The sequence below is a fragment of the Juglans regia genome, chromosome 6, assembly GCF_001411555.2.
Source record: "Juglans regia cultivar Chandler chromosome 6, Walnut 2.0, whole genome shotgun sequence".
In the NCBI taxonomy this organism is placed as follows: domain Eukaryota; kingdom Viridiplantae; phylum Streptophyta; class Magnoliopsida; order Fagales; family Juglandaceae; genus Juglans; species Juglans regia.
In genome coordinates, this window is record NC_049906.1 from 2,222,118 (window position 1) to 2,292,162 (window position 70,045).

At 34.7% G+C, this 70,045-nt stretch overlaps 4 protein-coding genes and 1 pseudogene across 4 annotated transcripts; 2 read left to right on the forward strand and 3 right to left on the reverse strand.

Annotated features, from left to right (window-relative positions):
* Positions 1 to 11,745: 11,745 nt before the first annotated feature.
* On the reverse strand, positions 11,746 to 14,253 carry LOC118348743 (annotated as a pseudogene).
* A 3,942-nt stretch (positions 14,254 to 18,195) lies between these two features.
* Positions 18,196 to 19,650, reverse strand: LOC108980673 (U-box domain-containing protein 28-like). The gene has a single exon (XM_018951673.2). It carries the CDS (start codon positions 19,568 to 19,570, stop codon positions 18,296 to 18,298), a length of 1,275 nt encoding a protein of 424 aa, XP_018807218.1. The 5' UTR covers positions 19,571 to 19,650; the 3' UTR covers positions 18,196 to 18,295.
* A 9,972-nt stretch (positions 19,651 to 29,622) lies between these two features.
* LOC108980672 (PH, RCC1 and FYVE domains-containing protein 1-like) lies at positions 29,623 to 37,390 on the reverse strand. The gene is made up of 9 exons (XM_018951672.2): positions 36,924 to 37,390; positions 35,823 to 35,909; positions 34,471 to 34,560; positions 34,211 to 34,297; positions 33,987 to 34,106; positions 31,293 to 33,389; positions 31,027 to 31,173; positions 30,329 to 30,879; positions 29,623 to 30,008 (listed from the first exon to the last, which is right to left on the reverse strand). Exons 1-9 carry the CDS (start codon positions 36,969 to 36,971, stop codon positions 29,849 to 29,851), a joined length of 3,387 nt encoding a protein of 1,128 aa, XP_018807217.2. The 5' UTR covers positions 36,972 to 37,390; the 3' UTR covers positions 29,623 to 29,848.
* A 15,088-nt stretch (positions 37,391 to 52,478) lies between these two features.
* LOC109005387 (protein MITOFERRINLIKE 1, chloroplastic) lies at positions 52,479 to 53,985 on the forward strand. Its single transcript, XM_018984311.2, has one exon. The coding sequence runs from the start codon at positions 52,650 to 52,652 to the stop codon at positions 53,826 to 53,828; it is 1,179 nt and encodes a 392-aa protein (XP_018839856.2). The 5' UTR covers positions 52,479 to 52,649; the 3' UTR covers positions 53,829 to 53,985.
* A 2,763-nt stretch (positions 53,986 to 56,748) lies between these two features.
* LOC109005378 (L-type lectin-domain containing receptor kinase S.6) lies at positions 56,749 to 58,794 on the forward strand. Its single transcript, XM_018984301.2, has one exon. It carries the CDS (start codon positions 56,749 to 56,751, stop codon positions 58,792 to 58,794), a length of 2,046 nt encoding a protein of 681 aa, XP_018839846.1.
* The last annotated feature ends 11,251 nt before the right edge of the window (positions 58,795 to 70,045 follow it).

Here is a 70,045-nt window from a genome sequence, read left to right on the forward strand (position 1 = left end):
CATCAGCCAGCTATTACTTGCTCAGAGAGTGGCAACCCAGCGACGTAGCATTGAACAGGCGAGGGGATATCCTCAACATCAGCCACCCCTGTAGAGGATCTAGCTCCTCTAATGCAACCCAAGCCGTGTGTGGGAATTGCAGTCAGAAGCCGATGAGTACATCTGCAGAAGATGCGCGGCCTGCTTGGGTTGATGCGATGATCTCACAATTGATTGTGCATATCGATCAACAGATCGTGGTTGTAGAAGAGTCTGTCGCCGAGATAGCCCATCATGTAGGTATCCTCAACGAGAAGGTTGATAGCTTGACTGAAGAGATACGGAGTGCGAATTTCGTGAACAATCCGTTCGTGTGAGTGTTGTTTACGAAATTCTATCATATGTATATATAAATATATAATTATACTTTATAAATTGTGTATATATAAATATATGCAAGTCAATTCTTTAGCCTTGTTCACAAATTATATACTATAAAAATCACATAATTTTTAAATTAGAGTCATATTTGATTTAAATTTACAATTAATGTTCAAACGTTGGCACCAAAATATTTCACGTTCGCATGTTAGTAGTCACAATGTTTGAACGTATATGTGACATTCAAACGTAAATTTTTTATACGTTTGAACGTATAAAAAAAAAAAAACATTTGTCTTTAATGATGGTTTCTAGAAAATGTCATAGAAAATATTTTTTAATGACGATTTGATAACTGTTACAATTTTTAATCGTTACTAAAAAGACAATTGTATTGTAGTGAATGGAGCTCTAAATTAGTAAGAAGCTAGTCACAGTTTTAAGATCAGTGTTTATAAGAGAAGAAGAAAAGAATAGTCAAACAAATGAAATCTCATCTGTCTTATGTGCTAGTAGTACTTACCCGCCGGGCTTACGTACGTATAGTACTATGCCTTAATCAATAATCGTGTATAATAAAAACGTACGTTTCATGATAAGATCACTAGTACTATATATAAATATATATATATATATATATATATATATATTATTAACAGTTGGGGATCATGCGGCAATAGCAAAAGATGATGATCAAGTTAAGAATCTATCCGTTGAGAATCATAACAAAATAAATTAAGAACGAGGAGACATCATGTTTGTCATGACAAGCAATAATTTATATATATACATCTTTTATTTGATCATGTTTGCATGTAAAGTATTTTGGTTTCTTAGTATGTGTAATCTCAAATATGTATAGTACTGATGTTTTTTGTTTCTTACTACACATTTTAAAAATAGCACCCAGCTCCAAGCTCCAAGGCTCAAGACCAATATGCAAGACCTAGATATTGGAACAGCTAGCTGGAAGAATCAATATTATTTTCCTGCAATGAAGAACGGGCGCATGGAGGAATCGGTACATCTACATTGCCTTCCAACATAATTTGAAACTCCTTCTTCATTGAACGACGGACAGCAGGCTCCTCTTCAATGCACCAAAGCCCAATCTTCACCATTCTCTCCAAACTAATTTGTTCGTCCACTTTATAACTAGAAGATGACTCAGCTGCCACGGATAAGAAGCAAAACAGATCAGCTACCACGTAAAAGGAACAAAACAAAGCTCTCACTGTAGGGCTGAGCAAAAATCAGACAATCCAACTCCGACTCCGCTCCGATTTGCCTCTAACACTCTGCCTCCGACTCCGCCTCCGCCTCCGACTTGGTCCTCCGACTCCGTCTCCGATTTTATACATATTTTATAAAAATATATGTATTTTCTATATATTAATCATTTAAATTTTATACAACTATATCTTATATAGTTAGTTAAACTCAATAATATACTAGTTAAATAATATATTTATACTATAATATATAGACTAAATTGACTAATAAATAATAATAGTTTAGTATATAACTATATGTAAATATCATACTATTACAAATTTACAATATTACTACCATGTTACATGTAAGTTGTAACACTAAATTACTAATGTATAAATATAATAACATGTAATACTAATGTATATATAATATACTATAAACACTAAGATGCATAATAACATCAACATGTAATACTAATGGATAAACACTAATCTATAAATTTAGAATAACATATAATACTAATGTATAATAACTAAAGTATTATTCATATAAATTTTATATAACAATATCTTGTATTAATTATATTTTCTGACTTAATAAATTCTCAGCATATTCCTTTTAATAAATATATTAGTAATACTAATATACATTAGTATATTAATTAGATTTATGGTCTAATACTAATACTATTAGTAATCCACTTTAAGTCTATATATAAATTACTATATAAATCACTATAGTATTAATTACTAATGCTATATTACTATATGATACTATTAACTATAATGATATACTAGTATTAGTATACTAATACTATCAGTGATATAGTTAGTATAGTGATTTATACTAATAGTATTATATAGTTATACTAAATTAAAATCACTATAGCAAATACTAATATATAGTTATACTAATCACTATAACTAATACTAATACTAATATAGAATTATAGTATTATACCTATAACTTATAGTATTATACCTATACTAAATACTATAACTTATACTAATATAGTTATACTAAATCACTATAACTAATACTAATATTTATACTAATACTATTATAGACTATAGTTATAACTTATAGTATTATACCTATACTAAATCACTATAACTTATACTAATATATTATATAGTTATACTAAATCACTATAACTTATACTAATATAGTTATGCTAAATCACTACAACTAATACTAATGTAGTTATACTAATCACTATAACTATATATAGTATTAATATCACTATTAGTATAATATATAGTATTAATAATAACTAATACTAATATCACTACTAGTATAACTAATACTAATACTAATATACTAATACTATTAGTGTATTACTAATATATATATATATATATATATATATTAATATATATATCAAGTATAAGAGATTAGAGATTTAATATATATATATAATATTAAATCACTAACATACTAATAGTATGATACTATAGTATTAGTAATTATACTATAAGATATAGTAATAGACTAATAGTATATTATAGTAATACTATATTATATATAAAATAGTAATACTATTTTTTGAATCTTTATTTCGTATACGGTGCCTTTTTTTTAATATTCATATATAATAATATATACATATCATATATTTTTTATGAATCTTCATATATATATATATATATAATATAGTTAAAAATAGATTCATAGTAATTATAATAGTATACTATAGTAACTAGACGGTGCCTTTTTTTTTAATCTTCATTTCGTATACAGTGCCTTTGTTTATTGTAGTGATTAGTTGGATGTGGATATGGAATCATGGATGATGGAAGTACATGTAAAAATAGGACTTTCTTTTTATTTTTAATTTTTGAATGTATGTTAGTATGTTACATGTTTTATTTAGTTGTATTTCTTATTATAATCAAAAGTTTAATAAGTTTGAATTGTAATTTTGAGAAAATTGAAATTTGAAAGCCCACAAATTTTTTTTTAAAAAAAAATGGTTCAAATATGAAGTTAAAAAAAATTAAAAAAAAAGTCCAAAAATCCGACTCCACTCCGACAAGTCAGAGTCGAAGTCGGAGGTCGGATTCAACCTCCGACAAATTCGGAGTCGGAGTCGGAGGTTGGGCCCTCCGACTCCGAAACAGTTGATGCTCAGCCCTAGCCCTCAGCAATACTGCATGTTTAACAAATTCACAACAGACTTCCTCATTACAGTCTGTGATGTATAGAGGCTTAGGGGCACTATAGTATATTCATCTGTGTATAGAATATTTTTATTCTTCATGTATAAATAGACTATTGTACAACATATGGCTTTTATGAATGAGAGAAGGGAATATTTCATCATCTTCTTCATTGCTCTGCTTCTTCAAACCAGACCATTTTTTCCAACTCTTACATGGCATCAGAGCGGTAAACATGGCTACCGTCGATCCTCCCACCTTCAACTTTACTAATCTCAGTAACCCAACAAATCCATTTCGACTAGAAACTTCCGATAATCCTGGCACTCTGCTCATCACCACCACCGAAAATTACTCTCTTGGTCTCGATCGATTCAACGTGCCCTTCATGCCAAAAATAAACTTGGCTTTCTCAATGGAACCCACTCCATACCTTCCTCTACCACTAACCCACTTTTTCCCCTTTGGGAACGTTGCAATGATATGCTCGTATCATGGCTTCAAAACTCCATCAGTTTTCCTTTACGTCCCTCGGTTGGTTTTGTTAATGATGCTCATGAGCTATGGGCTAAATTGCAGGACCGTTTCTCCCCTCAAAATGGACCTAAAATCTACGAGCTGAAGAAAACTCTTGCCAACTTGTCCCAAGAAAATGCTTCGGTTAGTATCTATTATGGCAAACTCAAATCCCTTTGGGATGAACTCTCCATTTATGACTCACTACCTGTTTGCTCTTGTGCCTCAACGAAAATCATCTCAGACCACTGCCAACATGACTGTGTGATTCAATTTCTTATGGGTCTTCATGACTCCTTCACCAACGTGCGTGACCTGATTATGCTCATTGACCCTCCCCCACCAGTGAACAAAGTTTTTTCTTACATTCAACAACAAGAGTGTCATCGGCTCATCACCTCAGCTGCACATCCAGTTGACACCATTGCACAAGCTTCTCGAAAATTATCACACCCACCCTCCCATTTTCCTGCCAAGCGTGACAAGCCATACTATTCTCATTGCAAAATAATTGGTCATACTTTGGCTCAGTGCTTCAAATCTAGAAATGCCACAGCCCCTGTTTGCACTCACTATGAAATGACTGGCCACACTATCGAGCGTTGTTACAAGCTCCATGGTTATCCTCCTGGTCACAAGTTTCACAAATAACCTCAATGTTGTCACTCTCGAGGCTTCTAATTCCGCAAGTGACAAGGAGCAAAACATGGGGTTGACTAAAGAGCAATAACAAGAACTCATAGCCTTGTTGCATAGTTGGAATTCTACTGCTTCTCCATCAGCAAATCAGCTTCAAACAGTTTCTCCTTCTCACCCTCATACAACTTCTGCTGCTGGTACCTCATTTTGTTTGTCATCTATTTCCACTACTTCAACACCATGGATCATAGACACGGGCGCTACTGATCAGTCTGATCATATGATCTGTAGCCCCTTTTTCTTCACTCGCATCACTTCCATAGCTTCATATTTTGTCAAACTTCCTAATGGAGAATTAGCTCCTATCACTCACATTGGTACGATGCAAGTGACAACAACTATTCTCCTCCATAATGTTTTATGTGTTCCCAATTTCACCTTTAATTTGTTGTCTGCTGGAAAACTTGGCAAACAATTGAACTGTTGTCTTATATTTCTCTCTGACTTGTGCTTTATACAAGGCCTTTTTCCTTGGACAATGATTGGGAAGGGTAGCTTGATACACGGCCTCTATCATTTACTTACAGAAAATGTCTCCCCTCAAGCTTTAGCTCATACCTTATCTCAGAATTTTAATCTTCAAAATTTTATTTCAGCATCCATACAACGTCTCGACAGCAACCATAATTTATGGCACTGTCGATTAAGTCATCCTTCTCATTCTCGCATTTTGTTTATACAAGATCCTCATGTAACTACTCATATGAATACAAAAGAAAAGTTACCTTGTCTAATCTGTCCTCTTGCAAAACAGACACTCCTTCCTTTTTTTTTTCTAGCACTCACACCACTACTAGTTGCTTCGACTTAGTGCATTGTAATTTATGGGAGCCTCACTCTGTTACAGCCCACGATGGTTCACATTTTTGTCTTACCATTATTGACGACTTTTCTTGTAGCACTTGGGTTTATATTCTAAAAAGTAAATCCAATGCACGTTCTTGTCTTCAATCATTTTGCCATATAGTTGTCACTCAATTTAACACTCGAGTTAAAATTTTGCATAGTGACAATGGACTTGAATTTTCCATGAATGATTTCTACTCTAAACATGGCATAATTCATCAAAAATCTTGTGTCGAGACTCCCCAACAAAATGGTTTGGTAGAACGAAAACTTCGACACCTTCTTCAAGTGGCTAGAGCTTTTTGTTTTCAATTGGGCATACCTTTACAATTCTGGTCAACCTGTATACTCACTGCCACGTACTTAATAAATCACATACCTACCCCACTTCTTCACAACAAAACTCCGTATGAAGTTCTCTTTCTCAAACCCCCCCTCTTATTCACATCTTCGGGTCTTTGGATGTCTTACTTTTGCTTCCACCACTTCCCAACATCGCCACAAGTTTGACCCACATAGTAAACGATGTGCCATCCTTGGCTATCCTTTTGGTATCAAAGGTTATCGTTTACTTGATCTCAACACTCACAAAATTTTTATTTCAAGGGATTTTATCTTCCATGAGCACCTTTTTCCTTTTCACACACCATCTATACTTCTCATCTCCCCTCTTCTTTCTCCTTCTTATACTTTTCTTGATCTTCATCTACCCGACCCTGACTCTATCCCAGCCACCTCATGCCCATTTCCAACTTCTTCAACTGAACCTTCACTTAACTCACCTACCATCGACAACTCCTCAATTCCCTCTCCTCCTTTAGTTCAAAGGTCCACACGTTCTTGTCGCCCCCTCCTACTTGTTCCTCCACCTCCCCAAACCATGCATTCTTCCCCCCTGCCGGAGACTCGTACCAATGCTGCTCCTCCTTCATTATTGTCCACGGTTCGGCCCTGCACTTCAGGTATATCATCTTCACATTCTTCTTCTCTTTCATTTCTTAAACTTTCTCCTTCTTATCATGCTTTTGTTTCTATTATTTATGCTACCTCTGAACCCACCTCTTATGGTGAAGCACTTAAGTATCCACATTGGTACAAGACTATGAATTCTGAAATATCTGCTCTTGAACTCAACAACACTTGGACTCTAGTTGACTTGCCCCCTGGAAAGCATACCATCAGTTCCAAATGGGTCTTCAAAGTTAAACATCACTCAGATGGTAGTATAGAACACTATAAGGCGCGCCTAGTCGCCAAAAGTTTTACACAATAAGAAGGCCTCTACTACAATGAAACTTTTGCCCCCGTGGCAAAACTTGTTATTGTTCGGACTCTTTTGGCAGTTGCCTCCATTAAAGGTTGGGTTCTAAGGCAATTTGATGTTCAAAATGCATTCCTCCATGGCGACTTAGAAGGGAAAGTTTTCATGCACAAACCTCCTGGCAATTTAAAAGGGTCTCCAACTAAAGTTTGCCGACTACATAAGAGTCTTTATGGCTTGAAACAAGCTCCGCGACAATGGTATTCCAAGTTCTCCACTACCTTACTCACTTTCGATTTTCAGCAATCTAAGGCTGACCACAGCCTCTTCACTCAACTGCACAATGGCTCCTTCATGGCTCTCCTCGTCTATGTTGACGACATTATCTTGGCCAGCTCCAACTTGGACTCCATTGTTGCTCTTCAATCATTTCTCACGGATCATTTTCGAAAAAAATGTCTTGGAGAACTCCGCTATTTTCTTGGCATCGAAGTAGCTCATTCTTCCAAGGGTATTTCCATATGTCAAAGGAAATACGTCTTAGATATTTTATCTGATGATGGTTTTCTTGGCACCCATCCACTTAAATTGCCGATGGAGCAAAATCTGAAACTTCAAAAGGATGATGGACAGCTTCTCTCGGATCCTCTTCCTTATCGTCGTTTGGTTGGTCGATTAATTTATCTCACGATTACTCAACCTGATATAAGCTATGTTGTCCATGTTTTAAGTCAATTTATGACCACGCCTACTTCCTCTTATCTACACGCAGCACAGCAGCTGCTCCGATACATCAAGAATGCACCTGGCTAGGGTCTTCTTTTATCTTCCAGCTCTTCATTTCATCTCCGAGGTTATACTGACTCGGACTGGGCATCTTGTACTGATTCTCGATGCTCTATCACCGACTTTTGCATCTTTCTTGGCTCTTCACTCATATCATGGCGCTCGAAGAAGAAAACTGTGGTATCTCACTCATCTGCCAAAGCTGAGTATCGAGTCATGGCAACCACTTCTTGTGAGATGCAATGGTTGTCTTACATTTTACATGATTTGCACATTTCACTCTCACTTCCAGTTGACTTATATTGCGACAATCAAGTTGCCATTCACATTGCTGCAAATTCAGTATTTCACAAGCGTACAAAACATATTTAGATTGATTGTCATCTCGTCCGAGATAAACTTCAATCTGGATTTTTACGCACTTGTCACATTCGTTCATCAACACAGCTTGCGGATATCTTCACAAAGTCACTTTCTTCAACCCAGTTTGTCTTTCTTCTTTCCAAGATGGGAATAGAAAATATCTATTCTCCATCTTGCGGGGGGATATTACCAGAAGATGACTCAGCTGCCACAGATAAGGAGCAAAACAGATCAGCTACCATGGAAAAGGAACAAAACAGAGCCCTCAGAAATACTGCATGTTTAACAAATTCACAACAGACTTCCTCATTACAATCTGTGATGTATAAAGGCTTAGGGGCACTATGGTATATTCATATGTGTATAGAATATTTTTATTCTTCATGTATAAATAGACTACTATACAGCATATGGCTTTTATGAATGAGATAAGGGAATATTTCATCATCTTCTTCGTTGCTTTGCTTCTTCAAACCAAACCATTTTTTCCAACTCTTACACACTTCTTCTTCAGGCACCAACTTGCATACATCATTAGCCGTGAAATAGTCGTTGACCCAATTTATAAGAACAACTTCATTTTGTGAAATATATTTTCTGGCGATTAAAATTCGCCGCAAATAATTTTTTGTACACTAAAATTTATTTCTGGTGATCATATATCGCCAGAAATACTTTTAGCGGCATTTTAGGACATTTGCGACGAATACTAGTCGCCACAAAAAGTTTTCTCATTGATTTAAATAAGCCGTTGGAATAGATCACCAGATTAGCAGTGATTTATTTTATTTTTCGCGACGACTATAATTCTCCGTAATTGATGAATTACCAGCGATGTTATGATCGCTGCAATTGAGTTCACAAAATCATTAACTCAATTGCGGCGATTTTTAAATCGCTGGTATTGATCTATACCGGCGCATTTTTATCGCTGCAATTGTTATTTCAAAACCGTTTAGCCAATTGCGGCGATTTTAAACAATCTTTGGGAAAATATATTTCCGACGATTTTCCCTCTTTTAGAGACAACATTAAATTGTTGGAATTAGTATTTTCCAACGATTAACAACTTGATCGTATTTTGCATTTGCGGCGAGAAAATGTACTATTTACGGCAAATAAAAATCGCTGGGAAATAAAATCTTTCCCGGTGATTTTTGGCTTCCGTTGGAGTAGATCAAAAGTGGGGCTTTAATACCGGCGAACGTCCAGCGATTTATGTATCGTTGGGAAAGGTTATAGGCGGCGATTTTATTGGTTTTCCAAGCGAAAATGAATCGCCGAGAAAGGTGATTCCCCTTGTAGTGACGGCAACATATGATAACTAAGAAGATAATACCAAAGCTATACACATCCACTTTTGCTGTGATGAGCAAGTTCTTATGCCATTCTAGGGCAACATTACCTCTTGTCCCACTAATCCCAGTGAGAATCCTAGAATGGTCTGGGATCAATAGCTTCGCCAATCCAAAGTCTGCAGTTTTGGCATGCTTGTACTCATCCATTAGTATGTTGTTGGGATTTAGGTCACAACGGATGATTTGGGTCTCACATTCCTTGTGTAAGTACATGATCCCTCTTGCTATATGCAAAACGATGTTGATTCTTTCTTCCCAATTTGGATTTAACTAGGATTTGAAAAGGTAGTCAGAGAGTGTTCCATTACTCATATACTCGTACACCAAAAGCCTATTGGGACATCATGGCAGTAACCTAGCAGGCGAACAAGGTTTCTATAGTGGGTTCTTCCAATGGACCTCATCTCTTTTCGAAATTCCACTTCTCCTTCAGCCACCATTTCTTGATGAAGCCGCTTGATGGCAATTGTTCTCTACCCTAACAAGGTGCCCTTGAATACTGTCCCAATAGCGCCCTTACACAGTTGTTCGCTAAAGCCACTCGTCGCAACTTCGAGTTCATTGTAAGTAAATGCTTGAAGAGAGACATCCTCAATCAATTCTTAATCATTAGTTTTATAAGGAATCTTTTTGTATGCCCAAAGACGATATCTAAACATAAAAAAAGCAGAAAAGGCTAGCACAATTAAAGCATAACTTTTCGAAATTCTTTGGGAGTTGTTGTCCCATTCTTACTTGGATCGAAATTGGTATAGATTGTGTGGCTCTTGATATCATGTGAAATCACTGCTTGTTCCAAAAACTTAAGCTGAAAGAAAGAAGTAGATTTTATTATTTATTTTATATCTTAACGTACATCCAGGTTGATATCTTGTCAGCTTAATGTCTCTTTTACCTTTACCTTTACGTGTCTGACGTAACATGCTTTCACCTTCTTTAACTTCTATCTTTTCCTTCTCTTCCTCTTTTTCCTGGTGGCTTCGGCCTAGTTCATTTTATCCTCAACACTTCCAATTACCTTTAATTCTTTTAATGTTTTATCACTTCCCTTAATAATTTTGTTATCCCTTCAACTACAAAGACCAACATTTTTACTCAAAGGATGCATGCTATCATTTACTTACCAATCTCTTGCACTATTCTTTTACCAATTTTTCTTCATATAACTGTTTTTTTTATTTCACGTTTAGTAATCCAACAACACATTCAGTATCTATTTGATGAAAAATGTGTTTGTTGAATCACATCCAGTAGATCCAAGCTCCAACGTCGGAGGTTAGATTCATGGAGCAGATCAAGGGGCCAAATATTCATTGTTTATATGCATTTAGATGCATATAAATTCATATTCATCGTGTATACAATACATTCCAACCACGTGAGCAAAATTTTTGTAAATTAGTCAAAATTATAATCATAATGGGCCAAATATCATTGTTTATATGCATTTAGTTGCATATCACAACCAGGTACATCGGGATAATATTATAGCATTTTTACAATATCGGCAATCGAAGAAATTAAGAAAATAAATTTTCGCTACTCATATTAAGTCAAATATTCAATCATTCTACCAATTAATTCCTTTTGATTTTGATTTTTTACTAGTGTTTATAATTATTCATTTAATGTTGCAAAAAGACCTTTCAATTTCCAATTGCCAATAAATTCTCCAATTTTCCATTTCTAAAAGAAATTCACAATCGAACAAAATATAGGATTCTTTTTTTCTATTTTAGGGTAATTGTGATTTTTTAATAGTTTGGGGATAATTTTCAAAGTTGATTTTTTGAGGGGGTGATAGAAAATTGAGTAATTCTACGTACAACTGTGAAGTGTGCAACCGTCGCGTAATCGCTTTGAAAAGTGTGGAGTCCACTATTAAAAAATTAATTTTTTTCCTGTGGGTCCTACATTTTATTCACTTTTTCAAAACGATTGCGCGGCGGTTGCACAATTCACAGTTGCAAATATCTTTTCTCTAAAAAATTAGGCGGTAGTTTGAGGGGATTATCATTATTTTTTTCATTTTTTTCTTATATGACTTATATATGTACGTATATAGTACTAACTTCCGCAACACTATACGCTCGAAATAGGGCTTAACTTTTCTAAAAGCACATAAAAGGAGGGCATGCATAATGGAAGTTCAACTATAATCAATATGGAAGGCCACACTAGCTTGATAGCAACAACTTTGAACTTCTTTAAATCCAATTACAAATCGAGTTTTATGAGAACAAAAGAAATACTTCACTCTTTTAAATAATGAAGAACTAATGCTGAAATGAAGATTGCGTCGATGGAGGTTCAGCTATCTCTATAGTACCTTCCAACATCTGAATCACCTTCTTAATTGAAGGGCGGACTTCTGGGTCTTCTTCTATGCACCATAACCCAATTTTGATCATCCTTTTTAAGCTTTGCTGATCAACTTCTTCAAGCACCAGCTTACTAAGTTCATTGGCCTCGAAACAGTCATTGACCCATTTGACAAGAATTGCCTCTCCTTCAGGAGCATCGTTGTCAACGCTCTTGCGACAACATATTATGACAAAAAACATAACCCCAAAACTAAAAATATCGGCTTTCACGGTGATGGGCATGCCCTTGTGCCATTCAGGGGAAACATAACCTCTTGTCCCTCTCACCCCAGTGAGAGTCCTAGAATGATCTGGGATTAATAGTTTCGCTAGTCCAAAATCTGCAATTTTTGCACACCCATGCTCATCCATTAATATGTTGTTGGGATTGAGGTCGCAGTGGATGATGCGGGTCTCACATTCCTCGTGTAAGTACAGGATCCCTCTTGCTATATCCAAAGCGATGTTAATTCTTTCTTCCCAATTTGGCTTTAACTACGATTTCAAAAGGTAGCCAGAGAGTGTTCCATTGCTCATGTACTCGTATACCAAAAGCCTATTGGAACCATCATGGCAGTAACCTAGCAGGCAGACAAGGTTTCTATGGTGGGTTCTTCCAATGGACCTCATCTCGTTTCGAAATTCCACTTCTCCATCTGCCACCATTTCTTGATGAAGCCGCTTGACGGCAATTGTTCTCTGCCCTGACAAGGTACCCTTGAAAACTGTCCCAAAAGCGCCCTTACCCAGTTGTTCGCTAAAGCCACTTGTCGCAACCTCGATTTCATTGTAAGTAAATGCTCGAAGAGAAACATCTTCAATCAATCCTTGATCATTAGTTTTATAAGGAATCTTTTTGTATGCCCAAAGACGATATCTAAAGAATAGAAAAGCGGAAAAGGCTAGCACAATCAACGCGAAAGAAAGACATGCAACACCAATGACTAAGATATCCTTTCGCAAAACTTTCCGGGCTTCTTTGGGATCCATTGTCCCATTCCTACCTGAGTCCATGCCTACTTTAACAAGCGTTGTTGGGCTTGGGTTGCCAGCTTGATCCTGTTGTGTTCTTCTCCCAAATGTCAATGGAAGTTTTTGTTTCTTGCATTCTTGGCCTTGGAACTGAACAGCTTCACAATTGCAGTCCTCTAAACATGCCAGGTTGCATTCTTCTCTCGTAACAGAGGACAAAATGGCATATGTGCTTTCTATCCATACAATGTTTTGCAATTCCTGAATAGTGTACTCTATATGGTCATTTTTAAAGGCACAACTTTCTGCAATAAAGTTTCTATTGCAACCCAAATTTCTTTGCTCCGGATTGATGAAAACAAAACCAGGAGGACAAGCACAAACAGGTTGTAGACTTACGAGATCACAATACCCGTTGATGCCACATATGCCTTTAGGAGTGCATCTATCATCTGGCACAGACCACTCGATTGATTGACTACCATTCTCAATCAAGTTATGAGAATACACCCTGAATATCCCGTCTGCATCAATTGTTGCTCGATACATCTTCCCATCAGAGGGAACAGCTCCATTGTTGATGGTGATGTTCCACGCCTCGGCACCATTACTATTGAGCATGTACAGGCGGCCGTTTCCATCTAGCGTCAGAGTTGCATTCTTTCCTACAGAATTTGTTTTTGCTCCCCAATAAGCGTAGTCTGGAGCATCAAGAGAACCTACTGGATACATCACAATATTCCCATCAGTCTGCATCTTGATCCGAAAGCTTCCCATCGAGTGATTGGTTTCAGAGACACTAGAAACAAGTTGATTCCCAGCTCGTAGGAGTAAACCGGGCAAAAGGGTGTCTGTTGGGTAATCAAAACTTTGCCCTATAATTGTTGAATTCGAATTGTAGAGAACAAGGTTGCCAGTATCGAGCATGGAAACAAATAAAGCAGGTTTTGTAGTATTGGCAATGGTTTTTTCTTGGCCTCCCACCTCTTGCAAGATGAGCCTACCATCGTTTGTCAATCCAATGGTGGCATTGCGAGATACCGGAGGATCATTCCGGTTGGCTGTCCAGACAACAGTTTTTTGTGGAGTTCCTTCGTACCATATGCCTACTGCAAAGCCACCACCAAAAGGAAAGAACCCAAAGGCAAAAGTGCCGGATTGTGAGAACAAAGATGAGTTTCCCGTGGGAGAGAGAGAAGAGCCTCGGCTCAAGTTGAAGTTTCTCTGTTGAGCATTTGCCATTGAAAGGGCCAAAAGAAGAAGAAACGAAAGTACCATAGAAGCCTGCATGATAGACTCAGTTTAATGTTCTAACAGACTACGGTGTAAGCTGTACAAACCTTAAGTATTAATTTATAGAATTTGATTTCTCTTTTGAATTCAAATTCCATCAAGCTAGTGGATGCATCTGCTTTTGACGAGGTAAAATCATTTGACATTTCTTTTCATTGCCTTCTTCATTTTTTTTCCACAAGACAAACAAATAATGGTAGAGGTGGGGCTCCCACACCGATCGAACGAAAACCTTGAAATTTGGACAAAAATGCAAATACGAGACCAACAACCATTCATGTCAGCTTTAATTGATAGAGAACTAGTTGTCCTGTTTCTTTGTCTGTATTATTCTTTCTTTTTGAAGACCCTCCTACTTCATTCTTCTCTATCTAATTAATTATTCATGTTAACTTATTAGTATTAATTTATGTAAGAATTAATTGATAAGAGATTACCAATTGCTAACTCTAATCGATTGATGATTAATCATTCATTAAAGTCCTATTTCAACACCTTGATCACTGCAGCTTGATCAAGATTAATTAAGTTGGTCCTCAAAGTAATAATATTATCTTCTCATGAGACTACTCATGCTTGTGATCATCATCGATACAAAATTTTTAGATTTATTAAATAATTTGTTTTGTGTGGCAGGAAATTAGAAAGGACATCATATCATGACTGCTAAAGCCAACCAATTCGGAAATCATGACAATTTCATGCATGTGATCATTGACTACTTTATTCAAACTGGATTGTATATCACTGCATGCTAGCTGTCAGAGCTGAGATATGGAAAGCCCTGGCTCCCACAAATAATTTCAAATTAGTCGGTCAACATTTGTCGTCTTCAAAAACAACAATTTTTTTTTTCTTTTTATCTTTGCCATAACTTTCACGGCAATGTTTTGAATACCATACTCCGTATCGATCAAGTTATTAAAATCAAATATTTTGATATAGATATCGTTTTGTGTATTGTTTTAAATTAGTTTATATATAAATAAATTATCTATATAAATTATATTTTAAAAATAATAATTATGAATAAATTATATATTTATATAAATTATAAATTAGTCTATTAGGAGTCAAAAAATAAATTTATAATTTAAAAAAATAAAAAAATTAAAGGTCGAAATATCGACCGATACAAGTTGGTTCAGGCTGAAATATAGGCTAGTATTGGCCGGTACAAAATATATATGATAATTGTACCGACCAGTACGATACGAGATTAAAAACAGTACTCCCGTGCATCACGGTGCATATACATTATAAGAAAATACTTATTTATTGTCAAATTAATATTTCTTGTTAAAATAATTATTTTTTATTAAAATAAATCTATTTTCACTACAAATAGTCATTTTCGACGTCACAAATAACTTGTCTTAAATACTTATTTTTATTATAGTAATATATGTAGCTAGCACATCATTTATAGATGATCGATCCTTTTATTGGTGAGAGGCTAGAGTGGTAGTTCTTCTAGAAGTCAAGAAAGCTTGAGCTCGATCTAGTTAGCTAGGCACTATATGACACCAATCATCTTGTGAAGTAGACTCCCAAGATGTCATGCATTACTGTCACACAACAGAGTTACATTACAACAGGCCGCTAAAGAATTGCTCCAATCATTAATTATGACATCATCAAACTCCTCAAAGCTAGGGTTGTTCTCCTGCATGGTTCACCCACAAATCCATATATATATATATATATATATATATATATATATATATATATAAAAGAAGTGTTAACTTATGTCAGGATGGATGCATTATTCACTTAAAAATCCAGTACTCACGTTCATCTATCTTCTAATCATTTCTGAACCCCATGAAACCGTACTACTGGATTTGTTTTCCTTTTAATTCATGAATATATAAGGAAGAAAAATAATGGTGAAAGTTGCCGGTTTTATCGACCAAAACTCTCGTTTGACTTCTCCAACTTTGTTTAATTTTGCCATGAAAAAACACCACACTATCGTCTCATTTTCCTTTAATAATACAAGATGTGGTATATTTATCACTATTAAATAATCTCTTGTTGGATAATTCTTTATCATCCAATGATGATAAATATGCGGCCACATCTTATATAGTAGTCGGATAAAAATGAGATGGTGATGTAATGTATAGCATTCCTCTCGATTTTTTGTTATATATGTTTTTTTTAAGTTTAAACTACGTACAGATTTTCTTTTTTTCTTGACAATGGTCCGGTACATGAGATTAATTGTGTTGATTAATCATTTGTACATGAGATACACTTCCCATTTTGGTCGTGCTAGATAATTATCGGGTCACGTCAAATTTTAGAGACAGCCCCAAAGAGATATTAGCTAGGAAACAGAGCATTTTACTTTTTAGTACTACAACATGGGTTGGGAAAGACTGCCAGGAGGCCTGCTTTTTAGGGCCTTATCAAGCCTTTCATGCATATCCACAGTTGCAACATCAATCATTGGGCTTGCTCCAATGTCATTCGTTAATTTTTATATATTGGGCCACTCCTAGACTTGTTATTACCAATATTTTGAATACCGTACCGGACGTCGTACCGGTCAAGGCACTGGAACGAAATATTTCGATACCGGTACCGTTTCGGGATAGCGTTTCGGGATAACGTTTCGGAATAGTCGATATATAAATAAATTATATATATAAATATATATATAAATTATATTCCAAAATAATAGTCTATATATAAATAAATTATATATAAATAAATTATATATAAATACATATATATAAAAATTATAAATAGTCTAGTCTGAATTAGGAGTTAAAAAATAAATTTGTAGTTTGAAAAATCGAAAAAAAAAAAAAAAAACACAGGCCGAAATATCGGCCGGTACCGGCTGAAATTTAGTCCGGTATGGCCGGTACCGGCCGGTAGGGCCGGTATTTTAGCCGGTACGGAACAGATATAGTACCTGTACCGGCCGGACGGCCGAAATGAAAAATTTCAACCTACTGGCCAGTACGGTACGAAATTTAAAACACTGGTTATTACTACATCCTTTTATTTGTTTATTAACGTGCATCAAGAATTCTGTCCATCTAGATGGAATCTTAAACTGTATATCCAGAAAAACTTAAGCATTAATAACATCGTATTTGGATAGAGTAATGATATACATCATACCACCATCTTACTTTCATATCTACCAACAATCTCAATCGAGAGTTTTTATCGAAAGTGCAATTTTTTATTTTTTTCAATAATTTTTAAACCCCTTAAATATTTTTTAAAAAAATAATAAACTCATTAAAAAAATAATTTTTTAATCATTAAGTAAAAGAAAATCCGTACAGATCATTTTCCTTTTAGGTAATACTTTAAAGTTCCATATCAATTTATCCCTTCATCAAAAATATCCTTCTTATTACAAATTTACCTTTTACAAGTGTGTAATAAAGGTACTTAAGTTTGTGTTTTATACGCATTTTCATTACTCTTGGTTTCTTGGAATTGGCTAATTGACATTATTACCTTCAAGTTTTTCTCCATTAAAAGTGAGGAATAATTTTTAAAAAATGGATAGACATGATCCTCTTCGTTGGGGCGTATCCCATATAATCATCGTACGGGCAGGATTATTAGGGTATCTTCGAAAAGCAAGTACATGGGAAAGCCATTGTGAGGAAGAGATTTCTTTTTTAAGTGTGTTCGAAAAATAAGCTTGTAGGGTTGGACATGGAATACCATAAAAGAATTAGAGCCTTGTTTGGGTATACAACTGTTCTCATATATTCTAATACAATTTTACTATTATTTACAAATTATTATTTACAGATCATTTGCGATACTCTTGATATCGAAATGGAACCTTAAGGTGTCTTATCAATTTGTTTTGGCTGACTTGACTGTATTTAGCTGGATTGACAGATCATGAATGCATGGTCTAATACTCTTCATCATAAAATTCGAATAATTTGCAAGAACAGTTCAAAATTAAACTTTTTTATACAAATCAAGATTTAACATATTAATATAAGAAAGGTGTAGCATTTGCACCACTTGAAACTACAACTTTTCTTATTATTTTCCCAATTAGCAAACAAACATAACCCATGCACAGATACATACGTATATATCGAGCAAATCCAATTAGCAGGGCATGATGTGAGTAGTCTTCGTCTCATACCTCCCCAACCCCAAACCGCCGCTTGCGGCGGACTTGAACCCATCCCTCAAGACCTTAAGCAGCTCCGCGCACATCCTCCTCACATGGCCCTCGCAGTACTCGCTCTGCATCACCAACAGCAGCTTCGTCACCCCATTGCTCTTCACCACAACGTCCTTCACCTTCCTGTCTCCATGCAAGCAGCACATCCCCCACAGCACTGCCACCGCGTCCTCCGTCCCTGCCTTCATCAGCCTCTCCACTACAGCCGCCACGCACTGCTTTGAGTCCTCGCTTATGGTCGACCGACCCTCCCCGCATGAGGCAGCCACTGATAATAGGTTTAAAGACTTCTCGGCGGTGGAAGTCTTGGTGTTGGGGTTTGAGAGCCTTTCGGAGAGGACTCGAACGAGTCCCAACCGGATGAGTTTGGATTTTCCAAAACGACTACCTGAGACGGCGATTAAACACGACAAAATGGCGTCGTGTAGGTCGGCTGTATTGGCATTGTCAGAGTTCAAGAGATGAAACAGCACCGAGACAAGGTCTTCCTTTTCTGCGATTCCGCGTTTGGATTCGGAGTCGGAAGCAAGCGACTCCAAAATCCTCACCGACTCGATCTTCGAGCTTAAACTTCCGTCTCGCAAAAGCAAACAAATCGAAGAGAAGTATTTTTGGTTATTGCTTCCGAAAATCAACCCGCGCACTCGTTCTTCAACTCCCTTTTGTGACATAATCAAATATAAAACCCTAACAACCAACTCCAAAACCTCTATCTCCCTACTTTTGCAAAGAAAACTGACGATGACCTCCACGAAGCTTTTGGAATGAGCCAGAAACCTCCGGTTCTCGTCGCGAACTTTCGCGAAGTCAACAATCTTTGCCAGGTAATCATGGCAATCGAGCTGGCCGCCGTTATCGCCCTCAATCATGTCGACGAAAATCCGAACTTGCTCAGACGAGATCAACGCGGCAGTACTAGACGAGGAGGAAGACGGAGAATTGAGAGAGGAGTGGTGGTGATGGAGGAGCCAGAGGTGGATGAGGCGATGGAGGGTGAGGTTGGGGACAAGGTGCTTGGAGGGGAGGACCTGCATGGTGGCTGGACAAGTGTCATGGCCGGACTCGAGCCAGTGCTGGATGCTGGAGCGGTCGTAGGTGACCCCCGTGCACAAGCTCACAGGGGATTTCATCACCTCCATGGAGATGGGGCACCTGAAGGGACTGGGTACGGATATGGACAGTTCCTCCCTACCCATTGTCGGTACAATTAAGCTGCAGTTGCAGAGCAGAGTGGAGAGTTGTTGTGGGAGGTGGGCTGTTTTTCAAGACACGGAATTTAAGCTTTTAAAGTGCCAGGAGCGACGTCGTGTTGAAGTGAGGTGAGCCACAGGTTGGTTGGTCAAATACGTGTTGTATTAATTTGTAAATCCTGAAGTCAAAACTTGTGCTTTACTTTATGGGTGTATAGAGCGTGGAATAGGGGACACTTGAATGGGTCAAGGAGACCTGATCTCACTCTAGGTTGATCAAGTCAAGTTTCTCTCAAGACCCATACTACTATCAAATTGAATGAACCAATTGCTGTGAGACAACACCTTTGCTCCTAGCATTAGAATCTTATTTGATTTCTCAAGTTCACATAGTATTTCAACATTTACTAGAATATTTTTCTTTCTTTCGTCCTAAATTTTGAATCCCTTTTCACACGTAATGTTATAGATTACATTTTAAATGTTTAGGTTACGTTTGGATGTTAAGATGAGTTGAATTGAATTGTAAAAAGTAGCATTTTATAGACCTTATTGATATGGGTTTAACTTTTTTCAAGTTGAGATGTATGAAGTAAGTTGATATAAGTTTAATTTCTTTTTATAGAAAGTTGAAAAAGTAGTAAATCTCATCAATGATTGATTTGAGATGAGTTGAATTGAGTTTAACAACTAAACACAACCTAAGTGGTTATTGTTTAACTAATCGATATAATTTAAGATGAACAGCAATATCACTCCATTTATTATTATTATACGATGATAATCAGTACAAATCTATCTTTGAGCACCGGTTTGAATTGTGAAAAAACTTTATAATTGTGTGAAACATATGACGAATCTTGTTGTAATAAAAAAAAATACATGGAGGTTTATTGATGTTTTCAAAGAGAAATGCAACGACGATTAGCACTTGGTCCTCAACGTGGGTGCAAACATATAATTATAGGACCAGCTTATAGTTTAGTACTCTAAAATAGAAGAAAAAGGGAAGCAACATTAAGCAGGATGTGGCATTACAACTAGGGGTGGGCAGCGGGGCCCTGCCCCCGCTAGCCCGCCATGCTTCCGCCCCGCCTCCGTATGGGCGGGCGGGCTACCCCGCCTCTGCTCCCGCTCCACTTCCGCCCCCTGCCCCCGCTTAAGGATGACTATTATATTATCTTTGTCTCTTATATAAAAGTTGGTCTAGGATGTCAAATCAATCCAAAATCTAACTCTAATGAATTTAAGTTTATTTTTTATTAATAAATTTAAATTATATTATAATTTTGGTCTAAAAATATTAATATTTTTAAATCAAAAAAAAAAATTTTAAACACAATGTGGTGCCTAGACGAGAGGCGGAGCGAATTGAATTTTTTTCTCCGCCTCCGGCCCCGCCCCCAACCCCCGCATGGTGCGGGGCGGGATGCGGGGGATCAAGGCACCCCTCCTCCCGTACCATGTGGGTATCATCCTTAATTACAGCTCATTCAAGAAATTAATAAATGTACGTAGAAAAGGGACAATGAGTACTATATATGAGTCGATAAGTGGTGAGGCTGATTTAATAAAATCGAAAGCATGTTATATAATATATATATATATATATATTTATAGATTGGTATAATTAATAGGCCGGGAAGTTGCACGTAGGAACGTACGTACGTACACATTAATGTATTGTCAAATGTTTTATCCTTTGGAAAAGTCGACCAATATTTAAAGACCTAGACATCTTATTAATGTCGGCCTTTAATTTGCAGTTTGATTATGGCAAAAAACGAACAAGTTATTAATCTCAACAGAGATTTTTCCAGAAATTATCAAGAAGAAACATATATATATATTTCATAAATATATATATATATACAACAAATTATATTTACAGTTTTAAAATTTATAAGTTCGTGTTCTCCCTTAAAAAAAGTGAATGAATCCAAGATTTATATAAAAAAATTATTTTTTTAATAGTAATTTTTACTTTTTAAAAAAAAAATATATATATATATATATATAAGACTTACTTTAGAATTGTATGTAACATTATTATAATATATATATATATGCTTGTGATATATATAAATATATATCTTTTGCATGATCAAGTATTTTTAACTAATTTAATCTTTTCTATATAGTAATTTAATTAATGTTTTTAATTTTTTCGGGAATTTTAACTGAAGTTTTATTTTTGATGTTATAATTGTTAATTTCTTGGTCTTGATCATATTATTAAATATTCTAAGAAATGAAATTAAGGAGAAAGGAGGCGATGATATTCAATGATGCAATTGGGCGGCAGGGCTATCTAGCTAGCTCTCGAATGTGAAGACAACGTCTCACTGTATAGTAATTAATGAGAAGTACGTACTTGGATGGATATATATATATATATTTGAGGACAATTTGTTGGTAAAACTTCAATATTTGTAATTGGAGTGCTGCTACGCATCAGCCGCATTCTTTATACACCGTAATTTTATTTTTTATTTTTTTTAAACTCAACAATACTTAATGTGTTGAGATTTTTACATTAACAATAAGCTGATATAAGTAATTTTTTTTGTAATTGAGCCGTGCTACAGCATGAGACGGCTCCCCGACAAGAACAAAAAAAAAAAAATTTATTTTTGTTTAGCCATTTTTTTTATAATTTTAAATATTTTAAAAAAAAATAAAAAATTTACTGTATCACTAAAAAAAACTTCTTTAATCATTAAATAAAAAATAATAATTTATCGACACCCATTTCTCGATAACAACAGAATTTTTGTTTGTAATTTACCCAGCAGCTGCTAAGTTGCATCAAAATCTATGATTTTATGAGAAATATTCTTCTTATTAATTATTATTTATTATTTTATATTATATATTTTATAAAAAAGATATTCTCATATTTTATAAAAAATATTCTTATATTTTAAAAATAAAATTATAAATTTAAGATATGAAAGTGAATAGTTGTTAATGTTGAAAGAGTAATACTATATAACTTCTCATCTTCTACACATTATATTTTTTAAAAATTTTTAATTTTTTTTTATTTTTTTAGTTTATTTTTTTAAAACTAATTTAATTTTTTTATTTATTATTTATATATTAAATATTTGATAAAAGAAAAAAATAATAAAAATTAAAAAAATGTAATGTATAAAAATTATGTAAATAGTAAAGAGTTCTATTGATTTTTTGACGGTAAAAATTCCTTTTCTCTGAATCAAAAAGAAGAAGATGAAGATGGAAGAAGAAAGTCCCGTGTTTGTGTTACCAAGTTAGAGAGCATATGGGGCCCAATTGATCTACCTTTCTTTTCGAAAACTGAGCACATGACCACATGAGTCGCCACTTGCATCTGTCAATCTCCAAGTAGATGTAGTACTTTGACTTCCATGCTTGTCGAATTGGTTTGTTCCAACATTTATGAATCCGTAACTACCAACATTTATGTGTCACGAGAATCTACCCAGCCATCAATATTTATCTAAACAGTATCCTAGTTATATAGTTCACTTTTGCTCTATTGATCATTTGGTGCCTTGCATGTAATTTATTTATATATATATATATATATATATATATTGGATTCCTTAATCTCTTTTATGTTTTTATTTTAATTTTTTAGTACGCCACTTGTTACTATACGGTGGTGTCATTGTCACGTCAATAAGACAAAGTAAGTGGTATAATTAAGATAATATAGTAATATTTTTCTTTATTAAAAAGATGTTGCTACTCCGCCGCCCAACTTTTATACATTCTTAATACAATTGTACTTTTCTTTTTAAAATATTTTTTAAACATATTTAAATATTTTTTTAAAAAAAATACATAAATATACTAATAGTCACTTTCTTAACTATTAAAACAAAAAAAAAAAACTAAAATGTATGAACGGTCAAATCCAAGAGACAAAATGTGGGAGAAACTAACATTTTCCTTATCAAAATAACTCAGCCCCCCACCTTCCCCAATCTTTGCGCATTTAAACAAAAGAGGAGAAAAAGATATATATTGAGGGTAAAAAATGCCACAACTTGCATTTGCTCAATGTTTGTGTGGGATCCTCCTAATCTACCTTGTCTCACAAAAAGCCCATGAATCTTCCTAAAGAATAATGTTCTAGCGAGAATTGGCATATCATGAGTTCATGAGACGTGTTTGAGACGTTTCGGTCTAGGAAATTTGTAAGAAGAGTTGTCTCATTTCCTAAACATATATGCTTACATATTAGTTGTACACAAAGATCTTACAAAAACAAACTAATAACACTATAACCACAATAAAAATTTTATGTGCAGTCACTTTTACGTACTCTTTACGCACTCTACTAATATGATTGGTTGCATTACTTTTTTTTAATATAAAATAATTATTAAATTTGATGTAAGATGTTAAATTTACTTTACAATATAAAGTGGCGTACAACATAAATACATATCAGTTCATAAGTTTGTTTTTGTAAGATTCTTGTATAGATCAAATATTTTTCTTTTTGAAATACTTAATGATTTTTTAAGATAGAAGACTATGAGTAATTAAATACTTTCAATTATTTTTCCAAAAGAAAAATTAAGTACTTCCAAATCAAAAGTTTCTTAATTTGTTGATCATGAAGTTGATCAATTTGTTGATCGAGTTCATTCCTCAGTACTTATGCTAAGAAGGTGAGCTGCATGCATGCAAGCCATATTTAGGTTTTTGAAAAATCTTGGGAGTCTTTGGATTGGTTGTAGTCAATTCTCTAATGAGTTTAAAGTGGTGACCATTTTTCTTTTTAAGAGCTCTTATTCAAGATCTTTCCACCTATCATTAATTAATATATCTTCACCCGATTCAATTAATTATTGTGATTGCTTGTTTAAATTTGCCTCTACATATATATTTGTAAATTGGCCATAAATACAATAAAATATTTAGAAATTCCGATCCTATAAACTTTAGGCTATTGGGTATGTAGATGTGACAGAGACGTGACATCATCAAATCAAGGGCCCTCCAATGGGCAATGAAAATCCCCAAGTCGGCCATTAATTTCGACGTGCATGGCCCTACACTCTCACCGAACCACAAGACAAGACTCCCACTGTTTTTTTTTTTTTTTTCCTTTGATTTTCTTTTTGTCTCTCTCTTTTACTTTCTTCCATTTCTAACTTTGTTCGCAAAAACCCTTTTGGCCTTTTGGTTTCATCACATCTTTATGACTCGGAACACACATCCTAAAGACCCGTTCCAAGCCCCTGATCTGAAAAAGGCTTTCCTGGCTATCAAGGGACTATATATAGAATAATACTACTCTTATCAATGAGTTTTATCAATAATTTTTACCGCTTTACTTTTTTTATTTTTTTATTATTATTTTTTTTTACTTAATAATTAAGTAAATATTTTTTAATAATATTCTGAATTTTTTTGATTTTTTAAAAATATTTAAATATATTAAAAAAATACATAAAAATAAAAAATAAAAATCACAAAACCATTAACGATAGCTCTCAGCAGTAGCTGGGAGGTGGCTCTAGTGCCGCTCCTATATATATATTTGAGAATTATTATATACATAAAGATATTATATAAAATAAATTTATAAATTGATATGAATTTATAAAATTTGTTAAATTTATTTTATAATAAAAATAATTTTACAATCTGATGTACCACATCAATTTATAGATTTATTTTTATATAATCACTTTAATTATAGTATTTTTTTATATATTTACTAGTGTTGTGTATTTTTACTAGTTTTCAATCCAACCCAAAAATAAATAAATAAATTCACATCCAACCGCGCAATCGTACAGCACATGACCCCGCACGCATTTACTCCCCCATGTTTCCACATCTTCTCATTTGTTTGCTATTTGCTATACATCTGACCTTTCTTGTGCAAGCCACACCAGCACCCCCAGCATTCATAGCCTCTTTCTATTAATACGTTCTTGTCTGCAATCTTTTTTGTAGTTTGTTCCACGCATTTAAATCTCCACCTTCAACTTACTTACCAGCTCAACGAATCCCTGCCTCTCTTCCCCCCCTTCCCTTTTCCTTGTTGTTTGGTTTGTTTCTTTCTTGTTTTTGTGTCTTAACAGTTTGGTTAGATGGGTAGAAGGGACCTAGTTCTTCTGTTATTAGGTTTAACGCTCTTGATGCTCACAGTTGTGGTAAGCCAGACTAATGACCCAAGGCATGACCACAGTACTCAAGTTTTCAAGGTGAAGCCTAGGCCTCAGAACTCACCGCAGGAATTCTTGGGGTTCTTGCCAAAAGGATGGCCAATCCCACCTTCTGGTCCTTCAAAGAAGCATAACAGCATCGGGTTACAGAGCTCTCGAGGATCACCATGATAAAAAGTGATATATAGACATATATCTCTTCTTTCTTTCCATTCCTAAAGCAATCACAAATTGAATGACAGGTAATGTATGTAAATATATAAATGGTCTTCTTTTCTGTTAATGTTTTCACCCTTTTGTTTTGGCTTTCAAGGGGAAAACAGATTAGGTATAGTTATTAAGTGTTTTTATCTCCTCCTCCTTGGCCTTGAGGAAAATAGTGCTGTCTTTTACATAGCACATGTAGTTCTTGCAGGAGGTGGCTTTACAATATAGAATGAAAAAAACTGCATTTCTTTCATGTCAATGAGCACTAGATTAATTATGATCATCATGGCAGTGTATGGTAAGCTGAAGGGCTAGCGCTCAATGCTCATGGCATTGGTACTGCTCATGTCATGTTTGAATGCGTGCGAGTGTATAAACCTGTTTGTATGTGAACAAACATCCTCATTGAGCGACACCAGTTTTGTGCATGCCCTTTTGAACCCTATTTTCCTGCCCAGAGAACCGATTAACAATGCCTAATAATTGAAAAATCTTCCCCCGCTTCACTAATCATTTCTCTTGAGTTTGCTGAGTAGTTTAACTATATTTCAAATCATGCGTTGAATTCAAGACCTCGTTCGTTTGGATAATGGGAGCCATCAGCCATGTGAGAGTCCCCACATGGGAAATGGTCATTCTCAGCAGGATGCTGACAAACTTAAGGTCAAAGGTTGTTAATATTAATTCCAAGTATTGATTTCGCGGAGGAAATTAATTCAAGATACTCGATCGTAGAGCATCAGCTGATCCTTTGAATACGGGGAAAAAACTCTAACGAACCCAATATATAGTTAAGACAAAAAAAAAATGTTATGAAAAGTCTCTTCCAAGGTTACATAAATTAAAAGCTTCGAACATGTTAAAATATTACTGTGTTTGGACGTTGTCGGCAGAGACAAAGAAACATTTGCACGCATGGATAGGATCTAATTTAGATCAGCTGTTTTAGACTAATATCAAATAATAATAGATATGTCTATGTCTAATATGTTACATTAAAAAACACAAAATCTACCATATATACTTGACAGTTTAATTATTTTAATGCTTATTTACGTAAACCATAAACATTTACGATCAACAATAGTTTAAGGTTTTATGACTTGAGAAATTCTATAGAATTGAAGTAGTTCAAGAATTGCATAAGTTTTTCATATTGCATGCTATGGCTTTGAGGGATAAATAAGCATGTGTATATATATACCTGCCTCACATGTATCATTTTGGGTATCTCAGATAAATTAAGAAAGAAAAATTCTATATACCACACTATCATCTCACTTTCATTATACTATATAAGATGTAACATATTTATTACTATTGGATGACCTTTTAATTATCCAATGGTGATAAATGTGACACGTCTTACATAGTAGAATAAAAGTGCGATTTAAGTATGGTGTATAGCATTACTAATTAATGAATTATTCTCCGGATTTAAAAGCTCTACATTGACCCCCCAATGTGTGTGTATACATATGTATATATGTAAATATTTGTGTTTAAATAAAATGACAAAAATGACAAGTCACATATTGGTATATGGTGTAGAGAATGATAAGTAAAATTTTTCTATGTATATATATGTTTTTCTATATGAAAACCGGTGTGTTTGCACACCCTCTATTTTATTGACATGACATGAGACTTGATTTGTAAGAGATTTTAAAGAGTGTGTGCTTTGCACACCAACTTCCAAATAGAATATATATATATATATATATATATTTAAGAATATAATACAAAAATTTAAATCTACATATTCCAATCAGCTTAACCTTTTGGGACAAGTGGTAATTTTACATGGTATCAGAGCAAAAGTCCTGAGTTCAAACCTTAACCCTATACTCTACCCCCATTTAATTAATATTCAATGTGTTGGACAACCCATGAAAATGTATATTTAAATATTTATATTATTATCTTAACACTCTCCCCCACGTGTAAGCCAGACTCCTCATTCCCAAAAGTTTAAACTAATGGTGAAAGAATTATATTTAATTATTTGTATTATATTCTTAACCGATATATATAGAAAGATTGGAAGATAATTCAATGAATTGAAATGAACAAATATAAATCATCTACCAGCAGCCAGGAATAGTAGCTATGATACCATTACAGATATGAATAGATATAGATCTTACCATCGTTTTTCCTTCTTCCTTGACAATTTGTTCAAAATTTGTTTTAACAATATTTAAATTATTTTTAAAAACATAATAATTTTTAACAAAATCAAAAAATAATATATGTTTTTGTAAGACATACATTTTATCTTTTTATTTTCGTTTAACACGTAATTTTTCTGAATAAAAAAAAAGTAACATGATAAGATTATATATATATAAAAATATAAACGTCACTGGGATGGACCGAAGTAGTTAATTACTTTTGATAGTCAATTAGCCCCCTTTATTGAAAATTGTTGCCTGCTTTTGCTGACTGAGACCTTTCAAGGAGATTTACCAATTGCCCTTCATGTTCTTAGGACTTTTCGGCTTTCATTGGATACTGATATTCGTGGCTTTCTCAGGGATAAGAGAAACCATAAGGCAGCCAAGAGTCATAACTCATGAGCATTATATTCTCATTATTAGCTTATTCTTATTAGAATAAAAGGGAATAAAATTTATTCTTCTTTTCCGATCCAAAAGAGAAATGCAAATTGGATACTGATATTCTAATTTCTTGTGACCATAACCAATCCTCTTTATCTATTGAGACACTTGTCAAATCAAGTCAAGATGAGCCTAAAACATATGGATAAATGAGAAATAATATTTATAAGTATGGAACGCATAAGCACCACATAATTTCTTTAAAAAAATGAGTAAATACGAGATGCAAGAGAGGGGTTGTAAACGAGTTCTTGTCATCGTTTCTCTAGTTTTAGAATGTAACTAAGTGTTTCTTTTGTATACTCCCTGGGTATCATTACATTATGCTTAATAAAATCTTTAACTTATCAAAAAATAAACACATGAAAAAAAATTAATTTTTTAATAATAGACCTTACTCTTTTCAAAATGATTATGTAGCGTTTACACACTTTACAATTATATATAACATTATTCGAGATAAATATACAATCCACAAAAGTTTACTCGAGTCGAGCTAAAACATAACTTAACTCACCAACCTTATCAAGGATGATATAATTGGAAGTCGAGCAATAAATAAATAAATAGACAATATTTTGGCAGTCCACTTCAGGCCAGGGAAGAACAAATTATTCAGTATTTATTGTTTACTCTGTAAAACAACAGGGAAAAAAAAAAAAATTGTGGAAAATTATTCCTTTACTAATAAGCGTGTTTTTAGTCATACCACCAACTGGCCATGAAAAGCAAAGTATGGGAATCAAACGGAAATCATTGGAAAATATCCTTATGGAAATAAGAGGAGAGAGGGAGGGAAGGGAAGGGAAGGGAAGGGAGGTTCAAAAGGAGGAAAGATTGAGATCATCAATTCAAGCAAGTCTTCAGAACCCACAATTGGCCTAATATTCCAGTAACCATACAATATAATAGCAGCAGCTGGTCCTGTGTCAAGTCTACAATTATAACCAACAAAATTGAACAGCTGAGAAAATAGCATCATCAAAGAGGGGAGGGGAGGGGAGGGGAGAGGAGGGGAAGGGGGGATGTAAAAGCAAAGAACAAAAACCTTTCCTTGGCCGAAATTATCGCGCAATTGGTGCCATATATACACTAACTTACAATAGATATGTGAAGGCAGATACCCAGAGATTTAATTGGACAGAACAAAATAATTCTAGGAAAGAAGAAGAATAAAAGGGAAGGATGAGAATGATGGAAAATAAAAGTACAAAAAATGTGTTTTGCTTCAAAGTCGTCATAATTACGATGCAAAATGTGGCTCCCTTCCTCCCTTTACGCTAGAATTGGGAAGCTGGTGAGACAGCTCCCTCTGATCTGCGAGCAGCCTGGCTAGAAATCGACAACTTGTCCGACCCCCGAACATTATACCTCTCATACACCCTTTCACGATTCTCTGACCACCAAGCTTCAGCTTGGTGCTCGCCAAATTTTCTTCGGCTGCAGATGCATTTACTATATCAGCTTGCAAAAATACAATTACCATATTGCAAGATTTAAACTATAGGTTGGACGTATAAAGTAAGGGGAGAGCATATTGGAAATACGTCGTGGCTGCAGGGCCAGACCCAAAATGCCAGATCCGATTATTATATGCACACCATATTTAGGAGGCTTAATTGCCACAGATTTATTGTGAAAAAACCATTCTCAACCACCTAAGGTGGATAACATTTTCATGACTTGTCAACACCAAATATAAATCATGTAATTCTCTAACATTTGACAACCATTGATCCAAAGAATTTAGCTCCAAGTACCTGAAGCGAACTCGTTTGAGATCTCTAGTCCCGTCTAGCAAGGCCACAAGAGTTATATACACACCAGGCTCGTACTGTTCTATCCATTCTGCCTCAACTTCATTGCCACTAACACCTAGTGTCGAATTTCTAGATCTCATTCCATTGTCACCGTCTTGGAAAGGCTCAGATGCCTTGCCATCAACTGCCTCTGATAGACCACTGCCACTTTCCTGAAACCCTCCTCCGCCATTTGGCAGCCTTACATCTGGATGTTCATCTGTTCCGCTGGAGGTTATGGGCTCCCGGTTTTGTTGGTATGTGTTAGATTCAATGTTTCCAGCCAGATCCCTAGGATGAGTTGGGCCCTGAGTTCCATTTATTAAAACAGAGTCGATTTCTGGGGTTGAAGCCAAATAAGAGCTGCTGCTTGAATCAGATCTGGAATGGTGCTCTCCATGTGTGTCTGGATAATGAATGCCATTTGGCTCTAGACCATTTGGTAGGTAAGCAGGCCTCATGCTCTCAGGGTCATAAACCCCAGGTGGCAGCCTCTCAGCCATATCTTTAAGCTAGAACATAGTGAAAGGCTGGTTAATTAAAGATTACTAGTGCATGCAATGTTCTAGCAGGGGGAAAAATAGCATTAACTGAAGATAAACAAAGAAGTTCCAAGGAATTAAGTTCCAAACCATCACATATAGAAACCAGAAAATAACCTGTGCAGTCAGTGACTTTATAACTTCTTTAGCAGCTCTAGATTTAGCAGATTCCTCTGCAGCGATGGTCATGGCCTCTTGAGCCCTTTTTGCTGATTTCTGAAGCTCCACTTCTTGAAATTCACATCTCTGCCTCAGGCTCTCCACCTAGACAGAATCAAAATCATCAAAATACACTGTTCAAAACTAAAATTATATATGTTTGAACACAAAAACTCTGCACTCAGAAGTTAATAAAATTATTAATATAAGCATGTGAAACATACCTGTGCCCTTAACTTGAGCACTTCGTGATTCAATAGCTCATTTGTTTTCTTCAAACCATCACTCATACTTTTAGAGAAGGAAAGTCCTGATGTCGTAGGAACAGGTGTGGCAGAGCGCGGGGGGCTGGGTCTCCTCGAGAAAGGAGACACAGACCTAGAACTTACTCCAGATGGCGTGAGAGCTGGTCTGGGAACAGTTCGTCGCAGATCAACAGCACTAGACAAAACAACATCTTTCAGCTGCAGTAAAGAAGGTGCTTGAGAAGAGCGAACTAGGGAGAACGTATCAGCCTTCTTTCCTTGCTTGGCTGCTTTGCTATCTAATTGCTTTATCAAGTCCATATTAGAAGGCACTGACTTAGACAATCTTATATCAGCTTTGTCTAACCTGTCCTTGTTTTCACCCGACAAGCGAGGTAGAGCATTCTTCCGGTTATTACCATTAGCTTCTAACACCTTGTTAAGCTTTGCATAACAAGAATCACAAACACGATACGGCTTGCTAGGATAAGGAGCCAGTGCTGCTCTTAATGCTTTTCTGGAACTGCAAGAATGGCAGTGCACAAGTCCACAATTATAGCAGTTGTGCCTCTTTCTGGTAAACCCAAAAGCCTGTCTACAAGCAGAGCACTGTGACTGCTCCGCACCAGAAACCCATTTATGAAGACATATAGCAGCTGAATAGTTTGAACCACAAGCAATATATTTTACATGTCTATCCTTTAAAGCTTCAACCAGAGTCGGTGTTTTCCGATCTTCAACATCTCCATGACCCAACCTCCCATTAGCACCCTTTCCCCATGTATAAACCTCATTCTTGGAAGTTAATACCGCCACATGATATGCACCACAGGCGATTTCTTCAATGACTTCAACAGCAAGCTTTCCCTCAACCAAGCAAGGTAACTTTCCATCAGCATGGGGATTCCCAAGTTGACCATAAACAGTACTCCCCATAGTAAAAACATGTCCTGATGTGGTCAGGCCAACGGTTAAACTGTGCCCACAAGCAATTTTGTGAAAATTGTAATCAATAAGTGCTGGCACACACATAGGTTTAAGACGAGCCTCCTTGTCCCCATGACCAAGACGACTTTTATCTCCATCACCCCACGTAAACAATTTACCAGATGAAACACTAGCACTAGACTGTGTCATGATAACCTCCACCACAGCAGCTGTATGCCACACCCCACATGCAACAGCAATTGTCCTCAAACCAGAGAGAGATTCTACTTCTCTTGGGTAGGAAACACTTTCCCTATCTCCATGGCCCAAGACACCAAATGTTCCATCACCAAAAGTGAAGAGCTGCCCCATTGATGTTACCAAAGCAGTATGCCATGGACCACAAGTAACTGAAGCAACTTGAAGTCCCTCAAGAGGACCAGAGATCCTCTTGGGTATCCAATGGCTGACATTGGTGCCATGTCCAAGGAGCCCAGCATTATGTGTACCATCTCCCCACGTATAGAGTTCCCCAGCCATTGTCACGGCACAAGTATGAAACTCCCCACAGGCCACAAAATCAACACTACTAGCAGCCAAAGATTCAACAAGACGGGGTTGACTAACATCCTTTCCAACACCATGACCAAGCCGCCCTCCAGATTCTTCTCCCCATGTAAAAAGTTCACCTTGCCTGGTGACTAGTGCAGTATGCCTGACTCCACAGGCTATATAATGTACATCCAAAACTACAGTGGACTCTAAAGGCTTGGGTAGAAGCACATCTGCTCTTGGGATCAAATAATTAGTATTTCTTTCAGCTCCGACCTTCACAATAGTATCACAGATAACCTCACCCCATATATATATATCCCCTAACGCATCACAATCATCTGGTGCAGAGCCATGACTGGAGGTACTGGGTGCACTAGAAACACTAACACGAAAAGCATCTGAACCAGATCCTTTTACTTGCATATTTGTCTCGTCTGATGCATGTGACCTTCCACAATGCACAGAATTGTCAGGCTGCGAACTCTTTGGAGACGTAACTGGGTTCAAGGTGACCGAAATCTCCGGTGAGCTAATATCTCGACTAGCACTAAGTGAACTGTCACTTGCACTATTTGATGTCAAGTCTCCACTGTCCTGAAAAAGCAATTCAGCACAAGATGTGATATGCAGCTGACCATATAACAGACAACTTCATAAAAACTTACCCTCGATAAGTCAGAAAACTTCATATAAACTACATTAAGCAACTTGAGTGCAACAATAATTAAAAAAAAAAGTTTGACTTGCAAGACATCTTGTGCCTTTAATTATAGGTAATAGTAGATTTTATTGATAACCATAGGCATAGCCCAAGTACACATGTTGCACATTTTGCGCCTGTTCATGGTATAACAGAGAATATCACTGAGCCGGATGCAAGTCAAGTATAAACAAAAAAGTCTGTAAGTTTTACTGGTAATATGATAACAATGAGCATATTATGATCCTTCGAAACTCTAAACAAACCAAAAATGGAAAGAACAGCATTTGCCCTAGAGACAAATCTTTTCTGTACTAAAGGGTTGAACAAAAAGCTGTCCAATCTCTATTTACTACATACATTTATTCTTAGGGATAATGCTCGAACCTTTTTCACCAATGCAGTGGTATACTCCTTATCTCTAGGGAATTATACTCTAAAAGCACACAACAAATTATGAACTTAAGAAGTTTTGAAGTAGGAAGATTTACATCAAGGTAAAGGCCTCCATCTCCCCGTCCATCAATTTTGGAGCGCCCACCTTGACCTGAAGATATTAATGCCTTGAGGCCTCCAATCCACACTTCTGCCTCAACTCTATCCTTGCAAATCTGGGAAAAGCAACAACATATTACAATCATAATTAAAGCAAAAAGAAAGTAAATATAAAATGACAATGTAATTATAGAGAGAACTTCAAAATATTGTCACCAACCAGATCAAGGGACCGCTTTCCGTTGTTATATATAAGAGAAAAAGATAAATAGTCCTTTTCAGGACGCAGATACCGTTGGAAGACAGCCTGGTGGTAAATTAAAGCAATTAAATTAGATTCAGTTTATTTGGATAAGTTAAGTACTATAAAAATTTTTTTAAAAAAAAAAGTACCAAAAACTTTAAACTAGTTAGGTAGTATATGTGAAATATCAACAATAAGCATTAGTAGGATATCAAATAGAAACACAGTGATCTCACTGTTCTTTGTCCAGGAATAATTCTCGAGACAGAAGCTAACTTCAAAGTTCTTTCTTCACCACTTGAAATCCAAATTAATGATGATTCATCCTGCCATTTTCAAATACAAAAATAAGTAGAAATTGAAAGGAATTCAACCAAGAACAGGGACTACTGTTTCACATTAGCATCAATAAGATCAAAGACAGAATATTGAGAAATTTAACAAAGAAGAAATTTATTAACAACCATACACTGAGCCTATTACATTGGAGCACAAAGCGCTGCAGAGAGATAGGAAGCATTAGACTAATGGAATTTTAAATGGTAAGTCGTACCTCTGCTCTATGGAAAACCTATTCTTTTTCCTAATTAATGGCTTTTCTTTGGGGTAAATATTAAATGACTAAATTATAACTGCCTAACTTTAAAAACTGCATATCCACTAGAAAACTTTGAAATGGAGTTCACATATAGATTCAAGAGTTCAACAGATAACATATTTTCTAACAAATACATTTACCATAAATGCAATTGAGGTCATTGTCACCTAATCTTCACTGTTATTGACTTGCACTGGAAGAAACAGGTGATTCTTTACAAAAAGAACTCCTGCAATTTCTAAAACAGAGCTACCCTAGCAAACCAAGATCTGGATCACAGAATGAGAAATTCTGTACACTTGCTTTCAAATAATTTATTTCTAGTTATCCCTCATTTTTCCCATTATTTAGCCCTTTCAGAGGAAACATAACAAGTCCTGTCAAAATATTATAGATTTTCAGAAATTCTCGAAAAAAGCAAGCAATCACGAATGGTTTTAAGTTAGGGCTACTTTATTACAGTCTTACTAATTAAATAACCCAAAATTAGCTGTAGGAGAAGGCTGTGACAAGCTCTTGTAACCGTGAGCTCTCTCCGGTATTACTTCAATTTATGAACAGTGTTACACAGTCCATACCATTTCATAGATAACTGTATAAAGATTCTGTGACCAAACATGCACAGAAGATTTCATAAAGATTACAGTAAACATTCCAGTCAATAGCGCCTCTGTTGTTGACCGAGTATGAGAGTCATAATGCCATCAACTTTGATCTTCGATGCATTTAGATGTGAACCAAATTCATGCTAAATTTTGACCAGTTGAGTCTTTTAATGATGCTCTACCTGATGAGCAGAACTAGTTTTACTTTTTAAGGATCATGATTTTTTTGGGTAAATAATTGTATCGCATAATTGAATTAAAAAACACGAAAGCAAAGAAGAAGAGACTTTAGTCAGTTCTTTTATCAACATATGAACAGTTTATAATTAGAATCAATTTTCTAAGCACCAAAATATTCAAAAGAAGACTAGAGAAATAAACTTACATTTGACAATCTAAATGGACAGAACTTAGGCTTTCCCTTCCGACCATATTTAAGCAGTTGAGCACCCTTCTTCAAAGCAATTAATGCCTGCGTGGGGTAAAAGAATCAATAAAAAAAATGACAAAGAAATAAGGGCAAGCGAACTAGGTCACTAAAATGTTAAGGCACAGAGGTATCTACACACAGCATCTTTTGACATACATCATTAAGCACAAATTCAATGAAGTTCCTTAGGAAACGTAAATGTTAGAACTCAAAAAGTTATGACCTTTATTCTTCTTCTTCTTCTTCTTCTTCTTCTTCTTTTTATTGTGGGGGTATGGGTCGCCTCTAAAATTAGCTTAAAAAGTTTACTAATTTAAGTAGCAGCCAATGAACTCTAGATAAAATGGCACTTCCCCGTAAAGAATGGAGCTAAGCGTGAAGTCTTGGGTTTAAGAACCACTGGGTGCCTGTAACTTCCTATGTACAATAATCTCTACTTTTTGCTATTCCGGGTTTAAGAAACCCAGAGATTCCAGAATTTCTCTCGGTGTCCACAAATCCACTGATATAAAAACCATCGTACGACATCTAAAAGTTCTATTTATAACACTGAATTAAATAATTGAAGGTCCAAAATCCTGCCAAGAACAAGTTCTTCTGTGGGTGCATGCAATGCAATAACATTTAACATCCCCACAGATACCCCACAATCACCCCTGAGACGAGAATAATGACCAGAATTCAGCACACATCCCCTTGAACAAAAGTTCCATCGTAGATGACAACCATCAGGAAACATTATAGCAAAGCCTTTCAGAACAGAGCACATAAATGTCCACAGTTTCCCATTTCAAAACCAAATTACGCTAAATCCGTCTTAAATTTTTCATTATCTGTGACCCAGCATAGCATTAAACCTCTGTTATACTCGTTCAAATTTCCACCATTTATCTCTCTCTCTCCCCCCCCCTTCTCACCCTGGGGGAAGATAAGAAAAACTGAAGCAAAGCAATGAAATTTAAAATAAAAACCAAGTCTTGCCAACAAAAGAAAACAGGAAAAGAGTATCATTTCAAGCTTAACGCAGAAAGACCGGGGAGAGAGAGAGAGAGAGACCTGTTCGATGTCACGGTCTGCATTCCCGTAGCTAACAAGATCGGCCATTCCATGTGAGAGATTTACCAAAATGCCACCACCCTGTCAGATCGCTCGCCGGAGCACCGGTCATCATAGACTACCGCTGCCTTGTCCGTACACTACCATCAACTCCCGCTGCTCACATCACACGGCTTCACCGCAGATCCGAGACTCTTCTCCGATACCAAAGCCCTAGGGCCTCCACGGACATTTCCAAGTCAAAGCAAGCACTGGTTCCACCTCGTGGACTCGCTCGGAGTGGCAAAGAACTAAATACCGGTTTTCAGGGTAGGAATAAGCTGCTTACCGGCGACTAAAAGTGGTTTCGAAGGCTAGAAGCGGGTTCCGGAAAAGAAATTCCGGCTCCAAATGTATGTTCCGCTGTAAGAGAAGAACTAACAGAACGGAGGAGACAAAGGAGAGAGAAATCTCTGAAAAAGAGAGAATCGGAGTCTGTAAAAGTACAAAGAGTAGTCAAATATCAGAAAATATATATATATATTAAAAAAGAAACAAAAATGTAAATGAAACAAAAATGGATAAAAAAAAAAAAGTAAAAGAGAGAGAGAGAAAGGATGAGACTATGAGTGAGAGAACTTTGCCACGCCCCACAAGATTGAAAATATTAAAAAAATGTTAAATATATTTATAAAAAACTTAATTCTCAATATATCTATTATTAATATTTTAAAAATTATAAAATTTTAATTTTAAATTTTAAATTTTAAAAAAAACTAACAAAAAAATAAAATTATAAATATACGTAGTATTATTCTTAAAAAAATTAATAAATATGAGAGAGAATAAACTAGTAAATACGTAGTATTTATTTTTAAAGTTTCATTAATTTTTTTTAATAAAAAAATTGTGAATATTTTAAAATAAATAGATATTAACCATTTAAAATGAAGTGAAGAACATTTTTATGGATGTTATGGTGGACGAATAATCTCCAACTTGTCCTAAAAGTAAAAGATAATTTTTAATCAACAAGAAATATTTTATAAAAAAAAAAGGTAAAAATAAATTATTATGCAAAGAAAACATTGTGCAAGTTCTTCCAAACTACAAGGACTACTTGTTAGACAAAAACAATTTCAAAAAATTTACTCAACCTCCTACTATTCAAACAACCTCCACACTCCACATTATTTTTAATTTTTATTATTTTTTTTCTTTTATTAAATATTTATTATATGAATAATGAATAAAAAATTTGAAATAATTTAAAAAGAATAAACTCAAAAAATATTAAAAAAAAATATTAAAAATTTAAAAAATTTAAAAAAGTGTGGAGTGTGGAGTGTGGTGGAGGTTGTGTAGCAAATCTCATATAAAATTATGTTTCTAAGAATTTTTTATATAATATATTAAATATATAAAGATGGAAATAAACAACCTAGGCACAACCACTTTGGTTTTTTTCTTTTGTGATAGTGGTCAAATTTAATCAATAAATAAAGATATATATATACACAGTAAATAATAATTGGGCATATATATAGTAAATAACATGCCTCGTTTATTTTTACAAACGAGTTGAAATAAAATGAGCATTTCATCTGTAAAAACAAATAAGCATTTCGATAATGAGTTGAAATAAAATGAGTTGAAATGAAAGTTGAAGAAAATATTATTAGAATATTATTTTTTAATATTATTATTATTTTGATAATTGAAAAAGTTGAGTTACTTATTGTATTTTGTGTGAAAATTTAAAAAAAATATAATGATTAAATGAGATTAAACACTTTCACTATACAAACAGGGTTTAAGAAAAGTATCCATAATATTTTAAAGATTAAATTGTGTTGTCATGGGAGTGAATAATTTGTAACCAGTTTTCAATGTTGTAATCACTAATCTTAAAGAGAAGTGATATAGTCAAAAAAAGATTTCACAAGCGTAAACTCACAAATTAATATGATTTCACATGATATGCTAAATCTATTTTATAATAAAAAATAGTTTTACAATATAACGTACAACATCAAATCATATCAATTTATAAATTTATTTTTATAACTAAATGATTTCTCCTAATTAAATGACTTTGATTGGTGCTGGCAACAAAGGAACTTGGGGATGAAATAACAAACTCAAAGTTGGTAAAGGATTGGAGTTAATTCATCTCTAAAGTTAATAAAAGATCGTAATAAGTTTAATTCTTTATTTTTATCTTATCATCTCAATCATACAAATTATCGTAATATGTTTTAAATGGCTTATATTTGGTACGTCAGCTTATATAATTAGATATAATTCAATTCATAATCAAGAATAATATTTTTCTTTTTCATTTTTCATAAAACAAGTATATATGATTTTTTTTATTTTTTGCCTTGATAAATAAACAAAATGAGAGAAGTGTAGCTAAAAAGAAGTGGGGAAAAAAGGTACAAAATCATACAATCATTAGTCATTTTTGTCATATCAAGCCGCATGTCATAGTCATGTAATAATCTTCTTTTAACAAATATAAACATTTATCTTACTTAAATGCCACGAGGCAACAATCCCATTACCAAGGCAAGTGAAAAACACCGAAATTAAATTAAATATTATTATAAAATATTTTTTTAATATTATTTTTATTTTAAGATTTAAAAAAATTGAATTATTTATTTTATTTTGTATGAAAATTTGATAAAATTGTAATGATGAGATGAGATGAGATGAGATGAATTGAGAAGAGTTTTGAAAACAAACAAGGCCTAAATATGCCATTTGGATAGTGAGTTAAGATGAGATGAGTTGAAATGAAAGTTAAATATTGAATAAAATATTGTTAGAATATTATTTTTAAATATTATTATTATTTGAAAATTTGAAAAAACTGAATTGTTTATCATATTTTATGTGAAAATTTAAAAAAGTTGTAATGATGAGATGAGATGAAATGAAATGAAACACTTTCACTATCTAAACGGGACTTAATCAACCTAATTTAAATCTGAAAACTGTTTAAAAAAAAACTTGTGGTTTATCTCATAAGCAAATCAGAGACTTATAGAACCATGCATGTTGAATGATCTTTTATAGATAATTGTCAAAAGATTTGTGTTATTTACAAGTCAATATATCAATACATTATTTATTTTAAAATTTATTATAATTATTAAAAAAAAATAAGAAGGCAGATTTTTTTTTTATTAATTATGTGATAGACTTTCACTACACCGAGTATTTGTCCATGAATGAATTTGCAAATATATTTTTTCTATCAAGAAACAACATCTCATTCATAATTCTCTTAAATCTCTCCCATTATATATCAAACATCACAACAATAGAAGACTAATATGATAGCACCAAATACCATTTTTTTTTTATTATTTAAGAAGAAAGAATCGCAATTTGTATGAAAGTAATTATGATTATTATTATTATTATTATTATTATTTTGCAATAAATAAAAGTTGAAGAGGTAGTTGGAAAGCGGGTGAGAGAAGGATATGATTAAGGGGTACCCTATAGGCATTATTATCAGTAAATAAATAAATTATTATTATTAAAAAAGAAATTTTCCATAGACCAAATTCTTCAATCCTATACCTCACATCCTTTGAAATAAAAGAGAGGGAGATTTTGGAAAATAAAAATAATATTTATATATACATTATTTCTAGTCTTTCAAGCCTTCAAGGTAGAGCCAACTTTTTCTATTTCCAACAAAATAAAAAGAGGTGGACCCATCAAATATTTTAATATTAAAGCATTCACCCATTAGCAAAACCCAAATTATTTTAAAGGGTGTGGCAAAGTAGTCAATGAAGTCTTATTTGATTGCTAGACAAAGGGAACACTAAGGGATTAATAAAAGGGACAAAACCCGTGGATCCATGATTTTGGTAATCGGGTCATATCATGGTTTTTCAGAAATTGAGGGAAGGAAGGTGACACTTTTAAAGACATTTAGATTTAGATGGGAACAAAGAGTTTATGTGACAAATCGAATCTTGATAAATACTTCTAACATGATCAATTAATGAAGTTTATGGAGAGCTTGAGGCTGCGTTTGGATGTTAAGATAATTTTAGATAATTTGAATTGATTTATAAGTAGTAGTGTTTTGTGAGTTCCATTTAGATATATTTGAATGTACGTATGAAATAAGTTGAAATATGTATTTAAACGTACATAGTAAGTTGATATGAGTTTAACTTTTTATGTGAAGTTGAAAAGGTAGTGAATCTCATCAATTATTGGTTTAAGATGGATTGAAGTGATCTTGACATCCAAACATAGTTTAACAGTACTCTATCTTAAGATTTAATTTCATCTAATCATTATAACTTTATCAAATTTTCATACAAAATATAATAAAAATTTAATTTTTTCAAATCTCAAAACAAAAATTATATTAAAAAATTATATTCTAATAATAATTTATTCAACTTTCAATTTTCATTTTATCTCATCTCATAATCTCATCTTATTTATATAATCAAAAAAGGCATCAATGTGCACACATAGCATATTAAATGAATACATGATGCTAAATTCTAGAATTCTCTAAAATAATGAGGAGATTACCTAATTATTCAATCAAAGAGTACTATCTCAACCGCCAAGCCAAAGTGTTTTAAATTACAATATTTTGACTTGGACTGATCAAGTGCGTATTAATTGATTGTTCTAGACGAGAAAATGCTTAGCAAAGAGGAAATATTATCTTAAAGGTTGGTCAAAAATCATTTCGAGTCACGTTAGTTTACTTGCTATTTCTCTCTTTGAATGATTTTAATATGCTAAGATCATTTGATTAATTTGTAAGAAAAATACAATATCGTTTTACATTATTATTGCTTTGGATGGTGCATGTATTTTCAACCTCTTAAATATATATATATATATATATATATATATATATAAATAGATTTCTATTTGTGAACATTTTATAGTTTTTAATAATTTTACATAGTTTTTATGAATTTAGTTTTGGAAAATTCTTATGAGTGTCGTCAATAAGATTAGGTATCGTCCTCTTCTCTAAAAGAAAATTTTAGAAATATGTGAAATTGTTGAAGTTTTGTTTACCCCAAAGTCATGTTTAGATGAACCTTCCTGCAACGAATACTTTCTTATTGAGAAAAAGGTGAAGAAGTAGACCCACATAACAACCATAAATTAATTAGAAAATTATTTTATACAGATTACTACTTTTGCCACTTGCCAAGCAAACGAAAGCCTGAGCTGCATGAGGATGTTATGATGGACTTTCTGAAAATCTCAAGGAATTTTGAATGAAACTTCAATGTATTGTTCCATATTGAAGGAAACGTATGAAACAAAAAACAAAGGAGTATATAGATATAAGCCTGACTTTGCTATCTCATTTGGACATTATGAGTGGAATGTAATATTTTTTAGACTGAAAAATACCCCTAGTGAATTAATATATATATATATATATATTATATGTGTAATACTAAATTAAGATATATAAGTTTTGCATATTTGTTTTTTAAAAAATAAAATTTATTATTAAAAAATTAATTTTTTTATATAGATTTTAAATTTATCTAATTTTTTTAAATAGAATATACACGACTTGCAAACTTTAAGACTGCAAATATAATTTATATACACACTTACATTTTCCATTTGAGTAATGCCATGGAAACTTCCTCTACTGCTCGGGTTAGAAACTGTTCAGGGGTACCCTACTCGATACTGATTAAAGTGTGCATTAAAGTATTGATAAAATGGTGAAGTATTAATGTAAGAGTATTTGTAGGGTCATTTTGGTTGTTTTTTTCCCTCTAGAATTTCCATTTCCATTTCATTTCATGAGAAAAAGTTACAAAGCAAAACAACAATGCACGGGACAAAAACAAAGCAATAACTAAAACATATAGCAACAACTAAAAAAGTCAAAATAGAGCCATTACAATCTAGAATATCGTCAAATAATAACATACTATTCTAGCAAGAATAAGAAGTACTAGACATATTGCATGAAGTCATGTCGATGCTGTTAGCAGAGATCTCTTATCGTGACGAGGCTGTAGGATAGAGGATATAGACAAAGAAAATGAGGATATCCAAGCTCTGTAATTGGTATCTAGATTATGATATTGTTCATGGAGCTAACAAAATTTGGCTATGACCGCTCAATAAAGAGAGGTGGACTTGGCCTTGACAGTAGAACATCCAATTATATGGAGTTATCTTGGATGATACGGTCTCGAGTTCTGTGATATACAATTATTTTTATATATTTTTTGTGTACTCTACTGATGTGATTGGTTAAAATAATTATTTTATATTAAAAAAAGTGATATAGTTAATCATATTAATAGAATGCATAAAAAATATACAAAAGTGATTGTACATAAAATTTTTACATGATGTATGAGTATCGTGCATGCATACACTAAAACATAAACATCATGTGTCCATATATTGGCAAGCAAGTAGGCAAGCATGAAAAATGAGTAGGGAGAAAATTGAAAAAAAAAAAAAAAGAAAAGAAAAATAAGGGAAAGAGGGTGGTAATAGGGTGGAAGGGGAGGCCGTGAATACTCTAATCCCTTGGTAGAAAGCCACTAACGACATTGATCAAAGAGTTTTGTTACTTATTATCTTCGCATACCACACACCACATTTATTTATATTTTTTTAATTTTTTTTCTTGATCAAAAAGAAAATTATGTATAGTGTGTGGTGTGAAAATGATGAGTATAATTTTTTTTTTAATCGAAAAGTAGTAAAAATTTATAGTGAGATGGTAAATTAAAAAGGTAAATGGGAGTTAATAATTAATGGTGGAGACTAATAATACATTTATGAGATAAACAAGTTTGAGAAGCACCATGAAAGCGGCAATATTAGAATCATTTGGTATAATTAATTTGATGGGTATAATATAGAGTATAGTGCTTGTGGAAGGGAAATTATAAAGCATAAATAAATGATGAAAAAGAGAGAAAGAGTGAGAGTCGGTAGTGGTGGTGGAGAGGCTTCCAAAGACTAAGCTATTTGCCGAGAATAATCTTTCGGTAGATTTTTCAAAATATTTGCTAGGAATGAGTCCTTCTTGAATACAATTCAAGTCTGATCCGGAATCAATCATAGCAACAACAGAAAATTAGAAATCATGAGCAATAATAATATTAACTCGAGAAAACCATTTAGGAGGAATGATATGACGAATTAAATAGATCTGGTTGTCGCCAGGTAGATCCTGTTGACTGGAACCAGCCTCAGTTTGCTCATTGTCAGAAGGAATATCATGATCAAGCTGTTTATCAATTTTGAATAATAGAAATTCTTGTCTTAAAACTTCAATACCATGAGTAAAATGTATATGGTTGCAAATGCTTATATCAACAATAACATTAGACAACCAGATATTGTCAGGATTTTAACACAAGGTTTTATCGGTGTTTTAAGAAATTGGTAGGATAAGTACCTCACCAATGATACTAGGGAAACCATCCAAAATGCAGTAAAACGCAATGAGGAAGGTTTACCTATTTTTGATGAATCTATTGGGATGGCTCATCCTGATGGAGTTAATACTTTGATTTACACTGTTTTGAAACATTTTATTGGAACACTATCTAATATAACTAGCCGCGTAAGCGACTAGTTGAATAATCTCAGATGTCTTCAGATGTCAGATTATAGATGGTATCAAGATGTTTTTATCTCTCGGGTAATGCTTAGGGTAGGTTTGGAGGGTGAGATGAGAATTTTGTGTTTTGTTTTGAAGTTTAAAATATTAAGTTTTAATATTATTATTGTTTTGAGATTTGAAAAAGGTGTATTGAGATTTTAAAAAGTTGAATTATTTATTATATTTTGTATGGAGATTTGAAAAAAGTGTAATGATGAGATGAGATGAGATGAGATGAGATGAAAATTTTATATTTTGTTTGATGTCCCAAACCTGCCCTAACTTTGGGTAGAAGAAGCCAAAATTGTAAGGCGGAACTAGGGCCTCTTGATTTGACACAATTACGCAACCTACATTCACATTTGTGGGTCCTAATTTACATCTATCAAGGTCCAATTGTTGGGGGGCTTCCTGTATTTCTTGAGTTCACAAGGATGGAGTTTGCTGCATTATTTTTTTGAAAAATTCTATTTATTATTTTCACTTTCACATATCATATATCATATTTATTTTTTATTAAATATATAATATATAAATGATGAAGAAAAGAATTTAATTAGTTTAAAAAATTAAAACTTAAAAAAACTTAAAAGAAATAAAAAAACAAAATAAAAAAAGTATAATGTATAGTGTGTGAGGATGAGGATGAGGAATAACAAAACTCTATTTTCTAGATCTGTCACAAAAAATAAGGCTCAAGATTTAAGACTGGCTTCATTTGGATAGTAGAAATATTTTATTTATTATTATTTTTTAAAATTTTTATATAAAATATAATAAATAATTTAAATTTTAAAATTTTAAAATTTTAAAATAATAATAATATTAAAAAATAACATTTTAATAATATTTTATTTAACTTTCATATAAAATCATCTCATCTCATCTCATCTCATCTTATTTTATCTTATTATCTAAACTGCACGTTAAGAGTGTACTCCAATTCTGGTTTGGATTCAAGGGTTTTCAAAACGGGATTGACAATAATATTTAAAACTATCCAAAATATTTATACAATAATAATAAATATCGTAGGCCAGAGTAAATTCTTCCAAGAGAATGTTGTAAAAAAGCTCAGCAATTGGACTTACGTACCTTATATTCAAGTATTCTTATCTGTTAAAAATAAATGAAAACAAACTCAAGTTTATATAGATCCCTCCCTATATAGGTCAAAAAGTTTATGTTGTAGTTCAAGTCCAATTAGTTCGTAGAAAGAATTAAGAGTAATCAGACAGACAATCAAAGACAAGACTAATCGAAATGAAAAGGGTTCTGAGCTATTTCTCTTACAAACCAAATGAGTGCACAATCATATGCTGCCGCCATTTATGACCTGAGCACTTCGATCTGTATGATGTTTTTTTTTTTTTAAAACCTTTTCTTTCCTTTTGGCTTCAAATATACACAATAAGTTTGGCAGAAAGATCTGCATGTTTCTTATTTTCTGCGTCACGATCCCCTTTCTTGACCTTCTTTATGATCTGTTGTAATTCTGTGTTTATTTCATATTCTTTTGTTTTGGCCATGCATCAGGTTGTATTGAAAGGTGTGCACAAAGCATGCAACAGTCTGGCTCCTGGTCCTGATCCTGATCACTGTCTAAACGAGAGCTGGTTGAGACAAAGGTAAGAAAGAGAAATTAAGGAACCCTCAAAACTGTTGGAGACGAATGCCGAAACATGCATGAGTGCAGAAATGGAGGGAGGAATGCTTGTCTAATAAAAAGAATTCTGCAAAATCTTGTGCCCACATTTATTTATTTTTTTCTTTTTTGCTTTACTTTTTCTTTTCAGCTTTCTTTTATGCTAAAAGCAGCAAGGAACCATACATGTACGCATGATTACGTTCTCACAACTCCGCAGACTCCTGGAAAACTCATTCCCACGAAAAAAAAAAAAAAAAAAGAAAAAGAAAAAGAAACCAAGTTCGAACCAAATGCGCCTAAGTTCCGGTCAGTTGTTAAATACATCTGAGTTTAATTTAATTTAATTTAATTTTAAATTAAGGGCTCGTTTGTTTTTAGAGATGAGATGAAAAAAGATGAGATTAAAATTAAAAAATTAAATAAAGTATTGTTAAAATATATTTTTTAATATTATTTTTATTTTAAAATTTGAAAAAGTTGAATTGTTTATTTTATTTTATATTAGAAGTTGAAAAAATTATAATGATTAAATAAAATGAAATGAAATGAGATGAGATGAGATAAAATATTTTCTGAAAACAAACGATCTAATATTTAAATATTTAATTCTCAAATTACTAAACGTCTCATCTCAATTTGCTGAAAACTTCATTATACAAAAGATTCACAACTTTTTTAACTTTTCATAAATATATTTAAACTCATCTTAACATCCGAACATATTTAAACTCATCTTAACATCCGAACATATTTAGAGTTCTGTCGTCTGGGCTAGACCATGTCAGTCACGAAAGTGTGCTGAGGTGCTATTAACGTTTGTAACTGATTTTTTAAGTCTAAGTTATATGTCTTTTTTTATAAATGGAATGTGATCCTTTATTATTAAAAAAAAAAAAAAGAAAAAATCAACATAACATACCTTATACAAGTAATTTCCAATCCTGTACGTGCATCTTCAAAAATTGTCAAAGAATATACGGATACAGGACCCAATTTTCAAGGAAAAGGGAAAGCTGTTTTTGGTTCAAGTGGCCCAGTGGCTGCACTTTGGGGTGGGGGCCGAACTTGCTGTGCCTGCATCATTCCTGACATGAGCAGCCCTTTTCCAAGAGGTAATTGGAGTGTGAGTGTGATCTTGATGTACTGCACATTCTCGGTTATGGATTTTGGTCATCATGGAAGATTTATTACTTTCTTTTCATATCATGATCGTTTGGATGATTAAAGCTTGTTTTGGAAGTAATTCTAAACGAGAGCCATATGGGAAACTTGGACAGTTTGAATGAAACATATGTGACTAAAAATAATGTATTCTTTATCTAATGGATCATGTTTCAATTAGAATTTATTACGGGCCAAAGTTGTGTCCTAAATCATTGAAATTATTTTATACCTAACTCATAATTTCCCATTTTCTTTAACATATCTAATAATGAGTTGTATTTTCTCAAAGAGTAATATTAAATATAGACTTCGGATGTATAAGTCATATATATCTGTTTGAAAAAAATAGTGTTCACTAATTAAAAATTAGATTTTTCTTTTCATATCACTCTCAAATTTGTCCACTTTTTTTAGAATGAATGTGCAGTATTTGCATATCCTAAAAACATTACAAATTATTTGTGGTTCTTAAATAACCAGAAATATCATGTCTTTTAAAAGATTGTATGCATCATTTTTCTTGATTTAATTATCTAAGGACATGTTTGGATATTTCAAAAGTTTGAGAACATCCTAGCGTTATTGGATTTGCCGATTAAGGCGCAAAAACAAAGACATGCTCAGATAGTCAGCTGGTCTCCACCTCCATTGGAATGGTTTAAGCTTAACGTTGATGGAAGTTCTCTCGGGAACCCAGGGCCTTCAGGTGCGGGAGGAGTTATACGCGATCATAAAGGAGATATGCTTCTTGGGTTCTCAATATTTACTGGGACTCAGTCTAATAATGCTGCAGAGTTTATGGGTCTGCTCCAAGGCTTGCGAATAGTGCGTTTTCTGAGGATCCAAAACGTAGAGATTGAGATGGATTCGATGTTGGTGTTAGAGTGGTTAAGAAAGAAGAGATGTGGCCTCTGGTATTTGGAGGATTATTGGGAGGAACTTATGAAGCTGTTGGATGGACTTGTCTTTCGCTATCGGCATATTTATAGAGAATGTAATTCACTAGCAGATGGCTTTGCTAGGTTGGGTGGTTCAGGGGTTAGTAAGGTGTGGAAGCATGTTTCTGAGTTTCCGAGCAATCTTAGAGGTCTTTTTCGTTTGGATAAGGGGGGCTGTTTTTCTATTCGTTTATAAGGGGTTGGTTTTGTATAGGTTGCTCTAGGACTTTTATTTTATGTCTGTCTTGTCTCCCACGGTTTCTCCTCAGCCTTTTTGAGGATTTTTCTTTGAATAAAGAGGCTTGACCTCCTTTTTTTTTTTTTTAAAAAAAAAAAAAAAAAAAAAAAAATTCAAAAGTTTGAGAATAGTAGTTAAATGGTACTTGGGTTTTGAAGAATAATATTAAATACAACCTTCAGATAAGTCTTACATGTCTGTTTGAAAAAAATAGTGTCCACAATTAAAAATTAGATTTTTTCATGTAACTCTCATATTTGCCCACTTTATTTTAAATGAAGTACTATGCGATATTTGCATATCCTAAAACTGTACAAATTATTTACGTTTCTTAAATGACTAGAAATATCATGTCTTTTAAAAGATTGTATGCATCATTTTTCTTGATTTAGTTATCAAAGGGCATGTTTGAACACTTGGGTTTTAGAAAATAAGAAAGAAAAAATTGAATAAAAATATTATAAAGTTAAAAAATTAATTGAATATAACTTTTTTAATATTATTTTTATTTGAAAATTTGTAAAAATTGTATTGATCTTTGTGTTTAGATAATGATTAGATCAAAAAGTTGAAACTTTGAAATTGAAAAGTATTTTGTATTTAAATGACTTTTGAGAATAAAATTATGAGAAATTTTAAAAATTTTAAGAATTGTGTAAATTCTTTGTTAATCTAAACTTTCCCTAAAACTATGGGTGCTTGGATCGGTGGCTGCCGACCCCACCCCTTTCCCTCGCATGAAAGGAAGGGGGGAGTTAGGCCCTGGGCCCACTCCTCATACGCGAGTGTTCCCATCGGAATGGCGGGGTGGGGATTGGCCTTCAGGATCATCCGCCTCCTGCCTATGGCAAGAACGGAGAGAGAGCTTCTAGAGAAAAAGAGAGTGAGCACTTCCTCAGAGAGACACCTGAGGGCCCCAAAACAAGAGAGAGAGAGAGAGAGAGAGAGAGAGAGAGAGAGTATGAGTATGATGATGACTAGACGAGGTTAGGGACAACGATGACTAGCTCGATGAAACAAAAGGAAAGAGATACTGAGAGAGGAAAGAGAGCGAGATGTGAGGAGGGAGGGAGGTTTTAAAACAAACTCTTATACCAAAACAACTATCATTTTGAAGAAATTATAGGCGGGTTTTGGCTCAGCTCATTCCTAGAGCTAGGCACTTAGTTGTGTGTATTTGCATGTGGACGGATGCTCTCGACTACCCTAGACAGAGGCCAAGCGGGGGTGGTGGATGGGCCAGATGTGGTTGCCGCCACACAACCCTACCTAAAACTAATGGTCTCTTTAGTTGATAGACTCGATTGAGATCAAATCAGTTCAATTTAATTTTAAACTGAGTCTAACATCCAAACACTGTACTCTTAAATTACTAAACTCATTTCAACTTAAAATCTCTTTACACGTGGAACTCAACCCTTTTCAATTCAACACTTTTATATGCTCGAGACTAACAATTTTTAACTTCTTATAAATATATTTAAACTCATTTTAATATCTTAAATTCAACTCAATTCAATATTTAAATACAGTCTTAAACTCATCTTAAATAGATTTTATAAAACTCACTCTATCATTTTAACTTATTATTATTTATAAAGAATTTAATTTAACTCAACATATAAACACAGTCTAAATGAAAGCGAAGTTCTTCGAAAATAAGTGACAAGGTCCACAATTTCTTCCGACATTGTGACGCAATGAGGCATGATGGGTACAAGTCTTTGTCATACATTATGTCATCTAGAAGACTTCTGGGTGTGGTGTGCATCATACCAAGCTTTCGGTTTTTATTGGTTGGCTCAAAAGTTAAAGAAAAATAAAATGCATGACAGCCAAATCTCGATAATCGATTATCTTGTGTGTGTGAGATTGGAAAGCTGTACGTGTGTATAGTTATAATGGGAGATAACATTTTTCATTTCCGTCAATTAGATTATTATAGTCCCTTGAATCATTTTTTTCATTTCTTTCACAGTACTTAAAATATACTATAAGAAAAATGTTATATACAGTGGAAGGAAAATTCCCCTCCCGGCCCATGAGTTGGACTTGTGCAAGAAAGTGAGGCCCGTCCCGGTCCTGGCCTCATCCTCTTGTGGCCCTAGAATTGCCAAATGAGCTCGGCTCACGAATTGCGTCAACTAAAAGAGGGTACATTGTGCTAGAAATAAGACTGAGGGGGACGAACAAGACATGTCGATCCTGACACCTAACATTAAAGCATCTACGCCGACAAGTGAATGGGAAGCCCAGACAATCCTCAATTCTCTAATGATGGGCTTGAAAAGTGGCAGCACTGATCATCCATCGTCGATGCGCTACTCAAAAAGCTCGCCGCATTAATGGTGCCACCCCAAACTCCACGTCGTATTAAAGGCCTTGACTAGGGCTATTGTAGGGGTGATGTGAACCCTCTGACATGGGATATGAAATGTGCACCATAAATTTCGTATAAAAGTCGCGCCCTAGGTATGACTCTATCTAAATTCTACAATTTCTCTCACAATTCTATGAGACGATATACTAACTTTGGTATCGGAGGCTCCCTAAGCTACTACAAAGCTATCCCATTTTCTGTGTCTACAAGTAGGAAGACCTCGACTCGGATTGCCAGAACCTTGCCTAGACATATGAAACACGACATCAATATACAATACACTCAATCATTTTATACATGTTTTACCAAAAAAAAAAAAAAATCATTTAATACAAGTTAATCGATATTATGCATTAATTATTGGATTTTTTTATTTTAAATAATAAGAGCTAATTTAATGGATAATAGATGATGTCACGTTAATATAGTATGACAAGATTATAATAACACATGGTATATATCACTCGTTTTAAAAATAAGACTGACACAATAAATATCTGACATTTAATTTAAAAACAATATTTAATTTAAAGAAGTTTACTTCCAAATTTATGTGAAAGGACTGTGCTGCGTATCAGTCAGAAGCTGCAGCACACTACAGGTAAATTTTTTTTTTTTTTTTTTTCACTCAATAGAGAGAGTGTGCGGCGGCTGATATGCACAGTAGGCTGATATTTATATTTTCTATATGTGAAATGACAACAAGGCTCAAAATAATGAGATTCTACAAAACTTTGAAAAATAAGCAAATTTTTACACAAAATATGGAAACAAAGAGTATTTAGATATTATAAGTGTTTCATATCATTTTATTATAATAATTTTTTTTAATTTTCACACAAAATATAATAAATAATTCTATTTTTTTAAATCTCAAAATAATAATAATATTAAAAAATAATATTTTAATAATATTTTATTTAATTTTTAATTTTCATCTCAATTAATTATCCAAACGACACCTTGAGATTCTAGTTGCCAGAGGTGTCACATATTAGAATGGGTTTCTATTATCCTCTTGTAATAGTCAATGATAGAATATTGAGATGGGATTCTTTGATTATTTTTAAGTTTGGATCTTTAAGGTTTATGACTTTAGGAGATTTTCGATTTCTTGAATTGCAAAAGTTAAAAAGGGTTCAAAACTTCAGAATTTTTGTCATTTCATTACTATGTGGGGAAAAATAGTTTTTAAATATTAATCTTAGAGAACGGACCAAATTGAATTGTGTATCAAGAGGACGATAAATTCAGTAAACAACCTAGTTGGAATAATTCATGAATCTACTCGAAAATGACATAATTATTAACCAGATCAATTTAAATTTGTGTTGAATTTCATGATTAAAGAATCAACTAAAAAATGACATAATTATTAACCAGATCAAAATGTTAGGGAGTTCGATAAATAAAAAATAAAAAATAAATTTTTAATATAAATTCTATTTTATTATTTAAAAAATTAAATTATTTATTGTATTTTATATAAGAATTTAAAAAAATTATAAATATTAGACCGTGAAATTGAAAAAACATATCAAGGCTGTTTTCAATGAGAACGGTGCCGTTCCCTTTTGTCTTCCAGATCAGAATGTACAGTTTCTGATCGTCACTCGACATTTCTCCGCCTCCATTTTCCATTTCCATTAGATTGAATTGAAAAGCTCAGGTCCGAAAAGCAGGGGACCAGAGGGCAAAGCAAATAGCTTTCCCATGGACACCCGACTCTCGGCCTCTCTCGGCCTCCCCTCCCAAACCTCCAAGCCCCACCCACCACCTGACTTCCCTTCCCTCTTCACCCACCTCACCACAGCTCTCACATCCCCTGCAAACCCCATCTCAAAACCCAAATCCCTCTCCCGACGAAAACCACCCAAATCACCTCTCAATCACGCCAATTCTACTACCTACCTCTCCTTCGCCTCCACATCCTTAAAACCCATCTCGCCCAAACCCCAAAAGACCCTTCTCCAGAGCCTCTCCGTCCTCGAGCGCGCCCTCATCGGCGCTGCTGGTGGTGGCATTGCCGGAGCTTTCACCTACGTCTGTCTCCACCCACTTGACACTATCAAAACCAAGCTCCAGACCAAAGGCGCGTCCCAACTCTACGCCAACACCTTCGACGCCATCGTCAAGACCTTCCAGACTAAAGGGATCCTCGGCTTCTACAGCGGCGTGTCCGCCGTTATCGTCGGCTCAACAGCATCTTCCGCTGTGTACTTCGGTACCTGCGAGCTGGGCAAGTCGATCTTGGGTGGTTTCGATCGGTACCCATCCGTGCTCATTCCCCCGACGGCCGGGGCGATGGGGAATATCGTTTCGTCGGCGATAATGGTGCCCAAGGAGTTGATCACACAGCGAATGCAGGCCGGGGCAAAGGGACGGTCTTGGGAGGTCTTGTTAAGGATTTTGGAGAAAGACGGTGTGCTGGGTTTGTATGCGGGTTACTCTGCGACATTGCTGAGGAATTTGCCTGCTGGGGTGCTGAGCTATTCTTCGTTTGAGTACTTAAAAGCTGCGGTAATGCGAAGGACGAGTAAGACTCACCTGGAGCCCATTCAAAGCGTGTGTTGTGGGGCACTGGCCGGAGCGATATCCGCGTCTATTACAACGCCGCTTGACGTGGTGAAGACGAGGTTGATGACTCAGCTTCATGGGGAGGCTGCGAATAAAGTTGCCACGGCAATGTATAAAGGGGTTGCGGGCACGGTGAAGCAGATACTGAAGGAGGAGGGGTGGGTTGGGCTGACTAGAGGAATGGGGCCTAGAGTTGTTCATAGTGCGTGTTTCTCGGCTTTGGGATACTTTGCATTCGAGACGGCTAGGCTTGCTGTGTTGCAGCAGTATCTCAGAAGGAAGGAGCTGCGCGAGGCGTCTGTTGTTCCTGCTTGATTTGGTGGATTTGATTGGATTATCCCCCTACTCTACTCTATTGTCATACCTCATGTTTTTGGTGATATATTTTCCTTCGTATTGACTTCCTTTGTTGAGGTTTTTTGATATATATTTGAGCTTTGCTTGGGCATTCTTATGCGTAAGGCACTTGGAATTGTTCTCTGTTTCCTTCGTATGGTTCTCATTTTTCGTTTTATATTTTTTGAATGGTTTGTTGCTGATAGACACACCATAGATCAATGCCACATGATATGAAGGGCTTTTTATGTCGCAGAAGCATGGGAGATGACCTAACTGGTAATACACAATGAAAATTGATAATCATAGAAATTATAATGGTATACCTATAGATATCTCACTATTAAATGAAGTTATGGTTTTCTAGTGTGGAAGGGTTATGGCTTGACTGGTGTAATAATATATGTTAATCCCAATTTCAACTAATTTCTGTTTCCTTCAGTTGATTCTGTTGTGCTCCTCTTGTAGCCATTTGTAGCTGAAGCTACAACTGATTGTTTCCTTTAACTTGCTGCATCTTCAATTGTAAATGGGGGAGTCCGGGGTGGGGGTTCATGGAATGTGAATTCTAAATATTATAGAGGACTAATAGCTTTTTATTTTGGATGCACTTGATTGGAGTTCTTTAGTTTATATGTTGTTTGGGATTCAATATCAGCAAATGATATTATGGCAAAAGCTTAGGATAAAGATTTCCTCTGCTGGTATTTTTTTAAGTGTAAGAGATATATCAAACTATTTATTTTTGTGATGATTGAAAGTGAGAAGCCGGATACTAGATCCTCGTGTTTGCACCCAAGGAGATCTTCGTTACAAAGATAGAATAAAGTGACTTCATATGTTGCTCTAGCTAGGTGCGTACTCTTCTATATGTGTACTCAGGTTTCGCCTAGTCTTTTATTCATATTAATAAAATTCTTATACAAAATGTGATTTCAGATGCAAATCGAAGAATAGTCTGTGGTTTGATTCTAGCCCTTAAAAACATATATGTTTGCGAGGTCTCTGGTTCATATAGAATAAATATGGATGGTTACATGTATTCATCACATGGTCTTGTCAAAGTTCAATTATTGTGAGCCACGGAGAAATTGGTACCTCTTTTTTCTCCAGAAAACTAGTGATAGTGGAACTTCTTCTACTATTCCAAGCACCGTGCTTGAGCTTTGTTTGATAGCATATAAGGCTGCTGAAGCTTGGAAATGAATACTTTCATTGGGTTTTTCTCTATGGCTCATTAATATATGCAAACATTGATTAAATAGAAAGTTTTCATAGATTGTCTGAACCAATGGATGCGAACATTGTCTTGATTGCTTCTTAAGGTCTTGCTAGTTTTTCAACTTTTGGTGGGGTGGAGGGGCAGCCTGGTGACCAATTGAACAGGAGACCCACAATTGGTGAGCACTTGCTCGGTTTGATGGAGTTTGAAATTGGGGATTAGTTACTCGTTTATGGTTTCTCGCTTCCTTGCATGGTCTCGTTTGGTGTGAGGGCTAGAAGTAGAGAAGAGACTTGAAATAAAGACAAACGTTTGATTGAACTTACACTCATCTCTTTGTGTGTTCGCAGTCAGACTCGATGAATCCAAATTTCAAAAACTTCAAAGTATCTGATTTCATCTCATGAACTAACACTGCTCAAATGAATGGATATGAACCTCTACAGAAAATGGTTTTATTGAAATAATCTAAACTTATAGATTGGATTTCAGCACACAAACCACAGTAACTGAAGGAGCGACAAAGGGTTCAACTATTTTTTTTCAGTTTTAGCAAACATTCCGTAAATCAGTAGCATCATCTCAATTCTCATCATCATTCTATCATCTTATGATGTGACATTAGATGATTGGAGACTATTTATTATATTTTATTTATAAATTTATCATCTAATGTCACATTATGAGAGGATGATGAGAAAAATGATGATGAATATATTTTTTCTAATCTAAAAGGAGAGATATGAAAGGAGGGACTGGAGGGCTCCAACAAATTTGTCATCACAACCAATCTAGTGCATAAAATTACAATTAACAAAAGAGCAATGATATCATGCCAATGGTCTGGGCCCATATTCCGGCTTCTTCCTTCCTCCGGTAGCAGGAGGTTGGGGCTTTTTTCAGGGGTTTTGGCTGGAGAGAGAGAGAGAGAGAGAGAGAGAGAGAGAGTCATTGAGTAAAGGAAAACGCTGGTTCATGTACTTCCTTTGGCAAAAGGGTTCAACTTGTAGTACTATGTTTCAACCTAGTACCGATAAAAATTTCCGGAATCCTCCTAAGTTTGTGACCACAACTTTTGCACAAACTCTATCAGATCTTACTCGTAACATACACGCCCACCGCATGTTGTAATAATAGTTCTATTTAGAGAGTTTCTGCACATCCATTCGCGTGACATAATTTAATTTAGAGAGGAATTTTAAAATTTGTTACGCCTAAAAATATGTTAATTTCGTTTAATCATCATAACCATCAATTTCTCTTTAACGTGATTAGGACCGTCCAAAGCCCATGATTGACTTCACTGTCTATGTACCATACTCTTCCTAGAAAATCGGATTTAGTGCCTCCGATCGCTCCTTCCTCCTTTTGATTATTTTCCCTCCCAAGTCTCTGTTTCAAGCTTAGAAGTGGAAACGGATTTAGTGCCTCCGATCGCTCCTTCCTCCTTTTGATTGATTATTTTCCCTCCCAAGTCTCTGTTTCAAGCTTAGAAGTGGAAACGACCTGTTGCACTTCCAAGAGATTCAAAGACTCACCGTGACTCACTGTGACTGAATCAAATGTAGAAGATCAAGTTATCAGCACAGGCAAGAAAATCTAACCCAACCCAAGATTTGTCTGCTTTCATAGTCTCTGTTTCTGCGTTGGTAATATCTCTCTGTTCACTACGCTAGGATGCGTTCTTCTTTTCTCTTCTTCTGGGTCCATTTCTTTCTGTTCTTGAACTTCAATTTTCCTTCAAATTCTCTTCCTTCGTCGCCTGCTAATAATGTAACGCTCTCTGGTGACGCCTACTTCGGAAACAATGCCATTAGTCTCACCAAAGAATCCAGCTGCGTCTCTTCCCCTTCTTCTTCTGGGGTTGGAAGAGCTTTCTACGTCCACCCAGTTCGTTTTCTTGATTCTGAGACCAACTCCACTGCATCTTTCTCTTGCCGTTTCTCCTTCTCCATCGTACCTTCTCCGGTTTGCCCTTCCGGAGATGGGATTGCGTTTTTGATAACTGCCAATACCGAATATTCTAGCGCTTCTCGTGGCTCCATGGGTCTTCCGGAGCATGCCTTAATAGCAGAGGACCCCTTTTTCGCTGTGGAATTTGATACAAGTTATGATCCTTCCGTCGGAGACATCAGTGGGAATCATGCCGGCATCGATGTCAGTACGATCATATCTTTCGTTTCAGTCGATGTCTCTTCGAGGGGGATTGATTTGAAAAGCGGGAGGCAGATTACGGCTTGGATTGAGTACAGAGAGGCCATAAAAATGATCCGAGTATGGCTTGGGTACTCGCAGATTAGGCCTGCAAGTCCCATTCTCATTTCCCAGATTGACCTCTCCAACCAATTCAAGGAGTTCATGCATGTTGGGTTCTCTGCTTCTAATGGCCAGGGCTCTTCAATTCACGTTATTGAAAATTGGCGATTCAAAACTTTTTGGTCTCTCCCCTCTGTGATTACGATGGATACTCTGGAAGAAGGGGACTGTTTCGTTTGCATTTCTGAGGACCAAAGCATCACAAATGCAAGCATCTCTGTAGATGATCATGCAAGAAGAAAGAAAGTAGAAGAGCTAGCTTACGGATTGGGAGGATTAGCTGCATTTCTCTTCTCCGCATCTGCAATTTTTGCTGTAGTCCTTTTTTTCTTGATAAAGAGCAGAAGACTCCATATCAGAAAAAGCAAAGAAGGCCCAAGTTGTAGATATCAGACGAATAGAGCACCGGAAAGGTTGTCACTTTCCGAGATAAAGGCAGCTACAATGGCGTTTAATCGAACCAGAGTTATTGGAGAAGGGGCATCGGCTACAGTTTATAAAGGGTCTCTTCCATCTTGGGGAGAGGTGGCTGTTAAAAGATTTGATAGGGGCAATGAGATTGATTGTATGCCCAATCCTTTCACTACTGAGTTTGCAACAATGATGGGTTGCTTAAGGCACAAGAATTTGGTTCGACTTCAAGGATGGTGCTGCGAGAGAAGTGAGCTAGTCCTGGTTTATGAGTACTTACCCAATGGAAGCCTCAACAAAATCCTCCACAAACACTCAAATTCAACAATCCATCTGTCATGGCAGCAAAGACTGAATATAGTTCTAGGAGTCGCCTCTGCTCTTACTTATCTGCACGATGAATGCGAAAGGCAAATAATTCACAGAGATGTCAAGACTTGCAACATAATGCTTGATGCTGAGTTCAATGCCAAACTCGGAGATTTTGGTTTGGCAGCAGTCTATGAACATAGTTCTGTGACGAGGGAAGCAACTATACCAGCAGGAACAATGGGATATCTGGCTCCTGAGTATGTCTATTCTGGGGTCCCAACTAAGAAAACTGATGTTTACAGCTTTGGTGTTGTGGTGCTGGAGGTAGCAACAGGGAGAAAGCCTGTTGATGATGATGGAACAGTGCTTGTTGATTGGGTTTGGGACTTGTGGGAAAAGGGGAAACTTAATGAGGCTGCTGATCCCATGTTGATGGGTAAGTTTGATGAGGTGAAAATGGAGAGGATGTTAATAGTGGGACTTTCTTGTGTGCATCCAGACCCCGAAAAGCGGTCACCGGTGAAGGAAGCTGCAAGGATTCTCAGAGGTGAAGCACCACTTCCATTGTTGCCAACAAGGAAACCCAGAATTAGAATTCGACCTGTTTTTCCTGAAGATGTATTTGGTGAAGACATTGATGATATGCCATGGATGACCCCAAAGAGCCATCTGAGCAAGGATTAGCTTAGAATTCTTTTATAGTTTTTCTGAAGCCAATTGTTCTCTTGATGATTCAACACAGACTCATTTGAATCATTAGGATATGCTTTTGGATGATGGATATCACAGAGAACAGAACAAGATCTTCTGATCTCTATTGGGTATTTTAAAGATATTTTTTTTACGAGTCCATTTTGTTTTTCTTTTCTCGTAGGCAAGTTATTTGGCATGCCATTTTGCTCTGCAACTCACCTCTGTTCGAAACTCTTCTCTTTCCGACTTCAAAAACTCTCTCTCTATGGCATTGTGTTGAGGAAGATAAAACAATGATTCAAATTGGATACAGTGGCGTCCTAAAATTCTATATTCTCTTCACAGATTGAATTTGTATCCAAAATAATACCGACTTTTTTGGTGACAATTATAGAACTCTCTTCCCACAATGTTAACATTTGCTGTTTTAAATTAAAAACTCAAAACTTTAGAGTTGAATTGAAATTCTAAAAGTTATTAATACGCTATAGTCACAAATAAATTTTATAAAAAAACTTATGAATTTAATGTAATTCGTCAAATTATAAAATTATTTTTATTATCAGAGCTCGTTTGGATAGTGAGATGAGATGAGATGAGATGGTTTTAGATAAGTTAAATAAAATATTGTTAGAATATTATTTTTTAATATTATTATTGTTTTAAAATTTGAATAAGTTAATTGTTTATTATATTTTATGTAGAAATTTAAAAAAATTATAAAGATGAGATGAAATTATTTCTTTATCGAAACAAACCCTAATTCAAATCAAACATATTATATAAATATTTATTTTTCCCAAACTCTTTAACTGCCACTTTTCAAAAAAATAACTTAAATGTATCAAAACTTATAAATATATTTGATGTGGATTATAATTTTTTATTATAAATATATATGGACACCTCAAAAAATTATTTTGAAATGACCCAAATGTTCTTGTAACATAACACAAAGATATACCAATTTGCTCAACAAACTAGTTAGTTGTAACTATGCAATTATTTAATAATAAAGTAATAACATAAAGTAAATAAATTGTATAACATGAAAATTGGTAACAAATGGAAACCTTTTAAAGAACTTTTTAAAGGTATAACCCTACGGAGTAGCCAAACTCATAAAAGTCAATTTTATTATTTGAAAATCAATTACAAACAAGTTTCAATTACAAATCTTTAATTTTACTTGACCAGACAAACATGTCATTTGTCTCTACCGCAGTAGTAACCATAACCTCTGATGATTTTCAAACATTAGTTTTTCTCCAAGAACTCCAGTGGCTGAATCACGATCACTCAATCTCCAACATTGAGCACGATCACACTTTTTGAGAGAAATAATATGAAAATTCTCTAAAGAATTTTCTCATTAAAATATGCACTGAAAAGTGCTCTAAAAAAAATCCAGAACTGAATCTCTACAGATCCTAACCAATAAGATCCCTTAAATAAACAATTTGAAATCAGTTTGAATTATAGTAGGACTCTGTTGAACAGAGCGACTTTGTCGCGAGAGACTCTTCTAATGGGATGCTGACACTTGTCACTAAATCTTCTTAGCAATAGCAATTTTCTATTCAAACTCTTTTCTGGATAATTACAAAACCCTTAGAACTCGATTTTCACACTTTGTACTTATCTAAAACACTTCCTAATAACTTCTAAATAAACTCAAAATAGTTATAGATAAAATCAAAATATTTTATATTCATACAAATTACAAAACTAAAAATAAGATCTATCGTTTTAGTCATCTAATCCTATACAAACTTATCAACTTAATCACCTAATCCTAGCCAAACTTTTGTATCTATAATTAGGGGTGATATCGGTTCAGTCCGGTTCGATCTTGGGCGGTTTTGTGGACCGGACCAAACCTATTCGGTCCAGGGATTTTTCACCCTGGATCGGACCGAGTATATATAGGACCGGTTTGGTCTAGTCCATTTCAGTCTAGAGTCGGTCCATTCGGTCTGGACATGCCCCCAAATGGGCTATTCAACCCATCTAAATTTGAATTTTTTTTTGCCCAATTTCAATTACTTTCGACCTACTTCAAATTTTGTACATTTTTTAGCTAAAAATACTAAAAAAAAACTTGATCTTGAAAAATACAATAATAAAAGAAAACTAATCTATATAAAAAACTTGAAAAAGGAAAAAAAAAAAATACAAAAGTTATTATAAATTACAAATTATAATTCAAAACTTAATATTTATAACATATAATGGGTAATTTCTAAACTTCTAAGGGCTGATAGATATTCTTCCAGTTGCATTCATGATATACTATACTATTATACATACATTATGCTATAATCCTATAACTCTTATGATATATTAATAGATACTAATACTATATATTATATTATTATAGACTATAGTGTTACTGTTAGTACTACACATAGACTTATAGTGTGTGTGTAAATATATTATAATGATATAGTGATACTAATACTATGTATTATATAATAATACATTGATATAAATGATTACTAATACTATTATTACTATATACTATATTAATAATTTAATAGTGATATTAATACTATATAATAATATTTGGTCACAGTCTCATAGACTCATAGTAATATTAATAATTTAATACTATATATAGATAGTAGACTTATAGACTTAATAGTGATTTAGTTATAATTTATAATTATAATTATAGACTATAGTGATTTAGTTTAGTTATAATTATATTAACTATGTTAATTATTACTTTATTACTAATTTAAAGTATGTTAATGCATAATGAGCCATTGAATTTAAGCCATATACAACTTTTAACATTTTGTATATGAAGCAATAAGCATAAAATATTTAATTATACATACTATTATAAATTTATAAATTATACTTATATTATAATTTATACCATAACTCTTAATATTTAATAGGATTAGTAATACATTAAAGAATATATTAATACATTGATACTAAATAGTAAATATATATAGTTATAGACTTATAATGATTAGTTATTATGAATCATGATTAGTATAACTATATAATAGTATCAGTATAAAGTATTAGACTATTAGCAATATAGCATAGCTATATATTAGTAATATTAATATAAGTATAACTGTATAACTATAGTCTATACTTAATTTATAATTATAATATGGTATAATTATATATTAGTTAGTGATAGGATTAGGTTAGATGAAAATTATATAATTAATTATATATATAAATTATAAAATATATATATTTTATTTACATTCGGTCCGGTCCAAAAAACCCTTGGACTGTGGACCAGACTGAATGAACTGGGTCCTATAAAATTCAGACCAGGACCAGCCTGGGGCTGGTCCAGTCTGGACTAAATTAGCCGGTCCAGTCGATTTTTTCGATCTGGACTGCCCGATGCTCGCCCCTATCTACAATTTTTATATTATTTCTCTGTTTTGTTAAATCAGAAGGTCAAATGAAAGTCTCGCTTTTTGTTAGGGAAATCACATAGTGGAATAAATAAACACACCCACGCACACAGTGACACCAATAATTTAACATGGCTCGGCAATTGCCTACGTCCACAGAAAAAAGTTTCACTAATAAATAGTGGAACACAGAAAAATATTACAGAGGAGGATGATCATACTCTACTCAAACTCAACTCTTTTCTTTTTCTTCAGAGCTCTCCTTAGCTCTCTCTCTTTTCTCTCCTGTTTGGTGCGCTTGAGGCTCTCGTTGGGAGCCTCAATTTATAGGCAGAAGATGAGAATAGAAAGCCGTGTGAACGCACAAAAATTTGCGAACAATCATCTGCAAATTTCGGCTTTGTTGGCAAACAAGCCCTTTTTGTGCGAACAATCATCTGCAAATTTCGGCTTTGTTGGCAAACAAGCCCATGTGGGCTTGTTGGGGTAGGTAGGGCGTGGACCCCATCAATTCTCCCCTTCCATGCCCATCTACCTAGATGGTCCATCCCAGTTATGTCTCTACATAGTTCAAGCTTGTCACTTGTAACCACCTTCGTTAGCATGTCTGCTGGATTCTCTTTTGTATGAATTTTCACAAGTTTCAACAGCTGTTCTTCCACCCTTCACGTATCCAATGATAGTAGATATCAATGTGCTTTGTAACACCCAACCTAGTATGAAACTTGCATTCGATTTTTTTATTTATTATTATTATGTATAAAGCCCATTTGGAATTTAACGAGTGATTTTAGGATTAGGCTTGGGGTACAAAGTTTATTTTGATGGAATATGGACTCTTATAGGGCTTGATAATTAGGTTTGATTCAGTTGATATTTTATGGACCTAGTATATGTTTTATTTTCAAACCCTAGTTAGTTCTTGGTTGCCATCACCACGTACACCACACATGCATGTCTCTCATGCACTTCCCAAGCCATGCACATTCCTATTCCCACGGCCCCTATAGTCAAGGCAGATATATATTAATGACAACAACCCTCATTATATATAGAACACGTACACGTTAGATCTCATATTCATCTTCTTCCTCTAGACTAGGGTTGCCGCTGCACCACCTTAAGGTAGCCACTGCTCAGTCCATGCATGGAACCTTAGCCACCCAAACTCCTTAAGAGTTCACCACTCCAGCCATGCACCACTGTGGAACAACTCCCACTGCCTAGCCACCCTGCCTCCTCCACGGTCAAGCAAACACCGAAGATACCTCTATTTTACTCCTTGAAAACGGAGCAGTTTTTCGTTTTTGCTTGCCGATGTTCGACGCAACCCAGTCAAGCGACGCCGCTGTCAACCTCCACCCAAACCACTGCCGCGTGCATCCTTCTCCTCGTGATTGGCCGTCTCACACACCACATTCAGCCAGCTTCCACCACGTCTCTTTGCTCCGTGCCCAACGTTAACTTCGACTGAGTGCTCAGCCACACGAAACCTTTGGTTCTGGTTTCTTACTTGGGTAGGTACAGCTGCACAACATTGCTGAAGTGTTTTGTTGCTTTGAATCATTTACGTCCTCTGTTTTTAAAATATACATTCATATCTTCGGTATTTACAAGTTTTCCATTAAAGCCACGGGCTTAACTCGTGTTGGGCTTATTTTTGGTTAAGGCTTGGTGTTTTTCAAAAGCTTGTTAATGTTTTAAGGTGTATTAGGCTAAACTTTTAACTTGGAACTATTTTATCATGAGCTATTGGATATTGATGAATTTAGTAAGCGAGGGTATTTTAGGGTTAAGAGAACTTTCAGGTTTTTAAGGAACTAAAATAGATAATTCAGGTTTAAATATGAGGTAACTGTGCAATTGGAGATTTACTAAAGTTACATATTTTTGTCATTAGGTGAAGATTGATATTTCCTTAACATCGTTGTGAGCAAATTCAGAAAAACTAAGAAGTCTAGGTAAACGGTTCCTATGCTAGGCTTTGTATAAAATTAAAATGGACTGAGGTCAATTTTGAAAAATATGCATGTTTTGTTATGAAAAAAAATTTGGATTAACCTCAATTATTTATTCTACATTACTCATGAAATTTTGTATAAGAATAAAATATTTTCTGACATGACTAGTGCATACATGAGTATGAAATTCTGTGCATAAATTATATTTTTGTGATTTGATTCTGTTATATTCTGAAGATGTTCTGTACTCTGATATGATATGATGTGATTTCTAAAAACCTTTGTCATGACATTCTGTTTCTGTTTCTATTCTGTTCTGACCTTACCGTCGATGTAAAACTGTGGCCTCTGTTCGAGTTGGTACCAATTTTTATATTTTTGGTGCACCCATTTGAAAAGCAAAATGGTTTTTTGCGTGGCTTTTCCAGTGATCATATTCGAGGCTCCGAGAATAATATGAGGAATATTCACATTCTGTTTCTGCTCGGTTATTCAGTTACTACGGGGGTTGAACATGATTTTTGTTCTGATATGATAAGATAAGATAAGATAAGATGAAGATGTTCAGTTATGCTATACTAAAAGAATTTTGAATAAGAATATTTTCGAACTTTTACTCTGATATTTTTGAAAATATGTTCTAACTCTGTATTCTGAAAATAAAAAATATTTTTGTTATGCATTCTAAACTCTGTAAATGTTCATGTTTGCATAGTACTATATGTTCTCAGCTTACTGACTTGTTGATAACTCACCCCTTATATCCACAATATTTTTCAGATAATTTTAATGGTTCAGTTGGAGAATAAGAGTATGAAGTTTTAGCAAGGTGTGATGATCGTAGAGGATTAAGTGTCATTTGATACAATTATTTATTGGGTTATGTTTAGTAGAGCTATTGTTTTCGATTATTTTGGTATGTTAAGTTATGGATATTTTTGAGTCTTTGATAAGTTTTTAATTTATTTTATTGAGAATTTTCTTTAGTGTCCCTATGAAGGAACATGTATATTTGTGATGAATATTTTATGGAGTTTCTGGATTATATATAATTGTGCTATTGGAGAGGATATTAAGCATTAGGAGCTAACTCTTCGAAACTCTAGGACTGGGCCGTTAAAGCTTAGTGCGAGAATGGTACATTGAATATTCTTTCTCAAGTCTAGAGCACTTTGACTGTCATAATATATCTTGTAGTCTTCTTGACTAACCCCCAATTATTGGAGAAAACGTTTTATCCACAACATCCCTTTCCCAACTTTCGCTGTAGCAATGTACTTTGTCTTTGTTGTAGATAAAGTAACACATTTTTACAATTTGGACTGCCAAGAGACAACTTCTCCTGCAAAGGTAAAGAGAAATCCTGAAGTAGATTTCCTACTATCCAAATCTTCTGCCATATTTGAATCTATATAGCCTTCCAAAACTAGTTTAGATCTCTCAAAACACAAGTGCATCTTCGACGTACCTTTCAAGTACCTACGAATTCACTTGACTACTTTCCAATGATCCTTTACTGGATTTGAAAGGAATCTATTCACCATGCCTATAGCAAGAGCAATATCTGGTCTGGTACAAACCATTGCGTACATAAAGGATTCCTACTGCTGAAGAGTTGGGATCTGCTTTCATCTCTTCAATATCTTTCTTTGAAGAAAGACACGAGCTCTTGCTCAATTTGAAGCCGTTAGCTAGTGGAGTATTGACTGGTTTAGCATCTTCCATGTTGAAACGTCTGATTTTTGTTGTGATATCCACAACCTTTTGGCTTTCTTATTATGAACAATCTTTATGCCCAAAATCTGCTACGCTAGGCCTAAGTACTTCATGTCAAAGGACTTGGATAGTTCATTCTTTAGTTTGTTAATCATGGACCTATCCTTTCCAATGATTAACATGTCATCAACATAAAGAAGAAGTACGACAAACTTTTCCTTATGAAATCTTCAAACATAGACACACTGATTTGCAACAAGTATCTTGTAACCATGACTCACCATGAATGAGTCGAACTTCTTGTACCATTGTGTCGGTGCTTACTTGAGGCCATATAGACTCTTCCATACTAAGTGATATTTCCCTGGAGCTTCAAACCCTTCTGGCTGCTTCATATAGATTTCCTCCGCCATATGATCTTTATGGAGATAAGCTGTCTTTACATCAATTTATTCGAGTTCTAAATTCAAGCTGGCTACCAATCCGAGTATGACTCGTGAATTGACATCATCTTCACCACCGGTGAAAATATCTTGTCAAAGTCGATTCCTTTCTTCTGCTAGAATTCTTGGACAACCAATCTGGCCTTGTGCTTCTTTAGCTTTCCTTGGCCATCTTTCTTGATGCTTGAACTCCAATTTATTCTTTAGAGCTTTCTTTCCTTCAGGAAGTTTCACCAACTACTAGGTCTGATTTTTCTACAAAGAACTCACCTCTTCTTGCATGGCCTGCACCAATAGGTTTTTATCAACATGAGTTTGAACTTCCTGGAAGTTCTTCGGCTCCCCCTCATCAGTTGTAGAATATAGTCCGATTCTGAATATCTACTCGACGAAATCAATAGACGGCCTTTTGCCAATCTTCTTGCTTGAGCTTCATCAACCAAAAGAGGTTCCTCACCATGTAGTGGTACACCATCTTCTGGTGGAGTGGATTCTTGCTCCCTTTGCTCGACACCTTAAGCTTCTTCTTCTATTTCTAGATCTTGATCCTGCATATCTTCATTATCTGTGACAAATTGTAATATTACTGGAACTGGAGTATAGGAACTAAGCTCTCTTGAAGTTGAGGAAGCTTCAGTTCTTATGTGCTAGTTTTCATGGAACACAATGTCCCTACTTCTAAAATTCTCTTTGTCAGTGGATTCCATAAGTTGTATCTGAATTCTTCATCTCCCTATTCAACAAAGATACATGGAGTTGATTTGACATCGAGCTTCTGTCTCAGCTCCTTGGATACATGTGCAAAATCTTTGCACCCAAACACTCTTATGTGAGAGTAAGAGACATCTCTTCCAGACCAGACATTCTCAGGAATTTCAAATCCCAGTGGTGCTGAAGGTGATCTGTTGATCAGGTAATAGACAGTATGAACAACTTCATCCCAGAATGGCTTTGGTAACTTAGTCATACTAAGCATGCATCTTTTTCTTTCCATGATGGTCAGATTCATTCTTTCGGCTACATCATTGTGTTGTGGGGTATGAGAGACCGTCTTCTCATGTTGAATACCACGATCAGCGCAGTATGTAGTGAACGTTTTGGAAATATACTCTCCTCCATTGTCTATGCGTAGGCACTTCAACTTCTTTCCTGTCTCTCTTTCCATTAGGACGTGGAAACTCTTGAAGTGCTCGAAGACCTTGTTAGAATCAAGCGCTTACCACTAGGTCAAAAGCAATTGTTGTGAGCAGAGGCGCATCTTTATTTCCTTATACACTTTGGCAACGCAGAGCCCCACATCTATACGTGCTGCGGGCAGGCATGAGAGGCTTCACAGTGCACACAAGGTGCACCGGTGGGTTTGGCTATTAAGCACCTATAGACTCCCATAAGTCTAGCAAGTCCCTAAGTGAGATCACTAAATCTCATAATCCAACAATCTCCCCCCCACCGATACCCTGGGAACTTGAACCCGTAACCCCGCTCTAATACCACTTGTTAGGATCAAGCGCTTACCTCTAGGCCAAAAGCAATTGCTGTTAGTATAGACGCAACTTTATTTTCTTATACACTTTGATAGTGCAGAGCCCTACATCTATACGTGCTGCCGGCGGGCATGAAGGGCTTCGCAGTGCACACAAGGTGCAACGGCTAGTTGGGCTGTCAAGCACCGATAGACTTCCATAAGTCTAGCGAGTCCCTAAGGGAGATCGCTGAATCCCATAATCCAACAGACCTGATCCTTTGTTTTCAGAACATATATCCAGACCTTTCGTGAAGCACTATCAATAAATATCACGAAATATCTGTTAGCTCCTAATGACTATTCTTCTATGGGACCACATACATAAGAATGTACCATACTCAACAACTCAAATCTTCTCTCCGTAGAGGAATTAAACGAGACTTTGCATTGTTTGCAAAAAAACAAAAGTACTCACAAGAGTTTAATGTTGTCCCTTTGGCAACTTTGATGAGTTCATTCTTCGCAAGCGTATCCAACCATTTCTCACCTATGTGTCCGAGTCTCTTATGCCACAGATTCTGTAATGCCTCGTCTTCCACTGCATTGTGGCTATCAAAACCGATCTTCACATGGGTCTTGTATAACATATCGCAAATGTGTCCTCGGGAGACAACCATGGCACCTTGTGACAGCTTCCAAGTGTCTTTGCTGAAGTAGCTATCATAGCCCTGTCGATCAAGGGTTGTCCCGAAAATTAGGTTGAGCCGAAGGTCAAGAATGTGTCGAACATCCTTCAACACCATGGTGCAACCAATGCTGGCTTTGATCTGCACATCACCAACTTCCACGATCTTTGAGGAACTTGCGTTCCCCATCCTTACTGTACCAAAGTCTCATGCTTTGTACATAGTGAAAAATTCACTATGGGAAGTTGTGTGATATGATGCTGCTATGTCTATTGTTGTGAATTTTTGTAAGTGCATGAAATTGTAACAAGTAATATAGTGATAAAAAATGATGTCGAACCCACGAGGACTATTTACCTATTAATTATTGAAATTGTTATAATTCTAAATTATTTGAAAATCAAGAAAAGTGGTGGATTTTGAATTTAAAAAACAAAAACAATTGAAATTAAATCAACAAATGAAGAATTGACCAAACACTTGGAAATAAAAAGATTTCACCCAAGAAGAAAACACTAAGGCATCCAACTCACCTAACCAATCCAATCTCAAATCCTAACCATACAATCAATAAATTACCAAATATACAATAACCCGCGATATGGTTATGCAAATTTAAAAGAATTTGAGCACATTAAGATTAATAATATTTAACATAAAAGCCGCACAAATCGCGTTGGCACATTCCTGTCTTTCGTTCAATTCATGGCATAAATCATACGAAGTTAAACTACATGCATCATCTCTCAAATTAACATGCACAACAAATTACTCAACTATTGACCAGATAATTGAAAGCATTAAACTTAATGATGTATACTCAAAAGGAATGTTAAAATTATGATCACATAGAAATAAGATTCGAGATTGTTATGGAGAGCCTACATCATAGCCTTAGCAATAGAAATTAGTTTATAATAGAATAAAAACAAACCATAATAATTCTGGAATTCATTATGAAATTATACCAAGAGAAAATGAAAGAGTTAAGAAGGAAACTGTATGTAAATCAAGAATCTCAATCGTTGACGAACTCCGACTTGATGAACCATTTCCTCCTTGCAAATGTTCAATTTCAACCAAGAATTTAACACGAAAGTTGTAGGATTTTTTCCTGGCTGTTCGTAGACACTGAGATTACTCTTATTGGAGTTCTCTAGCAAAAGTTATGTTCCAAAGATTGAAGGGTATTTCAAGAATTTTGAGAAATGAACGTTTCCTATTCTCTTGATGACTCATTCAATTTCCATGACTCCTTCGATTAAGAGTAAAAGTATGAAAAAACTTGTATAGAAATTAAGCACATCAAACACCCCCAAACTTAAGATTTGCTAGTCCTCAAGCAAAAAGAAAAGAGAAAATAAAAATTAAACAAATAGAATAAGTTGATTTCTCACAATGATTGCCTCATGGATTGCATAAACAAACTGATTCAAGGAAAAGTCTAAATATTTAACAAGTTTTTAGATTAATTCAAGAGCATGCTTAGGTTTACATGAAAACCTTTGAGCGTGTGTGTGAGTAACCAATCTCGACTTACTACTCTATTAACTCGGACCAATGTATCCAAACTCGATTG

What these genes read in the sequence shown, in the direction of transcription:
- LOC108980672 (XM_018951672.2), bottom strand. Translation starts at nt 36,971, where the DNA reads ATGGCCGATCTTGTTAGCTACGGGAATGCAGACCGTGACATCGAACAG. An exon ending in GAAAGCGGTCCCTTGATCTG is followed by an intron (nt 34,107 to 34,210) that starts GTTGGTGACAAT and finishes TGCTTTTCCCAG; the next exon opens with ATTTGCAAGGATAGAGTTGA. An exon ending in ATGGAGGCCTTTACCTTGAT is followed by an intron (nt 33,390 to 33,986) that starts GTAAATCTTCCT and finishes TTGCTTTTTCAG; the next exon opens with GACAGTGGAGACTTGACATC.
- LOC109005387 (XM_018984311.2), top strand. Translation starts at nt 52,650, where the DNA reads ATGGACACCCGACTCTCGGCCTCTCTCGGCCTCCCCTCCCAAACCTCC.
- LOC108980673 (XM_018951673.2), bottom strand. Translation starts at nt 19,570, where the DNA reads ATGGGTAGGGAGGAACTGTCCATATCCGTACCCAGTCCCTTCAGGTGC.
- LOC109005378 (XM_018984301.2), top strand. Translation starts at nt 56,749, where the DNA reads ATGCGTTCTTCTTTTCTCTTCTTCTGGGTCCATTTCTTTCTGTTCTTG.